The 71684-nt window shown below is 40.0% G+C and overlaps 2 protein-coding genes and 1 long non-coding RNA gene across 7 annotated transcripts; 2 read left to right on the top strand and 1 right to left on the bottom strand.

Moving 5' to 3' along the window:
• Positions 1 to 12598: 12598 nt before the first annotated feature.
• Positions 12599 to 30842, top strand: ZNF711 (zinc finger protein 711). 3 transcript variants are annotated; one of them, XM_071813482.1, is made up of 9 exons: positions 12599 to 12761; positions 15953 to 16057; positions 17487 to 18017; positions 23878 to 24036; positions 24538 to 24684; positions 25282 to 25419; positions 26742 to 26789; positions 27370 to 27405; positions 27984 to 30842. In XM_071813482.1, exons 2-9 carry the CDS (start codon positions 15979 to 15981, stop codon positions 29159 to 29161), a joined length of 2316 nt encoding a protein of 771 aa, XP_071669583.1. In that variant the 5' UTR covers positions 12599 to 12761; positions 15953 to 15978; the 3' UTR covers positions 29162 to 30842. The 3 variants fall into 3 exon arrangements, with proteins under 3 accessions (XP_071669583.1, XP_065702746.1, XP_071669582.1); XM_065846674.2 differs by having other exon boundaries at positions 27370 to 27513; XM_071813481.1 differs by lacking the exon at positions 12599 to 12761 and adding an exon at positions 14333 to 14418 and having other exon boundaries at positions 27370 to 27513.
• A 2970-nt stretch (positions 30843 to 33812) lies between these two features.
• Positions 33813 to 52820, bottom strand: POF1B (POF1B actin binding protein). 3 transcript variants are annotated; one of them, XM_065846675.2, is made up of 15 exons: positions 52332 to 52817; positions 46518 to 46556; positions 45957 to 46058; positions 45102 to 45302; positions 43551 to 43681; positions 42503 to 42530; positions 41442 to 41516; positions 39448 to 39540; positions 38861 to 38974; positions 38542 to 38694; positions 38312 to 38422; positions 37503 to 37631; positions 37144 to 37217; positions 36665 to 36779; positions 33813 to 34989 (listed from the first exon to the last, which is right to left on the bottom strand). In XM_065846675.2, the coding sequence occupies exons 1-15, from the start codon at positions 52764 to 52766 to the stop codon at positions 34984 to 34986; spliced, it is 1806 nt and encodes a 601-aa protein (XP_065702747.1). In that variant the 5' UTR covers positions 52767 to 52817; the 3' UTR covers positions 33813 to 34983. The 3 variants fall into 3 exon arrangements, with proteins under 3 accessions (XP_065702747.1, XP_071669585.1, XP_071669584.1); XM_071813484.1 differs by having other exon boundaries at positions 33813 to 36779; positions 38542 to 38691; positions 52332 to 52820; XM_071813483.1 differs by having other exon boundaries at positions 33813 to 36779; positions 52332 to 52819.
• On the top strand, positions 34723 to 39844 carry LOC139828846 (uncharacterized). Its single transcript, XR_011740887.1, has 2 exons — positions 34723 to 34810; positions 35894 to 39844. It is a non-coding gene; the product is annotated as an uncharacterized lncRNA (long non-coding RNA).
• Positions 52821 to 71684: the final 18864 nt, after the last annotated feature.

The following is a 71684-nucleotide window of genomic DNA, read 5'->3' as shown; positions in this document are numbered from 1 at the left end:
TATCAGGCAATACCATAATATAGAGCTACCTACCTCTATAGGTATTCTGGCACCTGACTAGCCTGCAAAAAGCCCAAACACACAAATAGCTTTAGCATGTGCTTGTAGCAACAGTAAGGTTTCATGGTAGAATAGGATTTTGAACCCATAGTTAAACAGGACTACAGAATCTGAAAGCCATCTGCACCCAGGCAATCAGACAGAATTTGAACAGAACACCTGCACACTTAGCCTGTGAAGAATTGCACAGCATCACATAGATTCAAGCTTCTTGTTTCTCCTTTAGGATTAAAGCCAAAGGAGCAAATACCAGTAACTTGAGTATAATTAAGTACAAGAGCTTTTTTAAAAACAGAAAATGAATCCTTTCCTGAATAATGGACTGTAACTTTGTATTTAAAAATCATATTTAATTTTCAAATGTTTCCTGAACTTCATATTGAGTCTGATACCAACAGACATTCAAACCAAGTTTAAAAATAATTAAAAAGAAATATGATATGAAATGCATAACAACTCCAAAGGAGAATTCCACAATATAAGTGGAATACCCACAGAACTTTTTTCTTTTCCCCCACGTAAACAGAGACCTATGATTAAAGTCCGAGCTACCATGGTTTTGATGCATGCAAGTATGCATTACACACACAGTCTCAGCAGGCACTCATTATGCAGCCACAGCAAAGAAAAAGTAAATGCCTCTCTGAGCAAGGAGAAAGGAGGAGAATTTTCACTAGTTCTGTCAAAAGACAATTACAACTTCGATAGAAAGGGAATTATTGCATACTCCTTTTTTTAATCTGTGATTTGGGATAAAATTATTTACTCATAATCAGTACTTATAATAGTACCTCAGATAAAAATTGTTTCTGGAATCTGTAAGCCTCAAGAATTCCTTGCCATTCAAAGAGTAACTACACAAGCATATAAGATTAACTAGGTAATGTAAACCTGAGTAAATTATTAATTTAGGTTAAGCCAGAAACAACCACCTGCCTGTTAATATTTTGGGGGTAAATGATATATGTTCAGTTACTCCAGACACACAGTCACTGAAAGCTAGAATTAATCCAGGAGACATGGTCTAGTTCTTTATAGTATTCTTGTTCTACAGACGGTGTAAATTAACCCATCGGTTTTAGATACCATAAATAATGCAAATTATGTCATTATGCACACTTAAAGTTACTTTTCCATTATGTCCTCCATTCCTTCTCCAAATCCCACTGCACACCTTATCTTTAAGATGCTGCCCCAGTCACACAGAATACAGACTACTTGCATCATGTATACTGCTGCATCCAAAATAGTGGTGTTTGCCTCATTCATCTTATATGAGATATGGAAAACTCAGCATGCCAACAGCTACCAAGATAACCAAGCTAAACATGGCTTTTGTGTGATCATGGGCATCCCAAAAGCTTCTACTTGTGTTATCCCATTATGTGAACATCAGTTTGGGAAGGAAATCTGAATGATCTGAATGAGAAACAGTTTTTCCTGTCTCATGGCAATCAAGATTTCACTTCGCACTTCACATTGCAACGATTTCCATCCCCCCTCCAAAAGCACAGATAAAGCTAACCTCCTTGTAGAATATCTAGCAACATATTAGATAGTTTAGCAATAGATCAGGACATTCAACTGATGTGAGAAATAAATAAATAAATTAAATAAATAAGTCAAGCCTCTAATTCAAAACTATATCAATCATTTAAAAAAAAAAAAAACCACACATAATTTCCAGCAGTGAAAATTTGGGAATTTGCTGCCAGAGCAGAAAAATAGATCACTGCCACAGCACCCACTCGAGTCACATCACAGGAATGAACCTGGAGTTTCTACACTCCTCCTATGCAACTCACTCTTCTCAGGCATATTCCCCCATCTTGTAAATAAACAAATATTGACAAGTTTCAACTGAAGGTTTTCAGAAAATATTACTCCCTTTTGTAATGTCATTCAGTTGAACACTTCAATTTAGTGATTTCCCACTCCATTTATATTTTGAAAGTGGATTTTCAAAGAGTTGAACCTCCCTCATTTAAACCAGACATCTCATTCTTGACAAAAAAAAAAAACCCTTACCAGCCTAAAAAAAGTTTTAGGTTTGTGAAATCTAGCCAATAAAATGCCTAGTCAGAGAATTCCTGATCAACACAACTGGATTTATCTAGCACTTCAAGGTCTCGCAGCATTTGAAAGTAGGACAATTAGTAAGAATATAAAAGAGGGCTTATTCTTTTGCAAGGAACTAAGAAAACAAACATTTGACACGTTCAAGGAAGTAGTTTAAAAAGCACACTATAGTGACTTAGTATGGTAAAGACATCATACTTCAGTACCTACATGCAGACCCTATTCATAGAAATGAATGTTGTTTATCTATACCTGAGAGAAGAATTTATTTTTAAGAAGATTACATATTTAAACTACTGAAGCATGTAATGTATGTCAAGGACAAATTGTACAGATTTTTTTTTTACTAGTTCTTCTGCTATTTGTAGCAGTTTTCACACATTCTTAGATTAGTCTGTGGGCATTTTAAAGGTTAAAGAACAATGAACTTTGAGAACATAATAATGAAGTTTAATGTGAAGAACAACATAAATCATATGCTGGACATGGTGACATTTCAATTTTGCCAGAGGCAAGGCAAAAAGCATTAAAAACAACTGCATTAAATGGAAACTTGTTATGCTAAAAGTAAAGGTAAGAAAAAAATAGCAAGACTAAAGTCAAGACTGAAAATTACACATTTATTAGAGGTGTTTTTTGCAATGTCTCTCCTGTTCAATCTTTACAACCTAAGGAGTCAAAGACAAAGGGAGCAGTGACTGTAAAGAAGCATTTAACAATAAAGCTACTACTGATCCCTCTTGCTAAATATGCTCTCCTTTCTGTACCTTTCCTAGTGCTGTAGTAACTGTGCTACTATTGTGGAAAACAGTGAGTTAGAAAGAACCTTTGGAGGTCACTTAGTCTGAACACCATGCTCCAAACAGGGCCAGGCTGGACTGCTCAGCACCCGTCCAGGCAAGCTTTGAGCAACTCAGAACCCACACTCTGGACAACCTATTCTAGTGCTGGAGTCACCTGTTGTGAAGGTTTCGGGTTTTTCACCAGGTTTAATAAGAACCTCCCTTGTTGCAACTTGTGATGTTTGGTTCTTCTGTGTTCTTATAATGAACAATCAGAAGCATTGTCCACCTTCTTGGATTCTTCCACATGTGAGAAGTCAATGAAGAGTTCATGATTCACAGCCCCTAATGGATAAAATTTCATCCACCCTCCTGAAAACATATACTTGAACAGATGCATTTATAGAAACATTACTGTTATAAAAATATAGACTATTCATCTGTGGTTCAGGTTCTCATTAGATAAAAACTTCAGATCAACTTTTGAAGTGTACTGAATGTTAAAACTGTAGTGTATTTTATCACGTTTGCAGGAAGTTTGGCCACAACCTAGCAAAATACTACAGCACGCACACAGTCTTGAGCACTTGAGTAGTTTCACTGATCTTCAAAGGGACTATTCACATACTTCAGTACTTTATTAAATGTTGTGACAGATCAGTCACAGTCTAGGTCACAGTTTTAGTATAAACTTGAGCCTCATCTATATAGCAATATAACATCTGAAGATATTTTTTTCAGACTATACAGCACCTAGAGTCAAGCATAAAGACAAGGAATATTCTTCCAAACAGTGATTTGTTCTACTAGTTCTTCAGCATTGTGGATATGAAACATATACATATTTTTATCACATTGTAACTGTAGTAATTTGATTATATGAGAGCATGTATATATTATATATTTATATATAGAGAGAGAGAGAAAGAGAGAGAGGTTGGTCATTTAGACTATTTGCAAGAATAAATCAAGAAAAACTTTGGCTCATTATTTGTAAACACATTCAGTGCATACTGCAGACAGCGCCAAAATACTGAATATTCTAAAGTAAATCTATCCTAGCTCTGTAATAAAATTTTAAGTTTCTAAGCAGCTAAGGACTGTCAAATGGAAAGAGCATAATAAAATTATTAGTTTGTTGCAAGGTGATTAAATTTACATCAAGACTGTGGCTTTGATTAAATGCTGAGGGGGGAGGTTCTAATACTGTACAACACAGAATCGCCCAAGTCTCACATCCGACTGTCAGTTTTTTACTTCATGCTTACAGATTCAGCTGCAGTAATATAAAACCTGGGGACTTTCTGACAACTGAAAATACAGAATAGCTGTAAACCAAAGTAGCTTTAGAAGTGCATTTTTTTGTCCATTTTTATGTGGTTTGCTCAAACAACATAATCAACATCAACATTATCTACATGCAAAATTCCTAGAACTGAAAGATTTTTTCCATGGGTCACATATTCTTCATTAAAATGATGGGCGCTTTCTCATAAATCAAGTTTCTCAAAGAATTTCTGTTTACAAATTCCAGGAGAACTCTAAGTCAGTAAAAAGAAGTCAGCGGAACACAATATAAGAAAAATACAGCAAAAATATGTGGAATATGGAATACTAAGAAATCAAGGTAACAGCACTCAACATATTTTTGTCCAAGCAACTGTGCAGTTTACCTGGAATAACGTTGCCCTATTTCCTGAAACTGTTTGCAAGTACTCACCTTGGCAATACAAGACAATGCAGCTGCAAGTAAAAACATGCATTTATTTTTAAATATCACAATGAAATAATTATTATCAAAATAAGGACTCTGAAAATCCTGTTTTGATTAAATACAGCAAAAACTTCTAAATAATTTCACTCAAGTAGGAGAAAAATGCTTAAGAGTATTGAAATGCCTTAACAAATACTAGTAAAACCCATTCTTACCACTTTGAAGTGAAACTGGAAGAGAAGGGAATGGAGCATAAGCATCTTATCCACCAAGTCTAGGTTGCTTTATTCACTGTGAAAGTACTAATTGCACTGCCATGTTTGAAGAACAGTGCGTTTTTACAAATTTGTAGCCTATGTACCATCAAGTACCTTACAGAGATTCCCACCAAAACACAAGCCCTGTTAACGCTCTGTGGGTTTTGCAAGGTAAACATCGCATCTCTTCGTCTGTCCCAAGGCATCTGACCGGTCAGCTTCCGACACTCAAAATTTACTGCTCCTCATTTACAGAGATCAAAGGTAGCTGCATCATGCCGCAAACACTGTATTTTCACATTAAGGAAAATCTCTTACCAGAAATTGTGTCTGGTATATAAATGATCTACTAAAAGTGCCTTATCAGTCAGTTATAAGCACTTGTCTACTTGTAATCCAGTAGCTACTTCGGCTAACTTATTAAGACAATACCACACAGGTTCTGTTTCTCTTTCCATTGAAACATCAAAACTTCTCATTTTGAATTCAAATGCTAAGACTTACCAACTTATGATCTGCAAATCACAGTGAAAGATATGCTTTAAAATTATTGTATCAAAGTACATTTTACAAGATAGCTTCTTTCGATTTGTGAGATAGGTAACCTAAAAGCATTTTTTATGTTTCCAAAGCATGTCGCAAACAAAGAATGTAAAGAAAAGGCCAGCAAGATAGTATAATTAAACAATATGACTTGTAGAAAACTTTTAGTATTTCCTTGTTTTTGCAGTTACAACTTCTAGGAAAGCCACAGTTCATCAGCTGAACGCACCTCCAAAAGAAATATCAGCCAACAAATCTTTTCAAACACTGTACCTTGTTTTCATACAATATGAGGATAATGACAGCAGTACCAGTCACTTTTTCCTTTTTTCCCCGTACAGACATGGAGTTGGAAGCACCAGACAGAGCTAGACCACATGTTAGTTCCACAACTGCCACCAATAAAAACTTGTTTCTAAATCCCCTGATATTAAGTTGCTGATATGAGCAGCTTCAGGTTTTCAACTGGGAGCCATATGTGCACGATGTGTTCATACTAAACAAAAAAACAAGTCTCTTGAACCAGCAAGTTTTGATTACTATTACAGCTGGATTTTTATGTGCTAAGTAGTTTCACAAACTCAACATTTGCACATTTCAACAGATTCCTACATGGAACAAACCACAAAAGTCACAGACAGAAAAATCACTTCTGGTTTTCTTGGCTTTTTACTTCTGGACTCCTCACAATCTCTTTTTCTTGTTTTCAGAACAATGTAAATATATATATAAAATAGAAATTAAATATACTCAAGGCAATTCCTTAGAAACTCTGTCCACAATGAGCAGCCAGTCCCAGGAAGCAGCACCCGGTCCCAAACAGCCGATCCCGAAGAGAGAAAAAAGGCCAAAAGGCTCCAAGGCTTCTGCAAAACAGCAAAAGGCCAAACTAAATGTCCTAAACCAAAGTCCCCAGCTCAAGAGAGAAAGCACCTAAAAAGGAGAGAGAGTGCTCTCTCCTCCTTAAATCTGGAGCATGATGCTAACGGCTGGAATACTCCTATTGACAGTTTTATAATTAGGTGTTGGAGGATATCTAAAAACTATGAAAGATATCATTATCATTTTTTAGTTAGATCTACTTTTTATTATCTTCTGTCTTGTGGTTAGTCACCAGGTTCTAGCCCCACAACTGTTCTGCTGAGTACTGCCATCTACTATTTTTGCTCTATGTTTTAAATTAACCCACTTCATCTCAGGTCTAGACTGCCACCATCAGCATTGCTACATATCCCATTAGACAGCTACAGCAATGATTTGTTATGTAATGACAGTAATGTGACAGAAGTGCTGGCATTATGTTTCTTACTATCTATTAAGTGTTCAATAAAACAATCTACCGAAGGCCTTTTGGTTTCTCTGATGTACAAAGACATTTTCCACAGATAATACAGCAGATCACACAGTAGTAAGCATGAATCTCAGTAGGAGATTATTTCAAATCTGTCAACATTGTTCATGTATCTCCTAAGAAACTGTTCATTGCACTTTCCTCCCCACAAATCCTCAAAGTTAAATATGCTTCATACAGAAAATACATTCTAAAAGACTTAGAATGGAAAAAACTGCAAATATTAGTAAAGTCAGAAGGACATGTTAAGTTTTTCATGTGTCTCACTACATCATCTTTCACTTTGCACAAAACAGTGTGCTTACCTTAAAGTTATAATTCCAATAGAGGTACGCAAACATTTGCATATCAGTTTGCATTCTGTGTGCAGTGCATATACCTGTAAATGGCCCTGAAAGCCTCTACCCTGAGTACTTAGATTCATCATTCACAGCAGCATTAAACATATTAGTCAGGTACTACAGACATCACACTCCAATCTAGAAGCCACAGAACTAGCCATGAGGAAATACACATTTCTGTCATACAGGCAGTGACTATAAAAGATCAAGTTATCATTCAGCAGTAGGGAAATTCATGATCACAGAACTTTGGACTTCACAGGACGAAGACATACACTCTTGAACTCATTGCCAGAAGGATTAAGGGTGACTGTCAGCTTTACTACATTCAGAATGAAATGCAAGAAATGCAAAGACAGACAGTGAAAATAAAAAACATAAGCTCCAAATTCTGCCCTTCTTAGGTCCAGTTATAATTTTCATGCATTCCAGTCAGCCATATGAAAAGAGCAAACAACATTCCCAGGAATGATAGTTTTTCTTTGAATATTCATCAGATGTTTGTCACCACAGCAAGCATCTGTGCTTTCTCTTTAAAGGAACACCTTGTCACTTACAGGTGTCTTCAAAATGAAGGGAAGTTTCCAGATACAAGTGACTTGCAATACAGTGCTGCTGCTGTGCTTTGTGACTTGCAGAGTCACTGGTTTTCTGTACCTCGATTTTCCCATCTGTGAAATGAAACTAATAAAAGATATTCAGCTGACACAGCAGAAGTGTTATTTTCCTAATAACATGGAGTTTGGAACTCTCAAATTCAGAATTCTAAACACAGCTTGAGCTCTTGGGCAAGGACTGCCATCTAAATAAAAGCGCACTAGAATATTCTACTTTGTAGCAATAACCAGTCAACTCACAAATATGACAGCTACCAGGCAAGTTTTGTTTGGGGACAAAAAAGAAATAAAGGAAACATCCTCCTTCACATATGGCAGCATCATTGAAGACTAGCAGCAGTTTATTGGGGAATCATGCCCAAAACAAATGTAGTTATATCAACTGCTTTAATTTACTAAACAAATCCTCAAGATTTGAAATGAAATAACCAAAATATTTATCTATTCCGCTATTTTAACATAAGAATTTTTAACACATTTTAGTAACGTGTTTCTCTTTGATTATCTTTTCTGACTGCACCACCCATTAGCTCGTGCATCTTTCAAGAGGGGTATGCACTGCTCTGTATTTATATTTCACAAATTCAAGTGTACTGTGACAGCTGAAACTTGGTGAGAACTGAGAGATTCTCCCTCTCACACCACCAAGTTGCCAAAAGCTAAGCCATTTTTCTTTACTTTTAGCAGTAACAGCCAGTTTGTCACTAAGAAAATAAACTGCCAACACATTGAGTTCTGCAGTGACTGAAGCAAAGCTCCTAATCCAGAAACAGGGCGAGGAGAGGCTGCTGAATTAAGGTATACTGTGATTAAGTTGCAAAGGACATACCCATCATTAATCAATAGACATGATGAATGATTTCTAACTACCTGTAAAACGAAGGGATATTTTTCAAGTTTTAGATTCTCTTGCATGACAAGCTAGAGACAGAAGATTAAGTAATACACTGTTCAGAAGCAGAGAACCTAGCTTAACTAGAAATTAATAGGTGCATTGTAAGTAAGAAACTAATCAATTGCTTATGTAAGTGAGCACTAATTGCGCTTGTGCAAAGAGCTGCCAAGGTGGAGAGGTCAATCAGGGGACAAATGAAAAGAGCCCCAGAAACCTCCCCAAAGAGACTGTGGCACCGGTAAAAGGTGCCTTCCAATCCCTGACATTCTGTGCTTCTGTGACACTAGATGGCAGCAAAGGCCGTGAAAGCACTAACTCCCGCTTGCTCTTACGTCATCATTTCCTAGTACAGGTGTATTGTACGTTAAAAATTCCCCAAAATTGTAACTAATATGCAATAATTGTGTGGATATAAGCAATGCAAGAGCCTCCAGTCGCTGGAGCACTTATGGAGAATGATTTCCAGAGCTCCCCAGTGCTATCGATATAGAATGCTGCTTAACAGTATAATTGACTCTGCTGTTGATTTCTCTGTTTCAAAGGAGTCCCCTGAACTGCAGTTTTTTTTCCAGTTGAAACCCTATTTACATACTTTTTAAAAAATTATTATTTTTCACTTTGCTTGACTTCAGTTATCTGAGGAATTGCTCAGTGCAGTAGCTGGTCCATGAGTTGTTTAGTGTAATACGTTGATTTGGCCTATTTCTGTATCTTTTTTTATATATACATATAATAAATGAGAAGAGAATGGTGATTGGATGGGACAAAAATATCTGGAAAGAGCTCATTTCTCCCCCCCCCCCTTAATTTGCACTTTCAGAGAGAGTATGACATATCAGGATCTTTAAAAGATACATCCATCATTGTACACACAGTTTAGCAGATTCATGATGTGAAACGTGACTAAACAGTTCGCAGTCAAGCTGACTCAGTTTTACAGACTGGGATACAAACACATGCAGATACACAGGAGAGTAGATGCTGCTCGCAAAACCTGAAAGAAATATCTTCTACCACCATTGCCTTCAGGTTGCCCGCTCTTGAAGTGCTGCTTGTCGTTCCTGTGTCTGTTGTTATGGAGTGTTTCATAGTTCCTGAGCTCTGTACTGCCAGGAGTACGGTGGGATTTCACACAGGCGTAGGTGTGCAAGACAAATATGCATTTGCTTTCAGCTGTTATGCTCTACCTCTATACATTAAAAAGATTACAACACAACTCAAATACTGCGTCTTCTGGTGGTTTTGAATAATTTTGAGGCAATCCGTCAATGTCAAAAGGACGTGATTTAGATGAGTAAGGTGGTTTGGTTCTTTTTCAGTAGGAAGAAATACTTGGTATATGGGTTAAAAAAATTATGCATTCTTTTGACATCAAGTGTGCTCAGAATTTTTTTTTCAGATGAACAGGGAGAAAATCATCAGTTAATTAAGATCATTGCAACCAGAATACATTGAGGGAAAAAAAAAGGTTATTTCAAATGAGAAGATAAGTTATATGAAATTATCTCTGATTCTCTTAGACTATGCAGTAATTGGTCAGGAATTTTTGGGGGGCAGAAGATTTCCTACAGATTTTATTTATTTATTTTCTTATTACCACTGTTCTTTACCTGGTAGCTACCAGTTACTAGTAATTAGATATCACAAACCTGATAGTGACGTGTACCAGTTGCAGTTACGATTTTTCTAATAGAGTTTTGGTTTGTGATTTGGGGAATATTTTCATGCTACTTCAGCCTTTAAATTGCTGAAAAAAGTTACCGCTTTAAGGATAGCTTTCCATTTATATAGACTACAGTCTATATAATGAATTTTATTTGTTACCAGTCATATAGGTAGCTAAAAAATATTAGTGCTGTTTATCTTCTAGATAACATGGTGTCAAATACTATGAGTGATTTATAATTGTTCTTCATAACATATGATTTATATTTAGGTTGTCTTGGAAAATGCTTCATTGTTGATGCCCTTTTGAGAGAAAAGAGTGCAATATATGTAAACAGATTTGTACAAATGCAAGTCTTGATCACTGCATAATTTTTTAGATTTACCTCTGATTAACAGTAAATGTTGGATCAGATTGTCGTGGGTAGTGGGGATGAAGGAGGCTTCCATCTTTTGTTGAGATAAAGGCTGATCATAGCATCATTTCTCTAACTAATAATGCGGTAGTCATGAGTTTGCTAACCCACCTGTTCACGGTGTAAAATCCCTCTTCACATAGCAAAACAATAACAGCACCACTGCTCTGACACTGTTTTCTTTCTCTTAGCTGCTGGGTGGGCTCAGAGGATCTAAATGTGAAAAGTTACACAAAATTCTACTCAGCTGTGTTGCCTGGTTTGTTTTTTTCTGAGTACCATAGCAGTGCTTGACCTTGCAATGCACAGCCTGGGTCTTAATTTTCTCTCTCATGTCTCCAGTGGTGTCTTGCCATTGCTTGTCTGCTTGTACACCATAGATCAAGATTTCTCTGTAAATCACAGACTTCAGTGGCTTTGCACCAGAATCTGGGTCAGCTTGTGGCTCGCTGTGTGGATGATGAGTACAGCATGCAGTCCGAGTCCCGTACAGGAGAGAAACAGCAAAGAATGACAGGTTTGAGTGCCAACCATGGTGCCTTTTGCTGTCTAATTGTGGCTGCTGATGAGGAGGTTATTTTTAGACAGTTGTATGCCTGCAAAATGCTGTAAGTGCTCAACTTCCACAGCGTGATTTACAGCTCAGTTCGCACAGTAAAGGGGATGGAGGAGAACTGACATGAACGCAAAACAAATCCTTTTGTAGACCAAAATTAGGAATAATCCCAATGCGAAACACACAAAAAGGTTTTCTTAGAGGGTTTGAATCTCAAACGGGTTTCATGATTTTTAGCCTTTGCCAGCAACACAGAGATGACACCTAGTGGAATTCAGATACAATCACACTTGAACGATGTGAGAGAAATCATAGTAATATAAACCATACAACTTCACTGGCCAACTGGAAGGTGGGCACAAAATCTCAGTAAAGTAATTTGACCAGGTAAATCTTCATTTCTCAAATAATTTCAGAATTTTGAAGGTACAAGATCTACTACCGCCTACAAAGTACGTCATATGAAACTTTAATTTCCGATGTAATCAAAAAGACAGCCCACTAACAGTATGATAGTGTGTAAGTGCACTTAATAAATATTTGATCGTATCACCTTGCGAGATTCTCTCTTGTCCTTGCCCCAAGTATTTGGGTTTGTGATCACCTTTTTGATATTTTTTTTCCTCTGGTTCCTTATATGTGTTGGTCAGTTTGAAAATATTTTCTCATTATGATACCTGTTTTTTTGCTAGAGCTGGAAGAACCTATTAGAATGTTCTTAATACTGTATTTACTTCGGTGGATGACATGTTATGGACAGCTTCACCCCTTAAAAAAGAAGGGGAGTGGGGCCAAATTAGGACAGGTCTCCAAGTTCTGCACTGAGGTTAAAGTCCAGGAATAAGAATCTTTTAGGAATTCCAAGAGAAAACCCATATAACTCTGTGTGTAGCCACAAATTATAATTACGAAGTGCAAAATGAGATGTACTCGCATGATTTCGGCATCTGGACAGAGATGCTTGGTGCTATTTTTGACGTTCTACGGCAGCGCGGGGCCGTGCGGTTCCCGCGCTAGGGACAGCCGCCACCCCTACGGCGACACCCGGTGCCCCCCGCACGCGGACAGCCCCCGTTCCTTGTCTTTTTCCCGGCAGAGCCCGTGGGGTCACCTGCCGGCCCTGCCCGAACCAGCCAAGCTGTGACCGGGGCGGGGGCGGCAGCGGGGGGGGGAGGGGGGGGGCGGTCGGCTCTGCCCCTCCCGCGCACACGCGCGCTCGGCGGCGCGCGGGCAGCGGCCTCGGCGCGGCGGGTGCGCCTGCTCGGCGCGCGCTGACGTGCGGCGGCCGCCGCGAGGCCGGCGGGCGGCGGGGGGAGGGGAGCAGGCCGCGCGCGCTCGCGCCCCGCCGCCCGGCCCAGGCTGTGATTGGTGCAGGCCCGGGCCCGGCGGCCCCGAATGCCAGGCCGCGGCGGAGCAGTCCTGCGGGCCGAGCCGCCCCCCGCACCCGGGCCCCGGAGCGGCCGCCCGGCGCGGGGACCCGCACAGGTGAGCCGAGGCGTCGGAGCCGGGCCGGCGGTGGGATGGGGACAATGGAAGCGGCTAGGCCTCACCGCAGGCCGCGCCCGAGGCCTGCCAGCGCCGCCGCGGCCACCGGCGGGCCCGGCCGGGGCTGCCGCTCAGCGGGTCGGCGGGACTCGGCCGCCAACGGCTGCTGCCGCGCCGGGCGGGCGCGGGCGGGCGTCGCCAGCGGGCTCTGCGGCTGAGGGGCCTTTTCGGGCGGCCAGAAAATGGCGGAAAACAAGATGTCGGCCGGCGGGGCGGGGAAGGCTGCGGCTCCGCGGGCCGTCGCGCCGCCGGGACAGGGGTTATCCCCGCCTCCCCGGCCACCGCGGGACACTCGGGCCGCGGGGCAGGAGCCTGGCGTCGGCCCAGGACGCGCAGGCGGGGCAGCTGCCCCGAGGGAAGGCCGCAGGGTGCGGCGGTCCGGTTCCTGCGCCCCCGCTGCGGGCGGCATCTCCTGGCCGCTCTGCGGGTCCTTTGTCTCCGCGCCCCCGCCCCTCCTCCGCCTGTCCGCGGCGGGCGTCGCCCAGCCCCGGGGATGGGGCGGCCGGGGCCGCTGCCGGCCGCTTTCTGGCTGAGTCAAGCGGGCGGGGGAGGCTCCGCGCGGGGCTGCCCGGCCGGCTCCGCGGCCCCGCCCGCCCGCCCCGCCACGCTCCCGCCGCCCGGCGGCGCGCCCGCTCCGCGAGCACGCGCGTGGGGCCGGTCGCGCCGCGCAGCCCCGAGCCCGGGGCCGTTCCGCGGGTGTCGCCCCTTCCCCGGCCGCGGGTTTTCTGACGGGACGTTTTGTTACCGCCGGGGCTGTCAAATCTAGATGTGAATTTGTCCATTTTATTTATTTATTTAAAAGCTTTAAGCGCGTTTCGGGCTGTAAGGCAAAACGTCATCCGTTGGTTTTGTCTCCGTTATTTTAAACGGATATAGCGTGCAGATGCTTTTATAGGTGACCGCAACAGGACACTTTAAGGTGGATATTTGACCTTTTAATACCCAGTCTTCTTCTGCAGAGGGCTGCACATCAGTTTATGAAGTGGCCTCTTCTGCTTAAAATCTCTGCCCAAGTAGGATTTTCTCATTGAATTTCTATTGGTTCCTGCATTAAAAATCACACGGGGAAAAAAAAAAAAAAACAACCAACAAAAAACTGAAGTATCTTGAGTGGAGGATAATTCTCTTGTGTTTTTATTGAACTTGAATGTTAAGAGATAATTAGAAAACATCTGGTTTGATTTTTCGATTACATATAAGCTGATTTATTGTGTCACATTACTCTATATCTGAGCTTGGTCCTTTTGGTTTAACTGAAGTGTCATACGCAGCTTACCAGTGTTTGAAAAACCTGGCAAAGCGTGATGTTGTGTTTTGTTTTACTTTATGTAAACAAGACTTCAATATTATTTAAAAGAAATTCACTATTTTAAAGGGGTGCTTAAGGATGTGTAAACTCAAGGGGATGCTTTGCATTTGAAAGACCACACTGATTAAGATATAACAAAGTGTATTCAAGACATGGTCTTTATGTAGATTTAGTAAGTTGTAATTGGCATTTTGTATAAATATTTTTTTTCTGTGTTATAGAAGTTTTAAATATGACAACAATGGCCAGAAGCCAGCATGTCGAATGAGAGCTTCCTTGTACCTCTAGGTACGAAAGTGAAACCCTTTTTCTCCTGGAAAGGGTAGAAGTGCCGAGACTTTCCTATTTTGCCCCCCTCTTCAAAATACTTCGCTGAAGATCTCTCAATTTAGGATGTTTTCTGAAAGCTTTCTCAAATAAAATTAAAATATTTATTCTTTTTTATGATGCTGTTTTTATGTGAAGGCTAAGCTGAGAATAAACCAATTTATATACACAGAATGATGTTTCTAAGGGCCTGGGCCTCAACCAGTTTTTTAATTGAGCATTGTTATTAAAAATAAGTCATCTTAGTGGTTGGCAGTTTGGGACTACCTATCTTTGATTCTTAAAAATACCATTTACAGTACTGTTCCTGCGTGGAGACAGACATGTATGCCTTTTTTTTACTCTAAATTTCACTGCTTGGTCTCAGCTGAGCCTTGTCTAAGGAAGAGCTTTGGCATAAAGAACTGAAATAGGTTAAAGTCAACCTTCTCCTGAAGCTGCTTAGAGTGAGAACTATGTTTTTCAGAAAAGGAAAACAATAGCAGATAGACACGTATTTTAAAACTTTAGCCTTGAGACACTTCTCTGGCAGTTTCAGTTTAGGTTTCATGAAGTTGTTCATTTTGAGATTGGTCATAATGTATTCCTTTCTGGTACAGGATAGTATGCTGTAATTTATTTTTTTTTTTAAATCGATAATATTAATAGAATATTCACTGATATTATCTTATTGGCTAATGGAGCATTTTCACAGTATTTTTCTTCTGAATACACAGAGAAGGAAGGGAATTGAGAGGTAAAGCTTGCACTGTGCATTCAGATTAACTGAGGGCTGATTCAATTTTCCACGAGGCCTTTTGTCAAACTTTTTTAATAATACAGAGGAGTTCACCTGCAGCCACTGGAAAAGAAAATCAGCTTTGGCACTTCAGTTCTCTTAAATTCGGTGCACTGTGCAGCTGTTTCAAAACTTACCTATAATTAAATATAATGTTCAATTGCATTTGCACATTGAAATTTATTTTGAAATATCTGATAGCTAGAAAATTGTGAAAGAATCTGAAAAATCGATATTCTCAATCATGTCCAACATGTATTTCTTGCTTCTACAAGCAGCTACAGGTTGTTTAATGCGAAGTTTCTGCTTTGAGATAGGAAGTTACCTGTAAGTAGAGTGGGGAAGTTGAAGATTTAGGCATTTCTTGTGCTTGTTGCTCCTAGAAATCAAGTAATGCTGAAGTCTGTTCCTCTGTTCTAGGCAAGGCAGTAGCCAAAGATTTCCATTAAAAAAACATGACCAAGATCTGTTTCGTTGTTTGGTTTCACTCATGTAATTCTTTTGACTACTGTAGGTCTGCTTATGGATGGAAACATTGTTAGAAGTTGGCTTCATAAAAGCATAAAATAATAAAGTGAATAATATGATGTACTGCATGCTTTTTTCTTGAAGTTTCAGATAAATCTCTGTCTTTATCAGTGTGACGTATTCATCTGGTACAGCAAATCAACACAATAACAGTATTCAATATAAATTCTGATTTTGCTTTTATTGCAGTTATTTGTGAATGAACTTAGCTGAATATGGATCCAGGTGGTGGAAGTCTTGGATTACAAACACAAGAATCCAAAATGCCTCACACTATGATTATGCAGGATTTTGGTAAACGTTTTCATTATTAAACATTAATAAATAAAAACAAATTTAAGGTGGTGTATAATATGTCTTTGTATACTTTGGTTGCTGATCTCGAAATAGTCGCTTTTTCCAAAATACTGAAATCATTCTAAAAAAAAAAAAAGTAGTTTAAGTCTGTGGCCCAAGTGCTCCAGATGAGACATCAAATGTTGTCTGGAGTTGAGTGGTTTTGTGGTGCACTTGCTTCTGCTTGAAGTCACATGGACTAGTTGTTTCATCTCCAACATATAGGAGATGGAAATACCATCCAGGACAGGATGTAAACAGCACCCCAGCTTCTGTGTGATTGCCTGGGGTCACTGTCTCCAGTTTTCCTATAGGGTATTTCAGTACATGAGGTGGGAACAACAGATGACTCATTACATAGACAACAGTTTACAGATTTAGCTAAATCTGTGCGTTTGCATGTGCTTAGAAGTCCCTCGAGAACATCAGTCTGTATTGATGTAATAATATATGTTCTAAATTGATTATTTTTAATTTTTTTTAAATTAATAGTGTTCCGTTTGGTGGCAATAATAAATAACCTCAGCAATTTTGAGGGTTTAGAGAAAGTACAGCAAGAAATCTCCACTTTTTTCTTTTTGTGTCTCTGTGCATTGTGTCAGGAGATTACCTTCTCAAGTTTTGAGAAAGGCCATGTCTTTGTTCTAGCATGAATTAATATCCCTCAGAGTGTACCAAAATAATTGCATTTGCAGTACAGTAGTGAATAACTTTTTTTTTGTTCTGATGAGAACCGTGAGTCTTCTGTTCATTGAGATTAAAACTGCTGTTTATGTGCGTGTTAAAATAATTCACTGTGTGTTCTTTTTAATGTTTAGAAAAATAGTTTGCAAATGTGACTGGCCAGTCAAGTCTGTTAATGAAAAACAGGTTTCTGCTTCTAGCAATTCCTTGCAATGTGGCAAGTTGTTGGAAATTGTGCTATAAATATTGCATACAACTGTTTTTACATTTTAATCAAGGCCCATGCAGTCTAAAGGGTGAGAGTTCTTTCATTGTAACAGTGATTAATGTATTGTTACCACACAGTATCATGCAGGAATTCTGTGAAGGTGCAAATTGCTGCTGTAAGCAAACGTTTTCTAGCTGGAACTAAACAATGAAATTGCAAACTGGCCTTGAGTTTTTAACATAGCAGCATTGTAAAACCTAAAATTGGGGCAAACTCCGCATTATGACTTAAAGAAGTGGGATGTTTTATTTTTCTCAGTTTAAGGAATGCCGGCTGCTTTGAGTAGTCTTTATTGGGTGAAATACAAAATGTGGATTGTTGAGAAGTAACAGATTTGTACATACTTATCTATACAATTATTCCATTCCTTAGGTAAACTAATTGCCAGTGCAATAATTTTTAACTTTTTTCTCCTCATTCATAATTGTTTCACAGTGGCTGGAATGGCTGGCACTGCTCATATTGACGGAGACCACATTGTTGTCTCAGTCCCCGAAGCTGTCCTGGTGTCTGATGTTGTTACTGATGACGGAATAACTCTCGATCATGGCTTGGCAGCTGAAGTTGTCCAAGGACCAGACATCATCACTGAAACTGATGTTGTGACAGAAGGTGTAATTGTTCCTGATTCCGTTTTGGAAGCTGATGTTGCTATCGAAGAAGCTTTAGATACCAGTGATCATGTTTTGACTTCTGATCTAATAACAGAAACAGTTCAAGTTCCTGATCAGGTGTTTGTGGCTGACCTGGTTACGGGTCCTGATGGACATTTGGAGCACGTGGTGCAAGACTCTGGGTCAGGAGCCAACTCGCCTACAATGGTTTCAGAAGAAGTTCTTGTGACGAACTCTGATTCTGAAGCAGTCATCCAAGCAGCTGGTACTGTTCCCGGCTCCACGGTGACTATAAAAACAGAAGACGATGATGACGGCAAAAGCACATCTGAAGACTACTTAATGATATCTTGTAAGTGAAACAAAGGTAGATACGAACAGGAGATTACCTGAAGTAGAAGTGGTCTAGTGGGCAGAAGTTATTCTAGCTGGACTCCTGCTGCCTTCTGCACTGGAACTCTCAGTAGTATCTGTTGCCCTGTTAATTCTTGGTGTCGGGATTTGGGTTTTCTAGATAAGAAGTGCGTTATCGCTGATACAGCAACAAAGAGAATGACATTCATGCTGTTCAGTGAATGATTATGTATTTTTGTGTTTCTGAAATTAGATATTCCTGAAAATTAAGAAATACATGTTGGGAAGTTAAACATTCCACATATTTTGAGTATAGTACTTTTTTAAAAATATGCAGGTGTGTTACCATGATATGTAGATTGGTGTGAAAAGAGCGGGTTTACTCAGAAGAATCCAACAAAGAAATAGGTTTTTAAGATATCTGACTCCTGAAGTTTTCTCTTCTGTATCCACAAAATATTGTTTGTTTAGTTCTACTAAAAATTATAATAGGCATTGTTTTGTATGTTGTGCTGTTCTGGACTAAACTTGACATTAAGAGGTTGGTTGTTCCTTTTAACACTGGCCTCCCATTTCAGTTTCCACACATTCAACTCTGTGGAAACTATATGGTCCTATACTGCTTGTTAAGTGAGAGCTACTGACAGGGCCTTAGGCAGACTGTTTCTTTGGCGGTTAAATTATACTCAAGATACCACTTGTTACTGTTACGCAAATTGGATAAAATGTATGAGAGTTCATTTGAGATTTTTGACTTCTCCAAATTAATTATTGAAATGTGAGTAGGTCAAAGCAGAATTTACTTAGTCAGAAGCAGTATGTTAAAAAAAATGGCAATACCAAGTGTGTCAAAGTGTCAGTCTGTTCACAGCAAGCTGCATTTATTAAAAGTTTCAAAGCAGAGGACATGTCTGATTAGAGATTATAATGATTCCAATATTTTGTAGCATTTATGTCCCTTATGCAAAATATTTTTTTGGTATTCAATATCCAGTAATGGGTTTTTTTCATCATTCTGTCATTACTGCAATGCCATATATTACTAATAGAAGTCAAAAAGGTTTTTTTGAAAAAGAACCGAAAAAACCTCAGTCCAAAACCAAATTAGACCTACAACATAAAAATTTCTGTGTGTTTGTAAATAAAGGAACACCGTTCTTACAGTCAGTTGTTTCACTGAAAAAATTCCTCCTTTCTGACAGAGTACTTACGATGAGTTGTATTCTGTAACTGCGGTATTTCCAACTGCACCTTTGTAATTGTAAGTAAAGTCATCTTTGGAATTCCTTCTCTGGTAGATAAGTGTGGTTGTTAACGATGAGTGCGGCACTTAGGCCAGACAGCTGTGGCTGATCTGTTTGTAGTTTGGGTAGGTGCCCTCAAGCCTACCAGTGGCTTTTGCAGTGTTTCAAAGCCAGTTTGAGACCTGGTTCTCAGCAAATTAGGTTTTTATATCTGTATAATCATGATGTGCAGAGTAATCAGAGTTGGAAGCTGCACTGTTAATCTAGAATTTTAAGTAATCATTTTAGACAAACTAAGTCTCTTGCCTCTTCTAAGTTTTGAGGCTGTTATGCCAGCTTGAACCAACAAAGTATCTGCTATCCATTTTTTTCAGAAAAAATGATTCAGTCTTAGGAATTTTGTTTCTTTGTGGGGTTTGTGTAGTGGTTTTAAATTAGCCTTAAATTTGTATGTTTATGAAGATAATCTGCTGTGCAGAATAGATAAATGCCTCAGTTTATCAAGGAGTTTAAAACCCATTATATTTACATATATTTTAAAATTAAATGTTCAGTAAATATTTTTAATTTTATGGTATTTATTTTGGGGTTCATGTATAGGACTGTTTAATTTTTTTATAATGTAATGATAGTTTTAAAGAATCTCAACATATTTAGCATCTAAAAAGATGGGACATAAAGTGACAGATAATGCCTGTTGGGAAAACATGTGGAACACATTTTGGGAACTTCTAAAATACTACATTTTAGGGTGTGAAGCTGAGCTGAGTGTGGAATTTTAACTTATCTTACTGTTTTGTTGGGAGTTATGGTTTAAATATACTGAAAGGTGATTTTTCACCACTTTGAGATTAAATTCTTGTGTAGATATTTTATACGCTATTGGTAATTATATTTTTGTGTAAACACTATTTGGAAAATAATGTTTGTCTTGGTAGTTGTATAAACTAGCTGCTTATGATTTTGTAGTTGGAGATTTGCACTAGAAGATTATTGCCACTCCACTATCTCAGTGCAGACGAGTTCAGCTTTTTAAAATCAGCCTTACAAGCATAAGACTTAGAAGTCTTTTTTTGGTACGTTTATAACACACACCAGAAGGCCTGATTAAAAGGGACCTGTTAAAAAGGAAACTAATACGAAACTAATGTATATGGTGTGATGCTGAATCCAACCCATCTCCTAGCGAGGTGGGCAGATGCTGAGCAGTACATCCCGTGTTGCCAGGGAGGAGTTGGCACCCGTGTTACTGAACGCCTGCCCTTTTTTGTTTTTCAGGTTTGCGATATTCAGAGCCCCGGCGGATTGCCAGCCCCCGATCCCTGCGCTGGCCCTGCATGCACTATGCTGGTGACCCCACACCCACAGCGAACAGCTGGAGCTGGCCTAGGGTAAGGTACCGTGCCCCCGCCGCCGCCTTTGTAGTATCTTACAGTAGTCTTTGCTCAACGTTTGAATAGTAATACTCCTATACTGTAACCTGCGGGATATAAAATAAGTATATCGGACATTAGAAAAAGATGAGAAACTGTAAAACCACGGGACTTCTCTTGCCCTGGTGTTATCCCTGTGGGCTCCTCTGGTGGGTGTGATATCACCAGCATAGCGCGGGCTGAGGCATCACATGAATTGGGAGCTGGCAATCCACGGTGAATCTGGACATCACACACCTGAAAACAGCCAAGAGGGGTAAGTTTCAAGTTGGAAGTGTGCTGAGTTTTCCTTTAAACCTTGTTTATTCAGGAGGATTCAGCATGTATTTATAAAGGTTCTCTGTTGTGTTTTTTCAGTTAATTGTAAGTGATGAGATAATAATATGTGGTATTTCTGGTAGATGAGTCAGATCTGGAAGACACTTTCATATTTCATAGACATAAAGTAAGCATTCCTGTTCCTGGGAACTACTGCTGGGCAAATTCATCAGATAATGTAGCACTGGTGTGTTAGCGGTCTGTGATTGAAGTCATTGTACTTAGAGAACAGAATATTTTCACTATTTTTTAAAAAAAGGCCGAATACTTTGGAACTCCACAAAGATTACCTGTCCTGCTGTGTTGATTGTTTTCCCCTTACCTAAACATATTTAAAAAACTGATTGGAACCATGAAATTTACTTCATATAAGACAGCAATTTAAGCAATAGCAGTTGCTGATTCAGTGTCTTTTGTTGCTGCGGTATTTGAAACAAAAGGCAACATTTTAAAAATGGCAATCTATAGCACTGTCATTTTCCCAATCCAGTTTATATTTTTCCAATTTTGTTACATTTTGCTTTTCGTTGTTTAGAAAAGTGATTCCAGAGGCCCTGGATACACAGGTTTCCTGATGCATTTCCATTACTTTTGCTTAAATTGTACAGACTGAAGGTCGTTACACAGGATGGTTAATGGTGTGGGAGTAACCACTAATTTTAAAAATAATGAGTTTGCCCCTCTAAGACAGGGCTCCCTATTTTTTTAAAGGATATTAAAGATTTGGAGGCTTTACTTGAAATGGTAAAATGGAGCATGTGAGCATACATGCTGTATTATGTATTTTACTTAATTTTGGCTGAAAATATTCTTATAAAAAGTGAAAAATGTATCTTTCTTTTAGTTCATGTAATCTTTGTTATATTGCAGTTGATTCCAAATGATTAGTTAAAGCAACTAATCTAAAATTGTGTATTTATTCTTATTTCCCTAGATATATAGTTGTTTACGGTCACTGTCACCCAATACTAGTTAAATAATTGGAAATTTGTGCTGTAAAAAGACTTATCACATGTATGTGATTACTCCACTGTTTAGTAGGAAGTTGCTGTTGTTAAATAACCTTCTAGTGTGGAAATAATTACTATATTAAACTGATACTGGACTATGTTTATAAAATCTATGAGTTTAGAAACAGTTGATGATACTTGAGTTGCAGATTTGAAAATAACTTTACTACTGCTTACCACTTCTAAAGTTATAGTAACAGCTTACAGTTAGTGATTTCTTCCACCCAACCTTTAAATATTATTTCTGGGTTTTGGCGGCGTGTCTGGTCATAAAACTGTACATATAATGACTCCTGCCTTGTCCTATTAGTTACCTCCTTCAGAGACTCACGCATGCAGTGGAAATGTTCATTGTGCAAAAATTAAATGTATGCGTATCATTTTGAAAAGTATGGATAAGAAACTTTTATAAATGTTAAAAGCCACGCAGAAAAGAAAATGGTCTTCCAAAAATGAAGACATACTAAATGTATGCGAATACTTTCACCGAGATAGGTATCTTGTAATGTCTTCCCTTCTCCTGTTAATGCTCAATCCTCTCTTCTAATAACATATTTCTGGTAGCATGAAAAATTTGAGTTAGCAGATGCAGCAACACTCCCATACTGGATATAAGGGTGTACTAATAACCTGATGCTGTAAACTGGAGTGTCCAAGGGATAGGGCAGCTCCTCTGCTGGGGCTTTCTGGTCTGTGCTGCTGTAGTTTTGTCCTCAATTACTTGTGTACTTTTCTGATGCAGTTTAAGATTTGCGTAACAGAGGTCAAGTTCCTCATGGTGGGGATGGAAAGTGGCGTTACTTGGACAGGCATTTCCGTGGAATCCTGTCCTAGTATGCACATATTTCTTTAGGTATGCAGTAAATTGCACCTTCCATTATTGTATTAAATACAGATTTTGCTACGTTTTGTGGAATTGCTCTATTCAGAGGACAGCGATGGGTGTTTAGCACTGCCCAGGTCTGTGGTGGCTGTTGCACAGGAGCTCATTTTATCCACTGAGAAGTGTCTGGCAGTACGTATGTCACGAAAGTCCAGTGGCCTCCCTATTGGGAATTTGGGTGTATATATAGACAGCTGTGTGAATACCCTTTTTACCAAAATAGTGTTACTTCTACACTTTTTTTAATAGTTTGAATGTAATTTTTGTTGGATAAATAAAATGAGCATTTTGAATATATAGGCCAGATAAGCAGAGTGACTGTGTTGCGTACGTGAAGAATAAGTAGTTGTTTTCACATAGTAGTAGTTGGACTTTTCACTGTATCGTTTGAGCTGTATATTTCACAGTAATCTTCATCAATTCATATGTTTTCATGTGGATAAAATAATAATTTCTTCTCCGGGGAAGATGTAGTAAAATTTTTGATGCAAACTTCTTTCACTGGGAATGTTCTCTGAGTCATCACTCTTCTGAAGAGTTTCAGCTACTACATTTTAGTCACCAGTATCTTAAGAGTAGTGAAACTTTTGGGGACTGTTAGACTTTAACAGGCAATTCTGGGTTAATTTTTAACATTTTTGGTTGAAAGTTTCATTTTACTTATTGATACAGTTTTGCTTTCTAAGTGTAATAGTTTCAGACGTAACCAACTGCCGCATTCTCTTTGATAAGCTCCCTCTTGTGTTCTCCATTCTCTAATCCTTGCTGCGTTTCCTGATTTGCAATAAAGTGAGTGCTGAACTTCTGGAATCTCTGTTAAGTATCTTGAGATGAACTGTGTTATAAAGGCTGTTTATTAATATAAACCTTTACTGTGCATGGGGATAATGGTGCAGAAAATCATGCTACTGATTACTTCGACTATTAAAAAAGTTGTTTGAATCTCATCTTTGTTCTCCTATCTTTACAGTGGATGATGTTGGAGAAAAATTGGACCATATAGGAAGCACTCCCTTGAAAATTAGTACTGAGGTGACAAACGACGATGTTGCTAAAGATGACGGGTTTGGTTCAGAAGTTATCAAAGTGTACATATTTAAAGCTGAGGCTGAAGATGATGTCGAAATAGGTACTTTTAAAATTCTGTGAATTCTTTCAATAGTCTGAAGTATTTCAGGGTCTTTCTGTTTGTTCTTAATTTCATGTATTCCACTGACTGCAACATTTTGTAGAATGTGACAGTTATGGAGGCTGCCCGTACGTGGTAAATACTGGCTGTATATCAGTCTCAAGTTCTCTTTTGAATAGCAGTATTTATTTTCAGGCAACCAAAGCCCAAATGTAGAAGTGCTGGGGTGTCTGCAGCTGTTTTTCAGCTGTTCCTTTTCTCTGACATCTTTTGCAGTGTGATACAGTGTAGATTTTGGAGCCTGTTACTCAAGTCCTTCACTCGGTTGCCAGAATATCAAACTTGCATAATTTTATGACAGTCATGGATGTCAAAACATTTAGTTGGAGTTTTACGAAATAGCTTTGTTGTAAATAAGAAAAAAATACTTAAATCTGCAATTAATCTTACCAGTGGCTTTTTTTACGCTTACTTAATGTGTTTAACTTCTTTTCATTAAAGGTGGGACAGAAATTGTCACAGAGAGTGATTTTCACAACGGGCATCCCGTAGCTGGAGTCATTGAACAAGGAGGTGTCGGTAGAATGCAGCGAGAAAAAATGGTTTACATGGCTGTTAAGGACTCTTCTCAGGAAGATGAAGATATTAGTAAGCATAATAAGAAACATTTGTTTCTCATGCAGTTTTGTACAACAATATAAACATCATATTCAAGGACTTCTTTAATTTTTCTGAAGGATTCTTCAGCCTGAAGTAGTAGAAAACTAAGCTCATCTTCCCTAAAAATAAAGAGCAGGCTATAATTATTTTAAAGTGATGTGGATAAATGCACTTTGTGCATACCATATGCAATAATTTCATTATTTATATTAAACTTAACATGTCCATGGATGAAGTTAATGAGGTTAGTCAAGTTTCTCATTTTTCTGTTTTCCTACCGTGAAGTGCCTTGTTTAATCAGCTTTCTGGCAAAGTGGCAGATAATATTGTCAGTTGTTAACTTATAAGTTTGTATATTTGAATTTATGTTGTGGTTTTTGTTTATTTATATTTTCGATATGTGTTTTCTCTGTTTAAGGAATTTCTGAATAAAAAATGATCCCCTAAGGGAGGGGGTGGTTCTAAATGCCAAAGGAAAAAAAGTAATTTGTAATGGGTATCAGTCAGTGTGAGAGCAGATTAAATGAAGGAGAAATTAGGATGAGCAGAATACAATTAAAGATGTATTATTCTCCTTTAATCCAGGCTGTGCTGAAATAGCAGATGAAGTTTATATGGAAGTTATTGTAGGTGAAGAAGAAGCTGCATCACTTCCAGACACGCAGCTTGAAGACTCTGGCGTGAACAAAACTTTTGTCCCTGTTGCTTGGGCTGCTGCCTACGGTAGGAATCTGTATCCCTGTTTTCTGAAAATCCTTTCCTTTATTTTCTCCCTAATCTGTCTTCCAGAATCTCTGTGCAAACATGATAATCTCTCACCTTTCCCTGGGGGTCTGGAAGCAGCTCCTGTGATCTTTTAGCAGTGTCAGTTAGTGGAGTTGATTAAGCGATGTGAAAAGTGATTTGGCATAATTCATGACCTTTTACAGATAAGGTCCATAGGTTTTTTGGAGTTCAAGATGAAGAAAACAATTCCATGTTTATGTTGGTGTTTTTTTTCCAATACTGACCCGTCAAACAGAGATTAGTAGTTGATTGTCTTGCATACAATGAACGAATTGCTCGGTGTTGGGTTTGATGAAGTAGGAAGGAAAGCTGTTTAAAGAATTCTTACTCTGCTCTTGATTCTGGCTGAGATTTACAGAATGTGTGGGGTTTAATAGTTGTTTAAGTTGGCTGTTGAAGATTTTACAAAAAACAAGCATGGCCTTAAGTATTTTACATTAGCTGGGAGGAAGGGGAAGAAACTTTAAAAAGGGAATAGTAGGAATAAATGTGTAAACACGTTCCTAATAATTTCACTTTATGTAACTTTTTTAAGCCTGTTAGTCTTTCAGATTAGAAACAAACAAAAAAAAAGGCAATCTGTTCTCTGCAGCCATGCTTCAAATAGTAGAAGTGTCTTATCAGGATACATTGCGAATTCTGAATATTCTTTTCTTTCATATTTATTATTTTCTCAGATTTTGACATGTTAGTTGTATATTAAGAGGGTATCAGGTCATCCATAGTTTACATTAGTCAGTTGAAATTCATGGGTGTAATATTTCTGAGCATAGTAGTTGGGCTGATCGTTGGGTTTAGAACCAGAGAGTCTTCTCCATCTGCCAGAACTGTGTAGTGCGGAGCGACTGGTAAGGTGTAAGTCATCTTATCTGCCAGTTCTCCAGAAAGATAAAGGACTTCAATCCCAAGAGCAAATTGTGGATTTCAGATAACCTCATTTCTCCATTGGTATTGAAGGTTATTGATGAGGTTAAAAGTTTGCAGAAACAGGGGTATTAATTCTGAGGAACAGGGAAGTCAGCGTGGTAAGCATGCAGACACAGCTTTAGTGGATATTAACTGCCACAAAGATGTGATTTTATTTCCTGGGGCTCATAATTGCAAAATACTGAAGTGATTGTGAGCTGCACGTCTCAGTTTGGATAGAGTTAAGCTGTTAGTTACTAGCTAAGTTAGCTTTCTCTCATTATCAGACTTTCAAACCCATCACTTATAAAAATAATTTCAATTTATAATGATTAAAATACCATTTTCTGCAGGAGATGAAAGAAGGCTACCCAGAAGATACGAAGATGGTCAAGCGGCAGGTAAGAACATGTGACTGTCCTTGGTACAGCATTAAAACTGACTTTCTGTCTTCAAAAGTATATACATTTATTTGTCAGTTCTCCTGATCAGTGAATGCAAAAAATTACCCATAATGTATAAATTGAAGGACTCCACAGTCTTTCTCTTTTGAAATGAAACAATTCCAGATGTGTTGTAGGCATGCAGAGGGGGTGGGAAAGTTGGGAGGATCTGCCAGTTTTTTAATATAATTTTGTAGTCAGAAAAGAGAGAATGCGATTGTTAAGAACTGAAACCAAGTTACATCAAAGGAAACAGCCAGCATAGCCGATAAGAAAATAATGTCTTGAGAAGTATGAGAAATCAAGGAATATATTTGAAAATTAATTAATGTTTAAACAATGACATTCTAGACTTTTGCCAGCAAAGAGATAGATAGTGCTTTATATTGGCACTCTTTTTTTATACATATATTCCTTGTAGAGGAATGGTCAATGTTGGTTTTTTTTTAAAGTAGATAGGCTGCTGTGCAATTCCAGTCATCAGTCCCAAAGAAAAGCGTTGTTTAAGGTTTTTATGGTGTCTAATTTTTGTTTCTAGGAAATAACTTGGATACACGATTAGAAAACAAAAACGGTAATGCAACACAATACCTGCAGATTTGTGATAGCATTAGCACTAATAGAGTGCTAAAACAAAAAACCAAGAAAAGGAGGAGAGGAGAGGCCAGGCAATGGCAAACAGGTAAACACTGTGCGGTGATGCTTATTGTCACGGAGTGGCACTTACTCCTGTACTATTCCTTTTTTTTATTTTTTTAAAGCTGGTGCAGAATTGAAAAATCTAAATGGTGATTTGCGAATTTCCTGTGTCCTTCCCCCCTCCAATTCTGTGTATAGAAAATGTCATAATTTCTGCTATTCAAAGTCAGTTCGCTTAGGCCTGATGCAATTCGTTGGGATTTTGCAAGCTATTAAAAAGTAAGCATGGATATATTCACTGCACAGATGATATTACTGATCTGTTTGAGCAGTTTCTAAAACAAAGCTATATAAACTATAGGTGCTGTGGATTGGTTGTTTTTAAACTACTGAACCATTCTCTGTCTGCTGCAAGTGTAAGTGCATGAATCTGAACAGCAGTTGGCTGATTTAAAACTTCTGAATGGGTAAATTTGTTTCCTTCATAACTTGTTTTTGTTTGTTTAAAAACAGCTGTTATAATAGGTCCTGACGGACAGCCCTTAACAGTTTACCCTTGTCATATTTGTGGGAAAAAATTTAAATCCAGAGGATTCTTGAAAAGGCACATGAAGAATCATCCAGATCATATGATTAAGAAGAAATACCAGTGCACAGACTGCGACTTTACAACTAACAAAAAAGTAAGTTTCCACAATCACCTGGAAAGCCATAAACTTATAAACAAAGTTGATAAAACCCATGAGTTTACAGAATATACAAGAAGATACAGAGAAGCGAGCCCCCTGAGTTCTAATAAACTAATTCTGAGGGACAAGGAGCCCAAGCTGCACAAGTGCAAATATTGTGACTATGAAACTGCAGAGCAGGGGCTGCTCAACAGACACCTGCTCGCGGTTCACAGCAAGAACTTCCCTCACGTGTGCGTGGAGTGCGGGAAGGGATTCCGGCACCCATCGGAGCTGAAGAAGCACATGAGGACGCACACGGGGGAGAAGCCGTACCAGTGCCAGCACTGCGCCTTCAGGTGTGCCGATCAGTCCAACCTGAAAACTCACATCAAAACCAAACACGGGACTGATCTGCCCTTTAAATGTGAGCACTGTCCCCAGGCGTTTACAGACGAAAAAGAACTGCAGCAGCACATGGAATTATTTCAAGGGCATAAGACTCACCAGTGTCCACACTGTGACCATAAGAGCACTAACTCAAGTGACCTGAAGCGACACATTATTTCGGTTCACACAAAGGATTTCCCTCACAAATGCGAGGTATGTGAAAAAGGCTTCCATCGTCCGTCGGAGCTCAAAAAGCATAGTGAGACCCATAAAGGTAAAAAGATACATCAGTGTAGACACTGTGACTTTAAAACATCAGATCCCTTTGTACTTAGTGGGCATATCCTCTCAGTTCACACCAAGGACCTGCCTTTTAAGTGCAAAAGATGTAAAAGAGGATTTAGGCAACAGAATGAACTTAAGAAGCACATGAAGACCCACAGTGGAAGAAAAGTTTATCAGTGCCAGTATTGTGAATATAGCACGACGGATGCGTCAGGCTTTAAACGACACGTAATATCAATACACACAAAAGACTATCCACATAGGTGTGAGTATTGCAAAAAGGGATTCCGTAGACCTTCTGAAAAAAATCAGCATATAATGAGGCACCACAAAGAGGCCATAATGTAATAAATGATCTCCAGAAGGAAGCAATTTAGAAACTGTGATATGCTAATTGGGGACAAAAAAAAAAAAAATCTCATGAACTGTTTCTCCTGGTTTCAAAGCTTGATATTAAATCATAACTTTACATTCTTTGTATTAAAAGTCTTAAAAGTATTAGGGTTGACAGGGATCTCATAGCCCTATGATTGTTGCTTATCAGAACCTAAAGAGCACTAGAGAATGCAGAAGGATGGATGAATGTCTTAAATTTGCAGAACGATGGATGAATGTCTTCAGATCAATAGTATTACACGTTGTTAAGCTGTAGAAGACAAAAGGAAGTGGATTGTGTTACCCATTGTGTCCGTAACAGCACTTGTCTCCAATATAAAAACAGGTCAGGTATATGGTGGGATTGTTTGCAAAGGCAACCAAGTCTGACTGCATGTGCAGTTTGAGAGTCTTAGTCAGTCACTTGATCATAACGTTTTTAAATTGTGCCTGGAAGTTAAATTCCAGAACTGGTCAGATTTGGGGGGATTGTCTTGGGTTTTGTTGTTTTGATTTTGCTCTTTGTTTTTTTTTTTTAACATTTCATTAGGAAACTTTTTTGTTTCCTTTATTAGTTGAGGTCCAACAAGAATTTTTTTTGTGGTTTTCAAAGCTGCTAACCTATTTTATTGCAGGATCTGATGTTTAAAACACAGCATTACGTTATGATCTCAAAGGTGGTGTTCTGGTGCTAGGATTTAAGATGTCTATGTATATAATTTCCCTTTTTTATCTGAACCTACAGTTGAATGTTGTTCAGTATGGCACATATAACAAAGTGAACTTTGAATTTGACTGTCTTGTTTTTAAGGATAAAATGAATGCAGCTCATAGTGTTGTGACTCAACACTAATTCTTTTTCTCGTTACTTTAAAATCTTCTCTAAAGAGAATATTTAAAACAAAGTTGAAAAATGTAGGGGTTTTTTAATTAAAATTCAGAGTACTTAGAAGTTCCTTAGGGCAGTATTCTTAACAGGTATGACTATTATCGTCCTACCACCTAATATGAAATTTTCAATATAGACATACAATTGCACCTTTTAATCAATTCTTTAAAAAAAAGTCTATACCATGCTATAAACGTGCATTTTCAATCTGTAAGAAAGTATATATGCAGTATTTAACCAGAAAAACATGCTGCCACTAGAGTTTGGAGGTGGATCTTGAGTTTACAGTGTATACATTTAAAATATGCATCCCTTTAAACCGAGCTTTGTGTTAGCATGCTGCAAAACAAATGGCGCTTAATATAACAAGCTGGTCTAGGGCTATTTAATGAAAAACCTGTTCATAAATGTTATGCATATAATGTGTATTTTTTACTTTTTTAGTTGCTTCATGTTTGCACACAGCTGTTCACATGATAAATTGTAACTTCATGCTATATTGTGGCTTTGTGTTTCAGATAATGTTCATGTTTTGTTTTTGCACCAGATGAGAATCAGTTCTTTGAGAATAAATTTTTTTTTATATTTCTAAACTTCAGAAAGTTAAATTTGGGAAATCTCTTAGAAAAATACGTGTTTTATGTGGCTGTAAAAATGATGTACACGCTGTAAAATAAGACTGTCACTGTTATGTGGGATTATTATTTCTAAATGTGTTACTCATCGTAACGGGCATACAATAAAACGCATCTCTTGCACTCCAAATTTTTTGGAGTTTGCTTTTCATTTATGGTGTTTAGGAAGGTCTCATTCTGCATGAATTTGCCTAAGATTTTTCATTGCATTATTCACTAATTAATATGTAATAACATTTCAGGTAAACAGGTAACTTGAGGTGTGTTTATCAGACTGTTGGGGTGAGAGTATTGGGTTTTTATTTGCCTAACCCTTTAAAGTTACAGGTAATGTATTTGTGCCTATTTCTGAAATAATTATCAAATATTATACTAACATTCTTTCAAATTTTTTCCTTTAAGTAAAGAGAACATAAAACTTCTCACATATTTTGGGAAAAGCCAGGTAGGTTTTGTCTTTTTATCTGTGTAATAAGAACAGCCTGCAAAATGAAATACTAAAAATATTGTTGTCTTAATTTCCCTCTCTTTTTGAACACTTGAATTATGATATCAGTAATAACTACAAACTTGGAGTGCAGTATTAAATGAACCCTTTGTCAAGGATTTCCCATGGGCTTTTAGCCAGTGAACTTGAAGGTTTTGTACTAAAAACCAGAAACGATGCAGACATCAATCTATTAATCTGTTTTATTGTGTATCCTACTGTTTTTGTATGCTCAGCAATTAGAGGAGGCAGCTGTAGAATTAAAAAAAAATCTTAATAGATTGAAGTTGTGTTTTGTTGACTGTTTTAATGCTTTATTCCTGAACATTATATTGAATACATAGACTGAAGGAGTTTCCTCATAGCAGACTGAAGACGATCATTTCTGACTCTCTGACATCTGTGCAGGCTCAGTTTCCCACCTCACAGATGGAATAATCAGGTACGTGAGTATTTCACACATTTTATTAACAGCAAAATTTGTGGAAAGATTCAATCCCCTGTTGCTGTGGAGCACAGAACAGGATGTGGGGGCTAGAAATGGCAGAAATTAAACTTCTGGGCAGCTGGTGTTTGAGCCAGTGGTGTGAGGTTTGGAGCTGCTGCTCTGGAGCGTTGCCCTCGGCCCAGGGCCGTGCGGGACGCCGCTCGCTGCCCGGAGCTCAGCGCCGCTCTGCACCCTCGGGTTCCTGCTCTGCCCGCTCCTGCTGGGCCGGGCGTCACGTACAAACACTCGTGGGTGCTTGAGCAAGCAGCGAGTTTCACAGACACATGGAAGGGTGGATCTAAAACATTGGATTTGTTTACTGCATTTTTGAAAGACAGACTAAGAACTCCCTGAAAGCCAGGAGCAGTTAAAAATGATTCATGTCTTGATCACCATCTGTATTTTTTTTTTCAGGTTTCAAATGCCAACAATTGAAGGTAATGAAATTGAGAGAGAAAATGCGGAAGAGCCTCAGCGGAGTGCTCGCGAGGTGCAGGTGAGGTGCCTTGATGTCAGGTTCAAAGGCTCTGGCGGCTCTTCTGAAGGAATGCTGGAGCTGTTGGTAACTTAGGAACCAGGGCTGCATTGGGCTTTTATTTTACAGCTGAGGCAGAGAAACTGTTCTGTATGGTGTACTGAGTTGTGTGGAAGAGTCAGGAGTAGAAACCAGAGGACGATTTTCTCCTCTCTTCAGTGTAAGAACAAGAACCTCCTCACACTGTCAGATCTGCTCAGGCAGTGAGAGTTTTGTTAACGGAACTACTGGTAAAGACAGTAGGGCAGTAAGTAGATTGTTGTAAATATGTGAAGTAAATGCTGTCTTTGATTTTTCTAATTTGTTCTTAAAAAAAATGTGTAGAAGTCGCAGTGGACCTACCCGAAATTGAGGTGAAAAATTCTCTAATGTATGCTGTTTGTAATTGGGGTGGTAATGGGGATTTAGAGAGATGAGTAAATGAGAAACTATAACCAGCTCCAGCAATTGTTAGCTGAATCAGTTTCAGTTCAACAGAACCAATAGATGAGACTACAGCAAATAAGATGTGCTTTTATAATTAAAAAAATACTAAATCTGCTTTTAAAATAAATCCAGTTTGAAATCAAACACAGCCCCAAATGACCATTATGCTTCATCTCTGATTCAGGTTTTTGACACGTACCTATTGCTATGTGTTATCTGTGGGTAAAATGTGTTGTTACAACAGCTCTGTAGCACTGACAGCGTACGAGTCTGAAAATACAGGAACGAGCCTCAGCAAAGCTGATCCGTGCCACACAGCACCGTATTGACACCTGGCTTCTGGAATGAGCAAACTGGGCGCTTTTTTTTTGTAAAGTATTTTTGTTCCCCATCTCTTCAAGTAACTTGTGTACCTGCTGTTCGCAGCCTGTCGGAGCGGTTTGTGATCTTCCACCAGTCCAGCCCACTGAGATCGTGGCCAAGCCCAGGGTAAGTCAGCCAAGTATTTTGCGTCTCCTTCAAACAGGGTAACAGTTCTGCACAGGTGACGGTGCCATGGCTTTAAATTAATGTGTTCTTTCTCTTTTTATCATTTAGGTCACCAAAGGTGAAAAGTCATTAGATGACAGCATAATTGAAATTATGTATTGGGACAGAATACACTTTAACACTGTTCTGTGACATTAGTATGTTAACTCTGTGCATATGTACCTTATTTCTAACTGCTACACAGAAATGAGATTATTTTAGAATCTAATAATTACTGATTTCAGAGGGGAAGGCACTCCTCATTCAAATGAGAATATTTAATTTTTAACAAACTAAAACCCTTTTGTGTAGCGCAAGGCTGAAGTGATTGTGGTTTGATGGTGCAAACTGACTCTGGCTCTGAACCCGCAGGCTGGACCCGCTGCAGCAGCGCGGGGAGCAGGTTTCACCCCGGCTCTTCAGGTACAAACACAGTGAGGTCATCTTTGCCGTCCCAGCGTTAACTGAGCACAGGACTGGCGTCAGGAGCAACAGAATGGACCCAACACCACTCATTTACTGGTAAATATTAATTTAGACTAACAAGTTGTTTAAAAAAGTCAATATTGTATCACCTAAAACAAGCACCTAGCCTATTGCATAGTCAGGGGATGTTTCCAGTACAGACAGACATGACTCAGAAGATTATCTTGGGTTTATTTCATAGTTACGCGTAGCCTTTCACCATTAAATGTTGTCATGAGATTATATATATATATTATTTGTGAATAGAAATATATGTCTAAAGAAGTAAAGCAAAGCAAGAACCCCATGCTGAAGAGCTAGCACCTTTTGATTGCATAGTTTAAAATTTCCCATGATTCTCTGCACTGTGTTGCTGAGACAACTGCTTAATTATTCATACCAAATCATTTTGAGAGAATTGCTGTGGTCCTGCAAGGAGCAAAAATTGTAAATGGAAGGTTGGTCTGAGAACGAAGTTTGGCCTATGAGCTATTCTCATGCAAAGGTTTTCTATATAAAAATATACCAAGTTCTTGAACTTTTTAAGCAAGGCAAAGGACACTTATGGCTGGTTTGAGGAATTAAAGATTCAGCTGAAAATACATCAGCTCTGAGGTCAATGGCATTTTTAGAATTTGCAGTTGCGCTGTCGTTGCACTGAAATACATAACTCTGGTATTTGGCAACTCAGTAGCTAAGTTTGAGTTGTTGTGTAGCTGGGGTAAGTTAAGACATTTTCCTTTGCATTTTAGGTTCCCCTGCACAGGCAGATGCAAGGTCAGCGTTTTTCAGTGAGGTATTTTTAAAGTTCCCCATGAAGGTTGCTTCTGGGGTTTGCTTCATCTTCAACAGGCAGCAGTACAGAAATTGTCAGTCTGAGAGTCCGTCTGTGCTGGAACCAGCCACTCATGTATGGGACTTCAACTGGTATCCTGCTCACTTCTCAGTGGGAGGAGACAGGACAGAAGAGGAGGCTAATAGGAAAAAAAGGAAAAGGTTTCACACTTATTCCTTTTGTCTCTCAGATTGCATCAGGACTGGCTGGAGAACAGAAGTCAGTCATGTCAAGAAACCCAAGTCCACACAAAAGCAAGGCACAGCGCTCTCCTGAGGGAAACGTAAGGGTGCAAAAGTACAGGGGAGATTTGTACACAGCTGTTATGGACACAGGTAACCAAGTTCTTCATCGTGGGGATGAGACCATGTTTTCCATGACTTCATGCTTCCATGTCCTTAGTGCATTCCCCAGCCTTTCTCACTGTCAGACCGAACCTTTTTCGGATGCAAAATAGCAGAAAGTAAAGTACTTGAATTCACCTTTGAGCAGCTCTTAGGGGCTTCTTTCATTCCTGAAAGAAACAAGCAACTTGTTAGAAGAAAATGCACAAACTTATTTCTATTTATAAAGCAAACTTGTGCTCTGTAAAGCACACCTCATTTTATTATGTACTTCTCTAACAGCCTGACTTCAAGGGGCCCATGAGCTTTTCCTCCCTCACAAAGGCTCAGCAGATCTGTGCTGGTGAGGTGCAAGCTGTGGTATTAACCTGTGAAAAGTTTTGTTCGGGAAAGGGCAGTGTCAGAACTGACATGATTCACTGGCTCCAAGAAATGCAAAACGGAGGACAAGAGCTTGTTCTGTACTTGGGAAAACAGCTGAGAATGGGAAGTTATCAGCTACTTACATAGCAGGTACTACAGAATTTCTGCCCTAAAAGTTTTCTCTAATATAACTGGGATTGACATTACAAGCAACATTAAAGTACTTTCATTTGAGTATCTCAAAGGCCTGAGCATAACAAATAATCAGTGCTTGAAAGCCTGTGTAATGTACCATTTACTGCCCAGTATAAACCTGGCACTACTCAGCTGCCCATCAGTGTTACTGTTCAGTACTGAGTGCAGACAGACAGATCTGGCTGCAGGACACGAGCACAGACCAAGTGCTTGTTAAGCCTGGAGTAAAGGTGAACTTGGCACTGCTCACATGGGATTTATCAAGTTCATCTTGCAGCAAAGTAATTTTGTTAGAGCTGAAAATTGCAGCAGTGATTGATAGAGTGCTTGGGAAACTAAAATACAAACAGTTCTCATTGGTGTAATGATACTGATCTCTTCCAATGCAGAGTACACTCATCTTTCCCATTTTTTACAAAGTATGACTAACTTTTCAAGCAAGCTAGGAGAGAGGGGAGGTTGGGCTTTATTTTTGTAAGTTTCTTCATTACTGTTTAACTCTGGACATTTCACTAGGTTGACGTGCAACTGGAGGAGTTTCAGAGATCAGTAATTAAACTCTTCTGTTTGCCAGTGCCCTCTACCTTTTATTTTCTTAATCCTACTCCAGGTAACGTATCCTTCTAGAACACGCCAGATGTTTTACCCTTTTTTTACTCAGGCTGCTCACATCATTGTCTTTTTCTTGGCCGTGTCTTCCCACAAAGCTGCTCTCCTAACCCTTGTTTATGGTGCTGCTCGGCTGTGCTGTCTGCAGCCAGCGCCCCACAGTGCCTTGTTGAGAACACAAGAACTGGTCACACTGACCTTTCTCAAGCCTTTACCTGGTCATTCAAACTTGGCAACATGACCTTGTGCCCTGTAACATAAATAGCTCCTGTGTCTTATTTGCTATTGCACTTGGGATCACTCCTTAAGAAGTCACCATGCTGCTGCGGTTCCTGGATTAGTCCCTGCCCTGGTTCACTGTGGGCTTCAGGGACAAGGTGCTTATGATGTTTAATAATAGTTTGGAGTTCCCTTTTGTTAATTTTGTTGAAGGTTATTATGTGTCAGAGAAAACAAGGAAAGGCTGTTTTATCTATACTCCACCCCACAATTACTGCCTTCTTGCACTAGAGAGTGCAGTTCTGTGACTTTAACCAGTCACTTAGCTTTTTGCAGCCAAGTTAAATTAACACTATGGCTTTCTCTCAGCTGTCAATCTTGGCTAATACTTTCTTTGAAGCTAAATTGAATACTTAGGAATTTCAGAGACTGAACAGTCAATCTCTAGGTAGAACTTACCTGTTTCCATATCTCTCCAGTCCTCTCAATTACAATAGTCTGTGATTTATTGACAGGTGATGTCGCCTTGTAGTCATCAGACAGGAGACCCAGAATAGGATACTGATTCCTGTACCTGTATTGACAAGTTGCAAACCTGTAAACTGAAATCTGCCCACCCCTATCCAGATCACTGACTCTGATCTTGCCACATCATCCTTCCACTCATTAATCCCCAAAGCTTTTCACTAGTAACTAAAAAGCTAATCCAATCACTGAAATGTCACATTACCATGCCGGCCACCCCTCCAGCTGCTTTTACAATAAGTGCTTAGTATTGAATCCTCCCAGGACAGGAAAACCTAGTTCGGCTTTTTCCCCGTCAGTTAACAGGCAGCATTCAGCCAATTTCAGGAGGCAAGAACTTGGTTAACAGAGAGAGGCTTTACACTGGAAAATCAAAAGGATGTATTGTTAAGAAAGGTGAATAACTACATTACTTCTTAGTGATGATAGTTGTTACACCAGGGGACGGATTGCCTGATAATTTCTCATGCTTCAATCTGAAGAGTTCCTGAGAAAAGCAAAAGTAAACAGTTAGATGAAACAATGTTTTCTGAAGCATTAGTTCACTAAAATCACAACAAAAGATTTGCAGAAATGCGTCTCAAAAAGCATTCCAAACAAGCCTCCCCCTCCCAAAGCCTGGCAGAGGAATAGCGTTCAGCTAAAAACAATCCTAACCCCGACTGCTGAACCAGCAGAGTACAAGTCACTTCCAAGTAAACTTCCACTGACACCGTAAGTGGAGGCTTAAAGATAAAAATTCTTAGCAGAGAAATAAGCTGTATTATTTTACCTCTTGCTGTTGTTTGATAACAGCATCTTTCTCCTCCAGCGTCGATGTCAGTTCCTGCAACCTTATTTGCAAGTCACTGTTACTTCCTTCTCTCCTTGATATATCTTGATGGAATTGGGATAACTGAGACTATAAAACATATTCAAGGAATAATCAGGTGTGTTATGCTCCTTGCAGGTTCCCTTTTCAGTATGTTTCTAGGACGCTAGATGTATTTTTTTCATTAAAATCTTTACCAGTGAGACCCAATGATTTTCAAATAAGAATGTTGAGCTGCACAGTAAATTTACAAAGTGCTAATTGGACTGAAGTCCACCCACTATCAATGTAATGGTTTTATAATGCTGAACAAAGCTAATACAACACTGAACAAGTTGAACTGGCTTCTAGGGTGGGAGAATACTACTACCATGATTTAAATGAGATGTTTCCTACATACAGTTTTCACTGGGATTTATTTTTGCTTTCTGTTGGGTGTCTTTTGGCTAGTTTCTTACTTTATCAGGACACACAACATCTCCCTTTAGGAAAAGCTGCTAATCATCTCATTAATCACAAATTTCTGTATCAAAGGGGTTGTTGTTTATTTGTTTGTGGGGTTGTTTAGTTTTGTTTTGTTTTTTCAGTCACAGTTTTATGTTCTACCCTAAGTGTTTCTGAGCCCTCATAAGTGTCTGTGTATAAAGTAACTGCAGAACCAAAATATATCTAAAAAGTACACATGGTAGATCTTTCCTGTTCCTTAATTAAAAAAGAAACTGCTCACCCAGTCACACAAGGCAAGAAACACACCAAGTGAAACAGCTTACCCTGAGACTGCGGATCTCACGATCTTTGTCCTCTCTCAAGTTATTGATCATCTCTACGTAACGGCTGGAGAGCTCATCAGTGGTGGTCTGGAGCGTTGGACTAGAGCAGGCCTACAGAAAATTCAGTAGTTTTTTATTTTAGAAAGACCGTTTTTTGTCATTATTTTTCATGCATTACACATCTGTATCTGTGAAGAACAGCCACTGAACAGAACAGGCAAGCCCGTTACCTGCAGCCGGAGGCTCTGGATCTCCTGCTCCAGGGCACGCTTGCCGTACTCCAGCTCCTTGAGCTGACAATCCTTCTCGCCCTCGCTGAGCCGCAGGGAGAGCAGCTGCTCCTCCAGCGAGCGGCACCGCGCCGTGCTGTCCCGCAGCGCCTGCTGGGCGAGGGCAGAGACCGGAGACGTGTGGTGAGCGCGGGGTCGTCCCGCAGAGCTCACAGGGTCACGCACGTGCACCGGGCAGCGGTTACACGTAACGCAAGTCAGCGGATGGGCTGGTTTGGAGCTGACTCTGATTACACTGAAAGTATGGGTTTAGATTTACCTGCTGCTGACGATTATTCTCTCTCAGAGAAGCCAGCATGGTTTCATATTCTTTCACTTGAGAATCTTTAAAAGCCAAATCCTTCTTAAGTAAGACATTGTCGGTTTCTAACTTCTGCAAGACAAAAGAAGTGTTTATGGTCAATAGCAGCAACTTTTCAGTAAACTTTTCCCACAATCAGAGTGCAACACACTGAGTAATTAGTAAGTTTTGTTTTAGAACTGAGAAAACACTGCCTTTTCCTGAAACAGTGGCTTTTAAACCTACACAGCGCACGGGTGCCCATCATGGTGGTATTTGTGGCTTTGTGTTGTGTGGTGAGGCTGGGATCCTGACACCGCTCTCAGTTCCACACATCAACACCAATTCAGCTTTAAGTCTAATTCCACTCAGCAGAGTCTTTTCTCCCTTTGAAAGCATTTAGGTTTTTAGACTTCAACGAATTGAACACAGGAAAACCAGTGCTAGAAAGAAATGTAACCTCATCCGCTGTGTGAGTGCTGCAAGTCATTCACAAACCAGCCATTTCCAGCTCACAATTTCCATTTCCTCGTAATGATGCCACAAGAATGAACAGCCGGACTTACCCCCAGGTCATCCTGCAAGTGGCCGAGCTCTTCACGTAGATTTTTGAAAGTGGAAAGCACAAGTCTCAAAGATTTATCCGATGTCACTCTCATCTAGGAGGAGAAAAAAAGGATTGATTAGCATGCTTTGTTTACAACATGCTTGACAATGGGTCGGACAGAAAACTCCTCTACAGCCAAGAATAACTTCACTCTGAGAACCACTGCATGTTTGGCTGTGAAGTGCCCACAGTTTCTACAGACACATTTTCATGCACTTTGTTCTGCAAATGGCATAATTTTTGTATTACTGCTTTGGAACACAGGATCATATTTTTAAATGGAAGGAACAAGAGACTAAAGAACTGCATTTGTACACCAATAAAGGGAAAAATAAATGTGTAATGTTGCACAATCATTTTTTGAGTGTTCAGAGTTTTGTGACTTAGGCAGATTTTAAAAAAATTAACTCCCCTACCTGAGAAGCCAGAGCGGAATGAATCATCATGTCTGGGATCTGGCAAAGGGCGCTTTCTGCCCACGGGCAAGACAATTTAATTAATTTTTTTTAAAAAAATAAATAAAAAAAGGCCATACAACTAACTCCTCCCTTTAAAAGATCCCAAAGATTAAAGGATTCAGCTGTATGAAAAGGAGAGGCAGTAACGCACAACAGCCTAATGCTGATCTGTTTGTTCTTTAAATGCATGTTAACAGCTCTGAATTGATTCATATTAAAACACAAATGTTGCATTTTATGATACATTTCTAATACTTGAAAGAAGAAAAACAGATTTTGAAAGAACAATTCCTCAAGTTTTGACTCAACTGGAAGGGCTGGATATTCTATGCAAAAGTTGTATTTTTTACTATCTGGACAAAACTTAAATCCTCCTGACTGTTTCTCTTCTCCTGAAACTTTCCCTTAGAAGTTATTTGTTAAAATAGAAATTTGTTGATCAAACTGAAGAAAGCCATGGGGATCTCCATCAGTATGGTGACTCGCCCTTGTATCTTTTATCCCCATTGGTGCTATTGTTGTGACTGAGACTTCAGAAACAACATTTCTAGTGTAACTCACTCATTTGTTTCTTAATTAAAGTAGAATTTCAGTTTTGACTTACAGTTTTGTTTTATTGTAAAACATAAGAGTTGAATTTAGACTATAAAAATATAAATAAATCTCCACTCAGCAACTATGTAGTGCTAGAGGTTGCTAAATTCCATAGGTGCCACGTACAGTGAAATTCTGGGCGCTCTCAGACCTGCGTCCCTGGGCACACCCAGCACAGCCCATGCTCAGAATCCTCCCCCACGTAAAAACCAACCCCACGTAACTCCGTCCCAGAGCACACTCGGTATGGATGCTGACAAAATCCAGTTCCCCAAAAGACGGGTGCGTTTTTTTAAGCACAGGTGCAAGAGTGTAAAACCAGGGGACTTTCAGAAACCAGGGAACCTGTGTTTCAGCTCTTTCACACAGAGCAAGCTGCACCAGCTGCCTGGGACACTGTTCTAACATGGGGTCACGAAATATTTTGGTGTCAGTGTCCCTCTCCCTTGTAAAAGAATAATTCCAGTTGGAAGGGACTTGCAAGGTCACCCTGTCCAACTGTCCTGAGGTACAAGCATTAGTAGGTGGCAACTGACATCCAGTTCAACATGCAGCAAAGCACCTACTATTTGCCTTTAGCTTTTAAAAAACCGTTAATATACAACACAAAAAGATAAAAGATCTGTGTTCTCCTATAATTGGTCTAAAGCCAAGGTGGTTTCCAGTGAAACTGTAAGAAAGCACCAGTAGAGCTCAGTTTAAAATACACAGGTTGTCTGTGGAACTGACTGTCACAACACAACAGTTGGAGGCACCTGTACGATTCCTCACCCTTCACTAGAGAAAATGGAATAAGCAGAATACAGAGTGAAGTATGTTATGTACTAAATCCCCAGTATGTATAAGGCTGTTTCAGGTTACTACAGGCTTACGCACACCCCTCCGTACTCCATTCACGTACCTGGAGGAGATAACGAATCTGCTGCTTTGTTGCCTCAGACAGTCCTTTAGGAATTAAATCTTCAATATCTTCATTCTAAGCAAAGAAGGGAGGAAAGGGGAGACATCTTGATTAAGAGTTTTGCCTGGTAGATCATAATGTGGTTTCTTCATTAATTACACAGGTCTGCTATGAAAAGCATGCCTAGTACAAGGCAAATAAGAATGAAAATAGATCAAAGTATATCCAGAAAATTTCCAAAGTCTCATATATGTTTGGCATATAAAAACTGATTAAGTGATACATGAAGCATATATTCAAATCATTGAGTTTAACATTTATTTTTTAAAAGCAGTATTCAAAACAATCCCCTCTCAAGAAAACAGCTGATGCTAAAACAGAACTCCCAAGCAGTTTATGATATGAGTAAATCCCATGTTTCTAAACAAAGAACAGACGCGTCAATGAAGATGACACCAATATGTCTCAGGAGATACTGCCAGTGGCATTGCTTCTCTAATCCTAGACTAATATTTCTGCTATATACACAATGCCTTTAGAAATAACAGAGGTGCTGATCACTCTGTCCTGGCCCAATTCACAAACATGAGCTTCCTGCAGAGGCGGGAACTCTGTTCTGCCGACCTGCATTCCTCAGTTCTTCGGGAGGCGACATTCGTCACTTCTCGCACTGTGGGGCAGCACCTGCCACCAAACAGCAACGTCACTGGCAAGAGAGTCAAAAATCCTTCACAAAATGTGCAGTGAAAGCCCACATAGCTCTGTAAGTTTGTGTGACAATGGAACCACTACTGGCACAACAGGAAGGCTTTCAAAATTTGACTCTCACACTGGAACAATAAAAACTCTGAAAGGTTCCTTTCAATATTACTGCATTTGCAAATACACGCCTAGCAGTAGGTTTCAGGCTCTGAATATTATTAACTAGCAGGAATCATTAACTAACAAAGACCAGCACCCTTCGTTAAAACCGCCTTGCCTTAATTTGCTGGCGGATCCACACCAGTGTTACTAGAGCTACATGTCAGGAACTGCTTACCCAGAGCATGCCTGATGCTTACCTGAGATGTAAATTCAATGTCATGGTTCCTGTAAAACAGACAAAATCCAATGGAGAAAGTGAATGGAGAACTGTTCATGCCCACAGTCCCAACTATATAAAGATAAACTTTAAAATATGGAGCAAGGAAGGTTCTTTGTCGGATCTACAGCTGTTTCCTTTTAAGATGCTGGGCAACAGGAGTTGTTAAATATGGTTCCATGCAGAAGTATCTGAGGAGGCTGGAATCCCAACAGCAGTCCAGTGAACACAGTCTCACTATCTCTGTTTCTCTGGGCAGTTATCCCAATTATGTTTGGTTAACCCAATTACATTGTTAATTGCCTTGGTAATGGTTGATCCAGAACTGTTGCAACATATTGACATGCCCGAAGTGTTTATTTAGCAATGTCAGGTTGTGATGCTTAAATTCCACTTTTCCCCTGCAATGGGACCATTTTCTGATTTCAGTGAGCCTGGCAAGCACCAGACTAGACTGGGGGCAAGAGGGAAGGTGACGGTGAGGGAAGGGGAGAACATGGTGAGGACTCAAGGTTACCGGCTGCTGCGATCTGCATTTCTTTTCAAAGACAGTCCATAGGGCTCTGCAGATACATGCTTAGTGTTAATTTCCATGTGGATACTGAGCTTTATGCCAGCCGTCTATTAAGCTGTGATATAACACCATGACAGAACAAAGGAAATGGCAATTTAGACATTTGGGTTGTTTCTTCAAGATGTAATAATGGATTTGTATCATTAAATATGTGTCAGAGCACACTGTAAATATACTTATTTGCTCTATATGCAAACAGACATGGAATAAGTAATTCCTATTGCATATTCATCTAAATTTGAAAAAGCATCGAATTCAATACATTTACTTGGCTTACAGCATTTTTATGTCCTCAGTCACTCTTGTGAATTAGATTAATGTGTAAAACACCCAGTCAATTCTAGTTGTCAGGGAAAAAAAAAACAATCCAACTTGCAAACAATCCTGTCCCCCAGCTGTGCAGTACTGAGCTTTCTGGAACACCAAAATGGCAGAACGAAGATGATGCCAGTACCTTCCTCCTATCTTTTCCACGTGCTGTAGCAAACAACTGTACAGGTCGTTGGTCTTGCGGTTCAGTTCAGCAAGGAGCTCACCGAAGTAGCGGCAGTCCAGCTGGTCGTGGTTGTCCTGAGAGCAATTCACCTGGCAGAGAATACACACGATCATAATTGAGTTTCTTCGGAATGAAAGCTGAACATGAAAATGCTACAAGGATGACGGATTTGATTCTGTTCGCTCTTACTAATTTGCAATTTGTTAACACTTGTCTCCCTTGGTATTAACTCTTCCATGTCTTCTGGTTTGCAGTGAATGATACAGAAATAAATGACTTCCTTCACAACAGCAAGAAATACGCAAAGTAATATCTCTACAGCAATGTCATCAGCATTACACTAATACGGGAGTTCTGAGAATTAGGAAATCTCATTAATGTACACACTTGCCTAGGGGGCAGCACCCAGCTAAAACCAGGCGGGTGTAAGATTCCCCACTGCAAAAATGGTGTTTGTGTTGCCACAGTTCAAATGTTTGTGTGTGAACAATAAAAGAATCTAAACAGCAACCCCAGCTGAGTGCACCTAACTTGGTTTACGGGAGCATCTGGCTATCAAAGATTCTGTGTACGTCTAACACTGAGGCCACCAAATACGTTTGTCTCACCACCTATAGATCAAATAGATGGATAGGAAGGACCGCTACACTCCCTCCCCCAACCAAAATAATAGTGCACACGTATAGCAAACCTCCTACAGCCTCACAAACTCTGGAACTTACAACCTGGTATAAAATGAAGGGTGAAGGAAGCCAATTTTGTGCTTCCAGTGAATCTGTGTCAAATACATCAAATTGAAATATATTTGAAGTCCTCCTTGATCAGTTTAGATACAGAGCAATCCTGAATTGATGTCAGTTTATAAAGTAATGTATCTTTTCTCCAAAACTAGAGACATAGGCCTCACATTATTCAATCTTTGTTGTAAAAAGACTGACAGATGAAACCTGATTCAGTGGGTAACGCTCCCAGATAAAGGAAAAAAAAAAAAGCCAAACCAGCAAGACTTGACACATTTAAATGACAACAGAATGATGATCAGCCAGGTCTATGCCAACAACAAACAGGATGCAACACCTAAAACAGCCTTTTTGTTTTTTTTCTTAATAGCACGTGACTGAGTCCTGGACAGTTGTAGACAGTGCCTGCAATCACAGCACACAAACAAGTTACCTGCAACAGACCCACAAACTCTGCTGTTCGCTCACAACACAGGATCATTTTGGTTGGAAAAGACGTTTAAGATCATCAAGTCCAACCATTAACCCAGCGCTGCCAAGTCCCCCACTAAACTCATCCCTAAGAACCTCATCTCTGCATCTTTTAAACCCCTCCAGGGATGGTGACTCGCGTACAACAGGTGTATAGTGCTTAGTGACCCTACTACAAGTTTGAACAAAAACTCCTGAGACTGGGGAATGGCAGTTTTATGTGTCTAAAGTTTTGTACTCCACATACAACACAAAAAATACATTGTGAACAGTAAAACAAGCAGCAAATGGTTCTTACCGGTTCGCAGGTTTGAACCGTGACCCTCCTCACTGTGTTTCCTCCGCAGTCATCGCTCACAGAGACTGGAAATACTTCACTGGGGCTGCTGGTCTGCGTGTGCTGGCACTGGTGTGTGATTGGGGGCTGCTGGCAGGGCTGGGCAGGGTGGCACTGGTCCGGGGGAGCCTGGCACTGCTGGGAAAACTGGTACTGCTTCTCCTGGAAACAACAATGAACCTTCTTCAGCTGCTGCACTAATGAGATGGAAGCTTAAGATGAAGATATAAATGGATGAAATGTGGTTTTGCATGGGAAGACTGATGACAAGATTCAAATATTTTAATAATCCTAGTAAAAATTGCTTTTTTTTCCAAACTGAACATGAGTTGGCCTTTCACACTTCAAGGTTGTAATTCACCAACTCCTCAAATTTTAGTAGCTGCAAATGAAAAGAACAGACAATTCAACTTTCTTGAGTTGCACATTTAATTATGTTGTTACTCTTAACAACCAGGACCTCTGTGATCTAACGTGAAAAACATGCACATCCTGTTTCATTTAAGTATTTTCAAGATAAAAAAGAGCTCCAGTTGAACTGAGTTTTTGTTATTTCTGTTAGAAAAAAATCAGTACAGGAAATGGCTTGAGATATTTCCCTATAAACATTTTCAGCAATTCCAGGTTCAAAGTGTACAATATATAAGGCACAGGTATCTTGTTTTCATAATCAAGAACAGTGCTGTTTACAAAGCCACCCACCAAAACAATACACTACAAGCTAGCTTATGTCCCAGTCAAAACAACCCAGGAGCATGACGTTTCTGCTACCATCTCCATTTCTTTTGCAATATATAATATAAACAACAAACTTACTTGCTGTGGATTTAAAAGCTCATATTTTCTTATTGTCTTTTCATAGATCACATTATTTCCAGGAAAGAAATTCCCCCCTCTAAGAAATGGGGATAACGGCTCCTGTAAAACATTATAATAAAAACATTCATAAATGTTGCCAAGCAGCAAATTCAGAATTAGTGTAATTTTGACTAAAAAATTGTAAGGGAGTTTGTATTTTGAAAACACATATACTTTCAGATTGTTCTTTAAGGTATGTCCATTTGGAAACAAAGCGACTGTGCTTCCATCTAGACAATATTTGAAATAAACACAGCAGAAACAGAAGCTGATCTCCACTAGCAATGCTATTGAAGCACATGAACAGACTTCCCTGCTCAGAGGTGGGGAGCCTGACCGGCCATCCTGTAGAATTTTCAGTCCCTAATAATTCCATCTCTCCCCCTCACAAGTATGGGCCATGGGACTTCAGACCTTTCAGCATCCCTGATGGAGGCAGCTGAGCACTTCACCGAATCACGAGAATTAAGGGAGAAAAAGTGACACAAGCAGAACTTCAGCACTTAACAGTTTTCCTACCTGATCAGGATTCTCGATAATAATTCTTCGAATAGTGCCCTGCGGGGAAGAAAATAAGTTTCAGTGATTATTGCACTTTAAAAGCTTTTATGCGGAGAGCTCAAGCTTATGTAGATTCCTAAATTAATCTAAATGCGGCCATCAGGTATAACCACACTGAGATCACTGGCTGCAATCACCCAGCAGTGATTTTAAGACGGGGTCTTTCCACCCCAAAGGAAATAAATAGCCCCCACCCAACGTGACAGGACGCGATCTGTTAGTACCAGTATTAAAAGTTTGTTTTTTCTCAGTCACCTCGTTGCAGGTCTGTGGGAATCAGTCCTTATTTTCTGCAAGTGCCTAGAGAACAGGATGCAAATCAAAGCTGCCATCCTGGAGTACACGCTCAAAGACCTCATGTCCCTGTTTCACAGACACTGTCTTCTACTTACGGTCTCAGGTATTCAGGTCAGCTGGTGTAATGGATGCACATCTAAAACACTTTCTTGTTTCGCCACGAGAAGAAAATTTGTGTTTTGCTTAAACAGGGAAATGAAAGGGGCAGAGGAACTGCCAACAAACCCAGCAGGTCACTAACCAGCCCACCAAGCAGTGGCAGTTGTTCTAAAACAACATCACAAAACCCCCTAATTGACACCTATGAAACAAGATGGCCACACAGAACATTTGCTCATTCTTGAATGAAAAATGAAATACACCTTTTTAAATTACAGAAATCTGTAAGCGGCAGTTTTGTTAATTTTCAAATAGATTCTTACACCTTTTTCCCCCAGCACTGTCTAGAAGCAACTGGGGACATCATCTTCCATCCTGTGGACCAACACCAATTAAAACAAATTGCATTCTTTGCCTCGAGTCTCCACGTCAAGTTCTTCACCCAAGTACGCAAAATTCCCACTACATCTAATCTAAGGATTGGGCAATTTGTTAGTTTACAGCATACTATTTATCCTTCCTTGCCGTACAAACTTCCAATTTTCATAGTAAGTCATTTCTTCCCTTAACCCGTGGGCAGTGCTTGGGAAGTTATATTGCTGCAGTTCAGCCTCGGAGACATTCTGAGCCAGGTACGAGCGGCGCTGAAGTAGGTCAGCTTTCCAGCTCAGAACTGTTTGTTGTGCAAGTTTAGGAAGCCTGAAGCAGTTTTCTAAATCTCCCAAGAGTGAATCATAACAGCACCAGGACAGGGAAATCAAAGTAGAAAAGAAAGCTGTTTTAGCAGCAATCATGGTAATTGAGAAATCTCAAAATCTTAACTGCTGCAGGAAACTTTGAAAGCTGCTCACTCCTCCTCCCACAGCCACGTACTTGAGGAAGGTCATAAAGGAAGGGAACCCACCAACGCCAACACAACTCTCTGTGTCGGGACATAACACTGAAGAGAAACAACGTGGAGGTCTAGAACATACAGCCCAACCCTGACATCTCTCTGAAACCTACAGAATTTGAGCAAAAATACTTAGAAAGTGAACGCTGCGCACCAGCAGCTCTGTCAGCACTGGAGCACCCGGTGCTACAACAACACAGGTGCCACAGCAGAGCAGAAATTGTTTGTATTCAGAGCTGATGCCACTGTACAGCACATGAAAACAAGGTGGGCATTGTGCATGACAATAAAAGACATCTTTTCAGTTTACTGATAAGTTAGACAAACCTGCCTGAAGTAAATCGTGCTGCCACAGGGCTGTGGAATATGCAACTTGCCCTGTCTAGTTTAGGGAGGATAACATGTAAAATTATTTTATCTAGTTAGCAATGTGTTCTCAGAGGAATACATTCAGAACTATGACGACTGGAGTATTTTGAGCTGAAATACACTCTTATAATATTCAAAAGGACAGTCTTATTATGTGTGGAATATTGCACACAACCTAAGACTGGTTTGCTTGGATAAAATTGTGCTTATTTTTAAGACACCAGACCTCTTTCATTTCCAAAGAACTTTAATGCAGATACATTTCCTTCACTCCATCACGAACAGGGATTTGCCTGCCCTTCCTCCGGCACCAGCCGAGCAGGCTGGACCCGCACCCCACAGGAGGCAGCCAAGGAGCCCAGGGGTGCCAGCCCCAAGTGCCCCCGCGCCTTCCCCGCTCCCCCATCCGCACCAGGAGATGCCACCACCCGGCCTGGAGCTGCTCCCAAGGGACGCTCACCTCTGGCTCTTCCATTTTGCATCGCTCTGAAGGAGCACACATCTCCTGCAAGGCTTCGGAGATGCAGCATTTAACACAGGGAGCCCAGCGCTGCTGTGGATTTCAGTGGCATGACCAGGTTTGGGATTTAACAACCTGACTAGTTGTTCTAGGTCTACGTTTCTAAGGGTAATTTCAAAAGGTACACGCCAACACTTCCATAATGATTCTTGCTAGTCTTAAAGATTTGTAAGTAGGATTTTTAAATTTTAAAATAAGCATTTCATAGATGTATCCAGTTATCCCATGCAAATTTTATGCAAAAACAATCAGCACACTCTTATTTCAACAATTTCTCTTCGCTAGAGAAAAAAACAGCAACTAAGGAAAGAATTTAATCTATGTCAAACTCCTTTAACCATAACCCATTGTCTTGTTAATTATAAGCAACCCAGTCGTCTAATCAGAACGGGTGAGTTACACTTGGCAGCTGAAATACGGAAATGGCAGCGCCGTTTGAGTCTGTTTCAAACCATACAGACAAACCTCACAAGCTGGTTAATATTATACCGTTTTCATGATGGGAGGCGAGAGCCCTCAGCACTTCACAGGACCCAGCCCAGCCATGAAAAGATCTCAGACGATCAACAACTCCTACAGAGGCTTCCAGGGTTTTGCCCTCTGCACCGACAGCAGACGTCTGGTGTCTGCCATCTCCTAGAATATTTTTTCATGACCACGGTGAAAGAGTTCACACAGGTAAGCCATCCTGGAAGAGAATTTATTCTAAAGAAAATTCCTCATTTAGATTAAGCAAATGTGAGCAAATTTGCCTTGATTCGCTCCAGATGAAGCTTGTCATGGCTGGGAGTAGCATTTGGCTTCTACATCAACAAAGTTAGATTGAAAAAGTAAAGAGAATTGAATGCTGGATGACAAAAAGTACAATTATTTGTGCGATATGCACACACCAGTTTCAGACTTTCCCTCCAACTTACTAAAAACGTACACAAACACAACAGAACACACCAACCAAACAATAAAACAGTGTATCAACAGTGCCGCAGGCGGTTTTCTATCATTAATCTACAAAAGCAAATTAAATATTGCTCAAAGATGGCCCAGTAAGAAGTTTGAACTGCAGCTCCAGGCTGCCATTAACTGAAAACTCTAGTGTGAAGTCGGAAGATCTGTGCCAGTCGGGTGTCGCTGCATCCCTTGGTTTATGCAGCTGGACCCGATCTGCTCAAGGGGCAACTGACTCGATTTTCTGGAAGGTTCCTACACCCTCCCCAGCACCTCTGCCTGGCAACCACAGTCAGCACCAACGCTGCACCTTCTGTGCACTCCCTGCTGACTTCCCTGTTACTGTTTTCTTCTTTAATAACTTCCTAATAGTCTTTGTTAAGCACCTTCCCTCTCCTCCCTTAAAACTGCAACCCAAACAAACCCGGGTTTGAACTACGCCCTTTTTTGTCTTTAAAGTCTAATCCCGCAAAACACTTCAGCAAGACATTCTTTTTCATCGGCGCGACTTAATGGGTTCAGTGACTAAAACACACATGGAAAATTAAACATACTTCGTAGAGCAGAGACAGTATTTGAGGATCTAACAAATTGTTCACATACTTATCAGAGCAGAGGAAGCCTGGGACTGCAGCACTTATTCTAATGAATATTTAATTAATTGAACGCAATTCAGACTATCATCCAGCCTCGGTGAGCAGGTCGCTTATCTGGGAGGTAAGAGACCAGTGTTTACACTCCTGCCCCACATCTTGCAACAGAGGGACCAACCGCTCTGACACAGTGGGAACGTCTGTCACATCCACCCCATGCAGAACCAGCAGAGAAGTGGCTCAGTGTCCAGAATTTACAGAAGCCGCCCTGCAGAGGAAGGCAGCTCTTCAACTCTGCAAACATGGTACCGAAAGATCAGGTTTCATATTCGTCTTAACTCCTAGTCTCTTCCATAGTTAACAATTTTAATACCATGGGAAAGAAATTCAAATACAAGCTCAACTTGAAACAACTAAGCATTTCCATATTGAGTCCTATTTGAAATTAACAACAGTCTGAAGAAAAAAAAAAAGTTTTGAGAATCCACTCTGTTCTCCTTTTCTGTTTTATAGTCATAGCTGTTCTTAAGTCATTGGTTTCAAGTTTTAAGGTTTCGCTAAGGTATCAATTGCATATGTTAAAATTATATAAATTCCATAAATTCCTTCAAGCCATTTCCTTAACACACAGCAGCAAACCTGCTAAACTACATTGTGACGACTTTGAAAGCAAAGCTAAATCGACTCTATTACTTCCCTGGCTGCCTAGTCACACACATTATTAGCACCACCGATTTAAACAGTACTATTAAGGACACACACCTTTATATTATATTTACATGAGTAGCAGCAAATAAGCAGAAAGGAGTTTCTGTGCACATCCCATCCATGAGAAAGGCAGCACCGAGCTCCTGCTCCGGCTGCATTTTTACAGTTCCACTGACAAATGGATGAAAATACTTCAACAGAATAAGGTGTTTGGAAGTTAAAGTTTAAAAAACATGCAAATTGGAGTTGTGAAACAGGAAACGAAACTAAAAGAGGGTAAATACTGACAAGGCATGAGGAAGAAATTCTTCACCACGAGGGTGGTGAGAGCCTGGCCCAGGTTGCCCAGGGAGGTGGTGGATGAACCATCCCTGGAGACATCCCAGGCCAGGCTGGATGGGGCTCTGAGCAACCTGAGCTGGTGAAGATGTCCCTGCTCATGGCAGGGGTGGCACTGGGGGAGCTGGGAAGGTCCCTTCAACCCAAACTGTTCTATGATCCTATGAACAAATATGGGATCTACTGATCTATTCAAAATGAAATTGAGAAATTTAAAGCGAGAGGTATTTAATAGTTCTAGATTGAAACGGGTTACTGAGGTACGAAGCTTTCGCTACTTCATCGAGCCAAGAGTGCTTTCAACAGCTGCCCATCTCAAAGATAAGATCCTCCCGGTCGGCGCGGCTCCGAACCCATCCACCATCAAACGATTAAATTAATTAGGGGGTTGGGGATCACACTTTGCCAAAGGAACGGCCCCGCTGTGCTTTAAAGACGGCCCGCAACCGCGGAGCCCGCAGGGAGGGCCCGCGCCAGGCCCCCCAGGGCAGCGGAGGCCCAGGCCGGCCCTCCGGCCACAGCCCCGCTCCAGGGCCGCCTCAACGGAAAAGTGACCGGAACGGCCGCAGTTTTCCCCAGACGGGTGCTTTGTGCAAGGACCGAGTGTTTTTAACGGCCGTCAGGGGCAGGGACGGGTCTCTCGGTTCGGTCCGAGGTGAAACGACTTTTCCAAAGGAAAACCCCCCGCTCAGGCGGGGCGGGTTGAGAAGGGCTCGGCCGGGCCCACCCCCGCGACAGGCGGTTCCCGGGGTTCCCGCACCGCACCGGGCATCCCGTTCCGAGCCTCCGCTCGGCTGGGCATGCCCTACGGGAGCCCGCGGCCACCCCGCCGTGCCCGGCGGCACAAAGGCGTCTGGCTCCCGGCCCGCCGCTGCCTTTGCACCTGGGGCGGCCTTTGGCTTCGACACCGCCTCAGCCCGGGCGGGAACGAGGCACCGCGGTGGGCAGGGGGAGCGGCGCCCCGGGAGGGAGGGGTGAGGGTGGCAGGAGACCCCGCGGCGCTCCCGTACCTGTTGCAGCGGGTCGCAGCCGGAGAGGATCTGCTGGTAGCCGTGCGAGCACTCCATTGGCGAGGCCGCCCGGGAGGAGCAGGACGTGCTCACCCGCCGGCAACCGGGGCCGTAGGTCCGCACCCGGTCGTACGCCACGCCGCTCTCCTGCTGCTGGGGCGCGGGCTCGAAGCAGGGCAGGGGCCGCGGCGGCTCGGGGCAGGGCGGCGGCTCCCGGCACGGCGGCGGCCGCGGCGGGGGCGGGGGCTCCGGGCAGGGTGGCGGCTCCCGGCAGGGCAGGGGCCGGGGCAGCGGCTCCGGGCAGGAAGCGGGCCGGCGGGCGGGGAGCGTGCTGTAGTGCTGCTGCCGCCGGTAGTAGTGGTGCTGCTGCTGGTGCTGCTGCGAGAGGTGTGGGGGCAGCGCGGGGGGCTGCAGCTGCTGCTGGCCCCCGTACATCGCGGCCGCGCTCGGGCACCGCTGGCTCCGGGGGAGCGGGGCGGCGAATGCAGAAGGCGGTCGGGGCAGGGCGGCGATTAGTACCTGCGAGAGGGCCGCGCCTTGGGCAGGACACACCTGCGGCTGGCAGAGCCCCGCGGCCGCCGCCCCCTCGGCGGGCAGCCGGCCAGGGGGATCCGGGGTACGCGGGGCAGCCGGGGCCGCCTCCGCCCCGCCGACGGGACCGCGGACCCCGGGGTCGTGCCCGGTGCCCCGGGCGTGTTTTGCAGCAGATTCACCTTGCTCTGGCCCTCCTCCCGCCCGGCGAGGGGATTCTCCACATAGCAGATACCGCCCTCGGATCCAGGCTTGTGATACAGCACCGTAATGAAACCTCGTAATGGAAAAAGCAGAGGAAAAACAAAGCATAATGCTGTTTCATAAAGCCCTTTGTTATTAATCCATTTACAGTGTGTAGGGGGAGCGTACACACACAGGTATCAGCCACTCAATCAACTGACTCAAATACTTTATCAGGAAGTTCTGAACTGAGCCGTTGTGGGAGGCATCGCCTTCCCGCCATGCAGCAAACGCCGCTGGAGCAGCAGGTGTTGGGAAAAGAGCATGTTTGCTAAACGCATGTGTCCTGCAGCTGCATCGCAGAGAGCAGGCAGCCAGGTGCACTACGACACCACGCTTCTCCAGAAAGGAAGGAATTAGTTACTCATCCAAAATCTCACTCCACAGAGAAGAATGAGAATTCCAGTTATTTCTAAATCCAGCATATTTTGGTTTGGGTTCCTTTGCCTACATCAGGCAAGCCCTAACTGAGAACTTTGTTCTGCAAGGTAATGTAGCAATAACATAATTGCAGAATCTTGTGTAATAAATATTATCCTTTATAATATAATCCTTAATAATAAACCATAGATTCTTAATTTTGTCGGTTTGTTTCCCCTATAAGGAAACAAATTCAGGTCACACAAGTTCAGGTCACACAAAACAAAAAATAGTTTCTATAGTACCGTGTTATGGTAAAACACCTTTAAGGTAATGGAGCGATACCGGCTGTGTACGTGGCATTACTTTGGCCATTCACTGAAAGCTCTGTCTCACAAATTTAAAAGTGCTCAGGAAATTTGCTCCACAGGCGACTGGGAAGCAGGGAGTTTTGGGAGACGATCCTACAACAATTCAGTATTTTAAGGTACTGTGACACCTGGAGATACATCCATCCAATATGAAAAGTTTCACTTCTCCTTCAGGCATTAAACCCAAACAGACTTACAGTTTATGTCTGAGTGTATATAAAAGCCATTTGAGGTAAGTTTTATCCCACTGGTTTCAAAGGAACTATATGCAATGAAAACCTGTGTTCTCTTAAAACCTCACTCTTGGTTCACCGGCTTGAAAAAGCCACTGATGGCTTCTCACAAAACAACTTAAAATACCGTATATTGGAAAGCAATAAAATATGGTTACAACAACCCATTCTCTATTTTACACAAAAATTGTTTTATGCATCAGTAGGAAACTAGAGAAACTACAGCAATACTCCTTAGGGGAAAAAAGTGCTGTAATGTAAAATGTGGAGAACACTCTTGGTGAGCCAGCTCAGGAATCTCAGCAGTGTGTGTGTACTGCCCTGCTTAATAAAGAGTGTCCTGGAAATTTCTTACAAGAGTCAGCAGAAAGCAAACCCTAAGTCATCCTATTATAATGGAAATACAAAATAACTTCCGGAAACCTTTGTAGATGTGGCGAGGATTATTAGAGTCATAAATAATAACAGTAAGTAATATATGCATGGTGATCTGTACCAGTTAATGAAAAGAGACTCAAACAAAGCAATTGAATTTTAATGTGACCAAAGTTTTCTATACATCTAAACCCAAGAGTGATACTGCATTCTGTACGTTACAGGGTGTTACCTGTTCAGTATGATTTCTTGCTGTGACATGGGCTAGGAGGAATAAAACTGTATTTTGATATAAAATAGGAGACAAAAATGCTCATTTGGAAAACAGCTGAAAATAAGGTTCTGTTCTGGTGTCTACACTTAAAGTATTGAAAGTATTTGTCATATGGGGTTGAGAAACTACCTGAAAGGGTGGAGGAAGAGAGGGTTAAGAAGCTGGCAAGCTGGCAGGCAGCTACACCCCATAAGCAGCTTGATGAGGCAGAGATAAAAATCTGCTTTCAGCTGAAAGGAAGCTTGTGAGCTGGAAGGGGAAGTCAGAACCAGCTAGGAAGCTGAGGCTTCAGTTGTCTGATCTTCCCTTTGAAGGAAAAGCCATAATGCACTCGAGGTTTGGCGGAAGGTGCCTGTCTGCAAAGCCTGAGCCAGGCAGCCCAGGGCAGCCACCTGGTTCCTAATTAACCTCTTCACCCTGTGCTCCCTGGCTGGGGCTGTGCGGATGGTGGGACAACCCCTAGCAGAGGGAGGAACCCTAGCATGGTGGGACAACCCCTGGCAGAGACAGGAACTCTGCCACCTCTGTCCTCGCTCCTCACGGCTGGACAACCTGGCTGCAGAGCTCTGCTCATGCTTAACCAGCAAAAGCTCAGCGCCCTTACTTTCCCATAAAGATGAAGCCAGGCGTTTTCAGACAAGACAGCAAAAGCTTAGGGTATGTTTTAAAAACTCTTGTTCGCTGTGCTGGCATTAAGTGATGATCAGACCATAAAGTCACTGTTGCAAGTTTGAAGGGAAACTCCCTTATTTAAGTTTATGCGCTTCAAAAAGAAACCAAACTTCTTGAAATATATGCAAAAATCTAGATTTAAAAATTGCATCTGATGATTAATAGCTAGGTTGATTTATAATCTAAAATTGGCAAAAGAACGTGCAAATACACTCCCACTATACCAGCAGAAGGGAAAAATAATCGTCGTATTATATTACAACAACAGTACACAAAGGGACAAAACAGAACAAAATCACTTTGTTTTATAAAAACACTGGTTTTCTGATGGCTGTCAGTACCTTCAACAACTCAAAAGCTCAGAAGGTTGTATTTCATTATATGAAATTTAATAATGCAATACTGTACTTACCCTTAAGCAGAAGTTACTCTTTTGTTCTAACCATTTTCCTGTTTGAATTGTTGAGGTTATTTAACAGCCAATTTACTTTGTTTCAGATAATTAGTACTATGCAGGAGATTGGTGATCAAACAAAAAATACACCATGTTGAGCAACTTTTCTCCTGTCCATTAAAGACCTTGTTCAGCATGCTAAAGAGTGAATACCTCATTTTAATTAAACACTACCAGTCATCATTTACTAAATATGACCACAAAAAATAACTTCAGAATATAACATCATATACCCAATACAGAATTTTATCCAACAATGAGGCCTAGTACAAAATAAATAGCAAAAGATGATGCTAAACTTTCCTCTCCATGATGCTGCCAAAGTCCTTGTGAGCACCTGTCAGTGGTATCTATATTATGCTGTCAGTTCTGCAGTCATGTGGAGCATGGCAAGGAACAGCTGATCTGTGGAGCTCGGGACTTTCAAGTTTCACGCCACGGCAAGATATTAGATTTATTATGACCAAAGAGCAGGAAATTAGTTTGATTCCAAAGCAAAAATTTGCATTTCCATGCATTTGCCTAAGGAACAATCCTCATTATTAAAGGAGATAAAGGAGCTGGGATTGTGACATACTTTAAAGTAAATGTTCGTACCTTGGAATTTAGAGAGAACAACACAGGGATTTGGGTGTTTATCTTTGCTTTTACTTGTACTGAAAATGTGTCCTAGAAACAACTGGTCTGTCTTTAAAGAAGATCTGAAACCATTAATCAAATAACACAGAAAACTGTTTAGAATTCGTGTAAACATTTAAAGCTGCATAGAACTACTACAAGCAACAGAATAAGTTCTTAATGTTTGTAAATAAAATCTATAATAGACTATTCTTCCACCCAGTAACCTACCAAGAGCAAGCAATTATTTAAAACATACTTCATTTCAGATGGATTATTATCTCAACATTATTCAGCTGCTACAAATTTTTTGTATGGCCAAGTATGAAGGATGACAGGAATTTAAAGTAACAGAAGTAATTAATAGACAGTTATCTGGTCAGTGTATGCCATAGCTATACACAGATAGAGCAAAATGTCTAAATAGCTGAGGCAATCTGGTCACAACGACTGGAACAGGGACAATTTAACCTGCTCCATGCTGCTGTGGCCACACCACTGAATTATTTGAACGAGCAAACTGCAATACCTGTGCCTTACCTCCATGTTGTGACCTACATATCCTCTCCTTTATACCATAATATTTAGCTAAACACATTTACACAGGGGTTATATCTCTTTCTCTCATAAAATTCAGTTGTTTGGGTTTTTTTCCCCTGTAGTTCGTCTCCTTTGGGGTGACTTCAATTTTGCTATGTTCCTATAATTTATACACAGAATTTCAACTGTGTGAGTACAGAGTTTATGCTGTTTCATCTTTATGTAACACGGAAAAGACTCCAGATTATGGACGTGTTCAGCAAGCTTTTGGTTCTGCTTAAGTAAAACTTCGTGCCTAATTTAATTTCATTTTTTTAAAAATTAAATATTCTATTTTAGCCCTTAAATTAAAACTTTATTTTTTGAGAAACCTTAAATTTCTAATTTGTCTTTTACTGGTCAGGTAGAAAGCAAGAAACCAACTTGATAGCTTTTTTTTTTCCCCTTGGTCTGTAGTTGCTTCTCTCAGGTTCCAGAACCAGAGCTCGTGGCAAATCCTCCCACATCTGTTTCATCAGCTGATTAAAATGTAGATCTCCTACAAGGTAACACACTTTTGGATGACGGGCGTTACTCTAACCAACTCATTATTAAGGAACAACTTTATGCATGATCAGCAGCTTGGCAGCGTAAACAACATGAAACAGTTCTTTTAAATAGGACTTGATATTTTGTTTATGAGACCTTTCATTTAATGGAAGGCTCTATGGCTTTTATAACCCATTTAGGCATAATAGTTTTTGTTATCTTTTAAAACCTATTTACAGTAAAGACTATTTATCTAGCACAAGAAAGTGATTGTAAAGTGATTAATAATTGGGGTTCTGATAGTGTTCTATGATTTGTGGTGTGCATCACATACACTGAAAGGCACCATTTCTTTTTCATTTTTTTTTTTTAAGCCCACAAGACACCTCATAAATTTTAACTTGTACTTCAAAAAGTGAGATTCTGTTACTGATAGGGACTGAGTGTACTGTTATGCCTAGTTTTTTAAGTACTATTTATGTACATTTAGAGTTGGAAAAAAGTCAAAATCAAAACTTTTCAGTCAAATGCGTATTCTAATTGTAATGTCACAATTATAAAGATGGCATTTCAAAACCACAAGTGCTGGGCCGAGCCAGTAAAACATATCCAGTGGTAGAAAGGGGCTTTAGGAAGCACAAACATTGATCCTGTAACTCTTCCTTACTTCAGTATCTCAGCCTGATTTATGCATAGTAGGAGTCTGTGGAAACAAAAGCTGAAAGAGGAGTGATGAATGATCGGTGCATCACCATGTGCAGCAGACAAGTGAACACAGCATTCTCAGCAGAAAAAGATGCAGCTCTGTCACCCTGTGCTGCCACAAGCAGACTTGCTTTTATTCCTAGTTCCTTGAGAGGAGTACTGGCTTCAGAATGCAAGACATCGTATCAGACTGTCGAACTTCTTTGGCTTCACAAACATTACAGGAATTGTGTGGTTACACAGCAGGGTAACATACAACTCACCATTTTGTTAAGTATGATTACTTTGACCCAGAAAGGATTTTCTGGTATTAATCTTCTCTCAATGCAATTACTGTTTTCTTAATTTCTTTAAATTTTCTTCTAGATCAGAGATTCAAAAGAGGGCATACAAAATAATTAATATTTTAATTCTGTTAGTGCAACCTCCCCCATTTACCTTCTCCTAGACAACCACATTCAGTTGAGTTGCAAACAACATTTTAGAACAACCTATCAATATACGGAAGATTTCTCTTTTACTACAGATAATGTTATACTTTGCACCTTCCTCCAAGGCAGGTCTTCATACACACATCTTCCCTATATGGCTACAGAATAAGAACAAAGTCTTTGCTTTCACTAACTGCCTTCTGCTTCCTCATTTAAAGAAGCTTAACAAATCAGTAGTTGCCTATCATCTCTGGATATTGGTTTTTCTAAGCAAGTAGCGCTCTGAAGAGGTTCCCTGTTCTGGGAATACTGACAATTACATCGGTATATGGGTTTATGTTTGCACATACCAAAAATTCATTCTGCTACTTACATCTACATTAACTGGTACTGTTATATCAGATTATTTACTTTTCCCCAAACATTTCTGCGTATTACAGAGATGCATTTAAATATTACCAGTTTTCTATGTTAACTTAGTCACACCTTTCCTGCGCTGCTTTCTGCTATGTAGTTCACACACAATTGTTCTTTTACAACTATTTTTATTTGGGCATTACTATATTTTTCAGGAAAAGTCTTTACTTGCTTAGCTTGTCAGGTATACACATATTAAAAAGCAAGCATACCTACATACACAAAACAAGCCTATGCGTGATATGTAATGCTGCTGCATTAGTTCAGTGCTAAAGAATCTGCTTTAAAACTTAATTTCTTCTGTCCCGTAACAGTGGCAGACCATAAACCCTTGATACAAACTGCTCAGAAATCAACAGCTTCTGGAGTGTGTTGTGTGAAACAGTAGTTCTGTTCTGCCTGAAGTGCATTTTTAGCATTCCAAAAGACAAAACTTTTAAATCCCAGTTTTTCAGTTCTATGGGCAGTTTTTTAACCCAGTGTTAAGTGACCTGAGTCAGGTTGTTGGACCCTTGTCCCTCAAGGTTCGGATGCTGAGCAGCTCTGAGAGGAGTGACTGGGTACCCAGAAGTGTGAGCATGGCCTTAACCTTATGGCAGCTGGAGTGTGCAATAACATTTCTACTTACGTTTAGTCACTTCAGTGAGTGACCTACGTGAACCGATGCAAGTATCTTGGAATATTTTTCAGCACGGTCATTTCTCTACTTCCTATTGCTATTAGACCAGTGAACAAGCTAGAATTTTCAGTCATAAACAGGTTCAGGCTTTATGCCAAATTAGAAGAGGCTTGAAAACTCCCAAGTTAAGACAGAGTGTATTAAGCGTACCCTGTTTTCATAAAATCTTAAAGGCAACATGAGATATTTTGTAATACCAGTGATGAGAGCGATCCTTACTTGAGAGGCTACTGAAGATAATCAACTTGAGAAATTTTTACTTCCGTTGCAAGGGAGATATTGGTCTTCCATGCTAGTTTACACAATCTGAAAAACAAGATTTATTATTTTAAGATAAGAATGTTAGATTTTTTTTTTTTCCTAAAGTAAAAACAGAAGGATAAATAAGAGGTGGCAAGTGTCAGACACAAGGTCTTTGTCTGTGCATGGTCTATGCCATACCTGGCTTTGTTCATTTATCAGCCATTAAAGCTATTGGTAAAATTCTCACCTCATAACCATAACAATAATAACCACCTTAACTATGTCAGAAAAGATGTTCCCCCATCTTCTGTCTTTAAGGAATATTATCCACAAAGCAGAATGAAAGCATTTTACACCAAAGAGCATGTGGCTAAAATGAACTCAGTGTAGTAGAAAGAGGCGTGTGCTTTGTAGACACTGAGAGTGAAGGGAGAGAATCACAAGCTACTAATTCACAAAGTACTAATTCTGTGGTCAGTGCAATTGAGACTATCACTTCCAGAACTCTTGACTTAATAATTACCTTGTTATTTTAATTGCAAATCAACTGATAACCCAACTATCAGTCAGAAAGACACAGAAGAATCTTCTACCTGTGGCCAAAGTAGGAGCCTTCCATAAATGATCCATCAGTCCCCCATCTATCCCAGTTATCAGAGACATGTCTGGTCCATGAGCATCCAGTTTGTAGTTTTATGAATAGGGAAGAATACTGGAAAATCATCAGCTATCAATAATAAGTTTTTCTAACGACAAGAACAGAAGAAAGAATATTCTTTAAGCAGGAGTGACTAGTTCAAACCAGTTCTGCAGGAAGCTTCGTGCGCCAAAGATCAAGAAGAATGCTAATGTGCAATCATTGAACAGAATAGGAGCCAAAACTTGATATAAGGCACGTAATGAATAATGCTATACAATCGGGTTCTGTACACCCACAATGTATCTAAATTTATAAACCATACACCCCATTGGATAAAATTTAAATGCATTTTCCATCATTGAAGTGTGCTATCCAATCTGCTCTAGCACAAGACCATATTGGGATTGAGTAGACCATTCTGTTTGTTAGAAACTTTCCAGAATGTGCTGGTATTTATATCTCACAAAAGCTGTTCAGTAAACACAGTACAGAGACCTCTGATTTCACCGAATGCATAAACATGTGTGAAGAATTTCATTCTAGGATTTTGGACATGAGAGAGCTCTCTGTCAAATAAGCTTAACTACCCATTCTCCCAACCCAGTGAATTAAACATCTTTCTACCTGGAAAAACTGGCTTCATAGATAAGAATTCAGGGTTCTGATGACAGACTCTTAATTTTCCTACGACATATACTTTAAGGGAAAAATGCAGTATAGCTTCCTAGAGTGAACAGTTTGGGGTTATTTTCCCAACTAATCAGAGTTTTGAGGGACAGAGTTTCGAGGACACAAAGCTTGTCTCTGTTCCTGTTACATTTTTGTGTGAACTTACATATATTGGTGTATTTTTTATGGCTATGACTGTTCAAGGCTGTAGGAATGACCGTTATAATTTCATTCATATTTTAAAGATCCTCTGTCAGTCTTAGAAGAAAAGTGAAAGAGAACTACAAAGCACCATGATTATCTTTGTTACATAGACTTGCAAAACCTGCTTCCCCAAGCCACACAAACTGAATAGGTAATAAACCAATAAACCAACAGAATAAAAACATATCAGGGTCATAACTCCTGCCTTGACAAGGAAAGAGAAGAAATCTAAGTCAGCCTCTGCTGGGGCTGAAGAATGAGACAGACTTTATTTCTTTTCTTGATTCAGCCAGAATGGAACGTGGAAGCGACCTAGAGAGATCATTTCATGCAGTCACCTGTGCCAAGGCAGGATCAGCTGTACCCAAACGCCTCTGAAAGTTTGTCAGTCTCTTTCTAGCAACAGCATAACCTCTGTAGACAATGCATTCCAGTGCTTAACTGTTGTCATCAGTATTTTCCTGAAGTTTAGCTTACATTTCTCTTGCTGTCACTTAAGACTATTATTTCTAGAACCATTTGTGGTGAACAAAGAGAAAAATGCTATTTTGTTTCCCTTTCACAGGTTAAAGAATGTATGACAACAAAGTTAATAATCTTGAAGAAATATCCACTTAAAAAAAAAATCAAAACAAAGCAGAGACTCTCTCTAGAAATACCTGCAAGAGTACCAAAGGGAGAAATCAGCTATCTCGGTAGGCTATCGCTGCCCGGGCAAAACAAACACAGTTAGTCAGGGGTTGCAAAACCATTATACTCAAAAGAATCCCCAAATCTCCAGGCTTAGTCTGGGAGCTGTTTGGGTTTGCTCAAGAAGTTTTGAGCCGCCCAGACGGGATGTTTGGGGCTGATTGCAGAGGGGCAGCTTATCTGGTCACATGTGATGGGACCTTCCTGCTGGGAGTCGGGACCCTTCCCTTCTCCGGGATTATGTTTTATGCACCTGGATTCTCTCACTGAGATAAATTTTATGTCCTAGTTCAGGAAGTTACCTGGTTCTGGGATTCTTAAAATATGAACAAAATTTGAAAACAAATCTTGAATTTGAAGTGGCTTTGTCACTACTGATTGGGCTAATGACTGAGCAAAAGGCAGTGCAAAGGGAAAGTGAGCTGACAGAAATTACCTAAAACATATTTTTATAGAAAATATAGACAATTAAAAAATATAGAGTAATATAGAACATACGTGATCTGGATAATTTTAGTAAAATATTTGTATATAATTTAGTTTCATAATTCAAATGTTTATAGTCTCATAACACTAGAACTGTAGAATGGACCATGCTATGTAATGTTCATTGTAGACCAGAGCAGAAATGCAAGTATTTCAAAATTATCTTAGCCCTGTGCATTGGGAAAGAGAAGTGACGAGGCAATTTAACTGTGACTCAGATTGAAACAGTTTTGATTTGTGACCTTTGTGTTGTTTTGAACGGACAGCAATCCACATCAATCTTGTGCAAGCATTTTACAGTGGGAATTAGGGGTATAATCAGGAAGAAGGTGCTTTTTGGGTGGAGTTAAACTTCAAAGGCAGTGAAATGAAGAACAGTCATCGCTACACCTAACAGCTGTCCCTCTATTGTAATTAAATAGAACATTAATTTCCAAGTGTTATGACGTTTAATCAGCTATATAAAATAATAATAGTAATAAGAATGATAAGCATCAAAGTTATTATGAGATCAAGCCAAGATCACATGCCCAATGCTTCTTAAAGTTGGTATAGGCTAGGTGTTCTGGACCGTAAGTACTGTCCAAAATATTTTCTTGGAACATATCCTGATAAATGTATTTATTTCAAGAGAAATTTTGCAGATTTGCATAGCTCCCACTCATTAAACGAAACAACAACTGTGCCATGGTGTTGTATCTATGTATCCTCACAAAGATGTGAAATGTTTTTTTTCTTTTAGTCAGTATACATTAATGAAAAATTGTCTTTTTGTGCCATATTACTGGAGGCAGACTAAGCCAAGGGATGTAAAATAATTCATCAGAAAGCATAATATTGCAGCTGCAGACCCAGAGTAAGAATCTTGACCTTTATTCTCCGATTTTTACACCATTTTCCTTTCCTGCATAAGAAGCTGGATTAGATAGATATACATTGATTTATTTGGTAAGTATAGTAATTATAAAATAAACTGTCTTTCAATAAATGGCTGTTTTGAACACTATTCCCTAGACCTTTTGAATAAAACATTAAATTATTATAGGGATGTAAATTAATACATTTATCAGTTTTGCCATGTTCCAGAAAGATTTAAAAAAAAAAAAAAGTAGGTTTTGAAACACTTGGGGTGGAGAAGAAAGGATGAGTTGACAGACCTAAGCAGTTCCTACTGTATGTATATACTGTATACTGTATGTATATACTGTTTTGTATCCACCCTGTGGTGGGTTTCTGGGTGAGCGAGCACTGACACCAAGCTGGAACCTCTCCAGCTCATCCTGAGCACTGTGGCTGATGGAAAAGGGTCAGCACAGCCCCCCGAGCTCCCCTAAAACTGCGCCCACCATGACAGGTGCTGCTCCCGGGATGGCAAAGCTGGCAGGATGACACATTCTTTTCCTTGTGTATTTTCAGTTCCTCACGGCAAACATAATAGCTCGTTATTTGACACTTATTTCTTTTGTTGTGGGGTTTTGTGTGTTTGTTTTTCAGTGAGCCACTTCCAACGAGCACAAAAACCACCGGAGATATCCTTATTACTGGTTAGGAAATCCTTCAGAAACTATTATGAAGAGCTCTTGGAAAAGAAAGGTACTGTGTCCGTCACTCCCTTTGATACGCTTGAAACATCAGCTAGTTCAGCAGCTGGCAATTAGGCAAGGAGTAGTGGCTGGTAGGGAGGAGGTGCTTCTCAAAAAAGGCTTTTTTCTATTATTTTAAAGAACAGCTGCTAACCTCCCTTTCATACATTCTTGCCAAATAGTGACAGTAAAGAATTTTCTAATGAACTTGGTCTTATCTTTAAGACTACTAATTTGGCAAAACAATTACCTCCAACCCCTTCCTAACAATCTCCAATTAATTTTTTTTCTTGCATTCCCCTGTGCAGAACAGCCCAACGATGGTCCTACCAGCATCAGCGTTTTTACTGCATGTTGTGCGCTGTTTCCCACACTTTGCGATGGTGTTATATTTGTTATTTAGAACAAACCCAGATTGTTCCTGGAACTGTGCCTATAGAAACTACTGCTGTAACGTGTTTATACGATATATAATTATAGGCGTGTTGTAACCTGTCCATAGCCACTGCAGAACAAGTTGCATTATCAAAAACATAAACCAGTCCCTGCATTAACTATTCAATCTGATATATTCTCCTTCTTCAGTAGCTAATGTCAAAGAAATTAAATCAAGACAGGTTACAATCTCGAGCTTCGGTAGAAAAGATGGTATAATATTTATAATATTCCAAGCCAGTAATATGACATTCAAAACTATGGAATACTCCCTAACGCAATATGGATTTCAAACCACTGTGTCGGAAGATTAGGCCACATTAGAGAATGTCAGGCATTTGCATTTGAAAATACTTGCCAAAAAACACAAACAGGATTCAGGAAGAAAGAAGGTGCTCACCTACTGATGCAGTGAGTCACAGTATCCAAGCAGTTGAGCCTCTGCATCTATGCATGCAAATATAAATAGCAAAATTTGGTTACAATAGTAGCAAACAACAGATTATTATAGGTTTTCATCTAAGTGCTGTGTCAAGATAAATAATTTGGACTGTCTTTAGTACATATTACCTGTACTCCTTTCTCCGCATTACAGTCTTCTGGGTTAAAACTCTTTAAAGAAATAACATTCTAGTTAAACAGAATAGTGGAGTAGATAAAAGTTTAATTATTAGAATAACTACTTTAATCATTAGAATAATTAGAATACACTTCACATATAGACACCATTAAAAGGGTGTTACAAGACACGTTTGAAATGTATTGTTCCATGGAGAAATTCCAGAAGAATTGCACAGTAGTGCCTCAATTCTGTGGTCTTAAAGCTCCCGTTCTGTCCAGTTTTTATGCAGGTTGTTATGATACACAAAGCTACATGATGTTTTAGTCACAAAAATAACTCCATCATATAACTAACTTTTTGAAATTAAAGTTTTGTACAACTGCATGGTGGTTTTTTTTGAAGGATATCTGTCTTGCTTTTTAATATTCCTGACATTTGAACCAATATAGGAAGTAGAATGCATGCAATTTCACTAGAGAACGTTACTTAATTACAAATATATCCAATTATCTTTTAATGACATTAATTTCTGTTTATGGACATGGATAATGCTGTATATTTAGTATGTCTAGGTTTATCCTAAACATCAATAACGCCTCAATATGTAAACTGTTTTAAGCCATTTTTACCCTCCAAAACCGAAACGACCCAAAGCCTCTATTTGAATCTGCCAGCTGGTAAGCATGATAGATCCATCATTAAAATGGTAAGACAGTAAAGATTGTTAGGTGATAGGAAAATCTGCATGAAATGTGTGATAATCCATTTTTCTCTCAAGTTCTGTTACAAATTTTGGGTTACGCAAGGTAAAACATTTACATTTACTGCTTGCACTTTATTACGAACTACAGAATAATGAAATTCTCAGGTAGGCCTAATAGTGAACTATAATTTCTCCCATAACCTACTCCAGGCAAAGCTGATTCCAGCTCATCACAGTGGCGTGGACTGGATGACTTTTGATGTCCTTCTTTCTATGATGGCTAAATATAAATATATGTATGTGTAAGTATTAATTTCTAAAATAGATTAGGCAAATTATTTTCTGAAATACTCCTTTCTCCGCATTACAGTCTTCTGCAGCGTCATCTTCTCACGACTGTTTTCTGAGTGTTCTCAGATCTGAGTGGGCACATCCTGAACTCAGTTCTATGGCAGTAAATACTCAGTGACTGTCCTGCAGTTAATGGAATTGCTCCCATCAGAACAACGCAAGTGAAAAAGTTGTCCCTTCTCCATTACAGAAGCAATCAAGTGAAGATAGGGAACTCTTTCTAATTACAGCTCAGCAGTGCTAAAGCTATTGCGACTCTGTACCCCTGCCCTTGGAATAATTCTGCTGCCACGTGCGGAGGGCTCACGTGAACAGGGGCAGCAAGTGTTGGCCCCTTGTGTAAAGGCAGATTTACTCAGAAGGTCATTCAAGATAACTCTGCTTGTGAAGACTCAATTTGACTCAACCAATTTTTTAATTATGTGTTACTCTTAAAATGGAATTTTGGATGTTATTCTCTCTGATATCTTTATGACTCATACTTCAGTTAAGCAAAGCAAGCTACAATTTGCTAATGCAAGTGTGTACAAATTTGAAACTGGTTAGGTCGGGTGTGTCTGCCTATAGAAACATACATTTTCTTAAAGTTTTCAATAAATGTTACTGGTGCAAAATTGTCTGGCTACATCGTAATTGAATTTAAATATTTCATAGTTTGAATACCATTCTTGAAAAGTTAAATCAACTGGGTAATTGCTGAGGTTCAGAACAGAAAACTGCATTAATTATGAAAAAAACAGTGGGTAAGAAGTCACCTATCTTGATCAGGTCACCTAGGTTATACAACTGGCTGGCATCACTTTACATCTGTTGCACATGCAGGCCCACTTCCCTCACACAACCTGTGGAAATCAGGGGGATTAATTTGACAGAAAGAACAAATTATTCTTTTTGTTTTCCTTCAGGCTGCAGCTCATAGTTCGTCAAGCTTGGAGCAAATGTGCTCCCTCTTTACCAGTTTGCACAGATGAAGGGGAGCACAGCCCACAGCTCATTTGTTGCTTGTTGCCATGTGGAACACAGCCAGCATCATTTGCAGGGATTCATAGTCTGTTTTATGTAGGAATTATAGTACAAGTTAGACAAACTCACCAGATAGAGCAAAGAGCAGTAGCATGTAAGCACTTAGGACTCTGCTCTCCCATGCAGTGTTGTGGGGTTTGGCTCAGGCGTGAACAACAGCCGGAGCACCCGAAACGGGCATCTCTGGAGCACAGGTAACCTACAGAATGCAAGAGAGACTCTGAAATTATTTGGCTATCATAACAGCCAAACAAGTTGTCAACAATCCCCAGAAGCAGGGAGATAAAAAGGTAGTTTGACCCAAATCTACAGATCCAAATATCTGTCTTCTCGCCAAGAACCCAGTCTTCAAATTCTTCCGGTCCTTCCCTCTAAGCCAGCACAACTGTGAGCTATTGCCAGGCCAGAGCTGGAATGCAACTGTAGTCATCACAGTAAAATAAACAAATTCAAGACTTTTTGAGGAATCTTACCAACAGACTGTGACTTAGGAAAATATATATAGTTTGTATTTAAACGTAGGTGACTATCCCCAGTGCATTTACTGGTACTATCTGAAGTCCTGATTTATCAGTCATACACTTGCAATATTTTGTATGACAAAAATAAGGTTTACAAATCAATATTTCAGTTTACTAATTCACTGCTTTGCAATACAGTTTGTTTATTGTTTGCACATTTATAAATACGTGGAAAACAATTGTATCATTTGCTTTCTGAAAATAAATATGTTTTTTCCTCTACCAATCCAAATGTTTCTGAAGAACTGAGTGATTAATATCGTATCTAAAACTGTGATTGTTTTAATAAACATAAAGCAAGATATTGAACTAAGTATGACTCCAACTGTGAGTGATTTATGGTGACAAAAATACACAGATGCCATCTGTACCAACAGAAGAACGCTCATCACAAGTGTGTCTTATGGTAACACTTCCCCTTCATTTATACTGAAATGAGCGCTGTTTCTTTTAAAATGATAAAATATGGAGACTTTTAAAATGAGTGACCTAACAGTAGGAGAAATGTACTGAAAACTATGAATTAAAATACTCCTTTGACTTTCTCTAGGCCTCCACGAGCTATCACCAGCCACAAAGCTCACTTCGCCAGACTCGCTGTGCTCAGTAGCTGCTGCTGCACCAAGAGTTTTGCTTGGGTGTAACACCCCTCACCCCTCCCAAAGAAAATAGAATAAATGCCTCAACCAAAATGGCAAAAGCTTTAAGTTCCAAACCCAGCCTAAGTCATTAGTCTGACTTCATCAGCCGGTCTATGATAGACTTGCCAGCATCTTTGCTGGTTCAGCATTAAGCAAGAGGGCCATGGGGTATGCACCAGGGAAACTAGGGCAGGCAGTGAGAACACAGCGATAAATATCAGTCAACTTCAAATACGAACAGCAAGATCAAAAGAAAAGTAGGATTTAAATAAAATCTGCACACAGAGATCTTCATTAGCAGAAGCTGCAGAAACAAAGATACGATACTCAAAGCATTATTCATTTATAACCGTGCACCAGACACTGAGAGTTTTGAGAATGGTGAGGGTCACCATCACTGGTGTAAATGGAATAAACCACTGGCAAGTGCAGCACGCAGGATACTCTGGTGAGGCTGAGCAGCCCGAGCTGTGCTGTCCCTGCCTTGCATTCGCACTCTGCACTGACTCCAACCTTCACTGGAAGCAGCGAGGAAGGGAGATTTCAAACTCCCACAGCATTCTAAAAGATATTTTTTTTACTTGCAGTGACCTTAAAGTACCCCAGTTGTGCTTTGGGTTCTAAACTATGGCAAGAAAGGGAATTAAACTGTAAAGTAAATCCGTATTTATTTCTGATGTTTTTTCTGCAGCTATGCTTCCACCCCCACTTCTGTCACTTCTCCAGCCCTTCAAAATTTCCTTTGTATCAGAAAGCTGACAGATTCAGCTCCTGAAGACTTCAAGCTAGTTTTCTTGTTGAAATTTAGGAAAACAGAACAGCTGTCATTCAAACGTACTTCAGCAAGTGGCAAGCCTGTTCGCTTTCAAATGTTTATTCCTCAAAAAAATAACACTTAAATGACATGTCCTACTGACACGTCAAAAAATTCATTCGGATCTGACAGACCTGTGGAACAAACATGTTCCAGAGCCTGAGGTTCCAGAATTCCTACACGTCTGATGTTTGGGCTATTTTCAATATCTCTTTCTTTATCGTTTCAAACCGTGCCGAGTTTTTGGTCCAGTGGTCACTGTTGGGTGATGAATTTACCTTCCTGGAGGGAGACCTGACAATAATTCCACCTGAAGCAATTTGCCCTGTGCAGGCAACTGATGCCACAAGCTGAATCACTGAAGCTGCTGCTTTCATGCAGATTTTACAATTCTGGAGTCCAAACAGGACCATATTGGTATGCTACACTCAAATCCAAGGTCTTTTTCCTCCTTAACCAAATTGTGAGATTAAGAAGCTTTTTCTTACCGGCTGGCCAGTAAGCATTTGTTCATCAGCCCATTTGTTCATAGTTTGGTGTTACTGTGAAGGTCCTCATGAAATCTTCTAAAACGAAGGGCACTGAAAGCAACACAAAACTCAATTTATCAGTGAGCAGGGAAAGAGACAGTTAAAATTCAGTAATTCAGTTTGTGGTAGCTTTTCCTGTTGGAAACCAAATAATTTTTAGATTCCATAGAAATATCAGAGAAATTAAAAGGTTTACTGTACTACGTGCAATACAAAACCCAGCAGTTTAGTTTCCATCATGTAAGCCGTGCTACTCATTCTAGGGGGTGGATTTTTAATTTGAACTTTGATGCTGCTATGTTCATTATCAGATTTTCCGCACTAGTCAAATGCCACTTACATGCTAGGAAGACATGCAAAAGCATCTGGCCCGAAATTGTTTCCCCTCATGACATTTTCTTTCTGGATGCAAATAAAAATTGCGTATAAAGTGCATCTGTATAATGCAATTGCATGACTTTCAGCAAGTAGACATGATAAGTACAATCCTAAATTAAATAACTGCACATGAAAATTCTATGAAAATACAGCCCTGGTCTTTAATAATCCTTGTTCACCTGTCAGTCAGCAACCATGTATTATGGACATTTCTCTGCTGGTTTTTAAAAGTAAAAATAATGCAATGTTCTTTCGAAAGTAATAAGCATTCAGTCTTAGCATGGTTGACTGTTGATTTTTTCCTAATGTCAATGGAAAAAAACCAACCCAGCAAGAAGTAGACACTTTTCTATAAAAAGCACCTATATATACTTCCTGCTGATTAAGTAAAAGTTGAATAAATCTGTATGCTGTACATGCTGCTAAATGCTTTCATATAAACCTTTTTCTCTTGTGAAAAGTGATGAAAGATTGCTTCAGGTATTTGCACTCATCAATACCCCCATACTGAGAAAAATACAGCAGAGATAATTTAAAAACATGACTGAAGACTGGCAGAAAAATGCTAATTTTACATTCTTTGATATAAATGTATAGAGATGAATGGTATCCTTTTACCAACAGTTTTCATACTAACATACCCCCAGATTAATAGGAGAACATGTCCTAAACATCTCTGTGTAAAAATATCTGTACAGGAAAGAATAGGCACTTGAAAATAAATGTCACTTTATAATTTGCATATAAAATGACTCACAGCTTGAAAAAGAAGAAAAAAGTTAACAAATAGTTTGCTTCTATCTTGTGAAAAAGCAAAACAAAGCTAATAGTTCACTAATCTATGAAATTCCATTATAGTACTCATTATGGCTGTGCAATTCCATGCTCTTACCAAAAGTTAAACTTCTCAACTACTGCTGGGTCTCAGATTTTGTGCCCTTTTCACATAAACTTGTGAAAGTGAGCTTGCTTACTTCACAGCTCCTACTGACTTCACCTTTCATCTACAAATGGATGCTGGGAATACTTCTGTTTAAAAATTTCATTTAATTGAAAGAAAAATGCCTAATCAAAGCCACCCAACACAAGCAATTGCGACATATGGCTTCCCAGCTGGGAGAGCGTCTGACCAACATATCCGCAATTTGAGAGACAAACAGCCCCGTCAGATCCCCCGTCAGCACGGGACAGGTGCTCTGGGCTGCACGCCAAAAGCCTTTGCTTCAAAGTCCCAATTATTGAGCAAAACCATACGAAGGCAGCAGGTATTGTTCCCCGGTTTTACAAATGAGGTTACTGTGAGGTTGCACAAGAACCCTTTTGGAAAGAGCTGGGAAGGAATCCATATGTCCATTATGACAAAACCTATTTTCATCCACTTAACTGACACGCAGAAAAAAACCTCATCCAAATGTATGTTTGTGGTTACACAAGGTGTGCAGGCACTTA

Source organism: Patagioenas fasciata, chromosome 11, assembly GCF_037038585.1.
Source record: "Patagioenas fasciata isolate bPatFas1 chromosome 11, bPatFas1.hap1, whole genome shotgun sequence".
NCBI classification, from domain to species: Eukaryota; Metazoa; Chordata; class Aves; order Columbiformes; family Columbidae; genus Patagioenas; species Patagioenas fasciata.
The sequence above is the reverse complement of the archived record's forward strand: the minus strand, read 5'-3'. Positions and strand labels throughout refer to the sequence as shown.

What these genes read in the sequence shown, in the direction of transcription:
- POF1B (XM_071813483.1), bottom strand. Translation starts at nt 52,766, where the DNA reads ATGTACGGGGGCCAGCAGCAGCTGCAGCCCCCCGCGCTGCCCCCACAC. An exon ending in AGCTTTTAAATCCACAGCAA is followed by an intron (nt 45,303 to 45,956) that starts GTAAGTTTGTTG and finishes TGTTGTTTCCAG; the next exon opens with GAGAAGCAGTACCAGTTTTC. An exon ending in ACATTGAATTTACATCTCAG is followed by an intron (nt 41,517 to 42,502) that starts GTAAGCATCAGG and finishes TTCTTTGCTTAG; the next exon opens with AATGAAGATATTGAAGATTT.
- ZNF711 (XM_065846674.2), top strand. Translation starts at nt 15,979, where the DNA reads ATGGATCCAGGTGGTGGAAGTCTTGGATTACAAACACAAGAATCCAAA. An exon ending in TATGATTATGCAGGATTTTG is followed by an intron (nt 16,058 to 17,486) that starts GTAAACGTTTTC and finishes ATTGTTTCACAG; the next exon opens with TGGCTGGAATGGCTGGCACT. An exon ending in TGCTTGGGCTGCTGCCTACG is followed by an intron (nt 25,420 to 26,741) that starts GTAGGAATCTGT and finishes CATTTTCTGCAG; the next exon opens with GAGATGAAAGAAGGCTACCC.